This window comes from Schistocerca cancellata, chromosome 7, assembly GCF_023864275.1.
Source record: "Schistocerca cancellata isolate TAMUIC-IGC-003103 chromosome 7, iqSchCanc2.1, whole genome shotgun sequence".
Classification (NCBI taxonomy): Eukaryota; Metazoa; Arthropoda; class Insecta; order Orthoptera; family Acrididae; genus Schistocerca; species Schistocerca cancellata.
Genome location: NC_064632.1, coordinates 320701584 through 320773672, shown reverse-complemented (window position 1 = coordinate 320773672; position 72089 = coordinate 320701584). Strand labels below are relative to the sequence as shown.

Below are 72089 nucleotides of genomic sequence, written 5' to 3'. Positions count from 1 at the left end.
AGGGGGAACATTTACAATACGTCGAACCTATCGTACACATTCTAAATATGCCCCAACAGCAGACACAGAATTTTGCGGAGTTACGAGCGCCACGAAAAGGTTCCGTAACAGACGCAACTGTACCTACAAACACAAGACATATACAACAGAGAGGGCAGAATGCGGGGTTGTTTGCGCCACGTAATGGTTCAATGACAAACGCAACTAGTCCTCAACACGGACAGCACGAGTTATTGCAGTTATCAAACTTAGAAACGCCACAGCATAGCCCAGTAAACGACGTATCTGACCGAGTAGAAAACAATAGATCGAGAATACATAGTTCAGCAGAAGGTAGTGTTACAGGACAGGACGCGATCATGCAGATGCTACCAAAAATGAACGCTAGTATGACGAAACAGAATCAGGCTATTAAGACACAGATCCAACAGGATAATCAGGCTATTAAGACACAGATCCAACAGGATAATCAGGCTATTAAGACACAGATCCAACAGGATAATCAGGCTATTAAGACACAGGTCCAACAGGTTAAAATCCAGATGGAAGAAGGGATCGCCAGAATTGATAGTCAGATCGCTCAGATAAACAAAGACGCGAAAGAATCTAGAGAAAGAATTCAGGTACTAACACAAGGTCAGCTGCAGTTACGCACGGACGTGGACAAGGTCCAATTGCACATCGTTAACGTTGACTAAAAGGTGGAACGTTTAACGAAAAAAGCCACTCGAACAGCAATACAAATTTCGGAAGAACAAGAAATTCAAAGCAAGGTCGCAAAGGTTGCACTGATAAAATATGATCAGCGGATCAATAAAATAGAACTTGAAAACAAAGATCAGCTTGAAAAGCTTCGAACAGTATTGACACAAACTATCGAAGAAAAGATCGAGACCGATTACATCTGTAGCGAAACAACTGACACGTCAAGCATTAGTTCAGTACACGAACACGCGCTGTCTAAGAAAGTTCAAGTAGAACCAAGGCTAGACGTAACACTCGCGCAGAAATCGAAACAGAAAACCCCGACTAAAGTAATACATGGCATGTCACAGGACCAGGCACATTATCTAGAAAAACGGAACACATACATTCAGCCGATACCAATCGAAAGACAGGCAACTGAACGAGTAAATCCAGTGATACAACATAATAGCAGGACAGGAACTATACCGCGAACGACGAGAGTAGAAACACACGAACAACACTTTTGTTCACCAATGATACGATATGACGTGGATATGAGTCGGGAAATTGAGAATAGGCAGACACGCAGTATATTACCAGAGAATAAGCACGACGGCACAAGCAGTAGCAAATTATTTGAGTCCATGAATCAGCCACAAACCGGATTTATGAGTAAATATGATACAGGCCACTTCCTTACAGTTAGAAAATTTCAACATTTCAAGGAATAAGGCGGTAGCTTGCATGCACGCACATTCATCGATCAGTTTCAAGTAGACTTACCAAACAACTGGAGCGTAGCTCACAAACTTGACTTCATTTGTGCACACATGTCAGGGACAGTAGCAGAGGTGATGCAAAAGATCGCGGCTACCTGTACGTCTTACCTACGTTCAGAACAGCGTTTCTAGAAAGATATTGGTCTAAGGAGGCGCAAAACAAAATTAAATACGAGTTACTTCAGATGACGCCGTATGAAAACTCAGGAGAGAAAAGCGTGGTAAAATTCTTTGATACAATGGACAAAAAGAATCAATGTCTAGACAACCCGTACAGTAACGGAGAGCTGATACGTCTATGTAGAATGAAATTACCGGTGATGTATCAACAGGCGACGGCAGGAAAAAATGAAAATACGGAAGAATTCAAAAAGGTTTTAAGGGAACTTAAATTTATGTTTAAAGAAGACGAGGTGAAAGAAAAAAGAAAGGAAACGGAACAGCAAAAGGAGAGGACTAGGAACGAATATTCCAATAATAATAATAATAATAATCTTAACCCTAACACCAATAATTTCAGGTTATTTAACAGACAAGGACAGTGGCACAATGGAGACAATTGGCATAGAAACGATAACCAGAATAATTGGTACCGAAATAGGAACGGTAATGGACACTCATACAGTGCGGATATGGGTTTAGGAATCAAAATGTCAACGGTCAAAGGTACTTTGAAACAGGTCACGATGTTAGAAACAGCAACTGGCGAGACCAGGGCTCGAATAATTACCGAGGAAATTATGGTCCACAGAGACAAGAACAACACAGCAAAGAGAAACAAGACGTAGAAGTTAGGCCACCGAATGCTGCAGAACTTAAAGATTGAATTGAAAAATGCGGAAGAGGTTAGGCAAACTAACGTCCACCCTACCATACAGACATGTTGGGGAAGCACTTAGAGCAATAACAACAACATGAAGACCAACGCCACACTGGAAATGCAGGTTGCAACCAGGTTGGACTTCAGGAGGACAACGTGCAGCACGGACATTTCATATGTCACGACACTGCTACACAACGGAAGAGGGTGGGCAGAATCATAATACGACGAGACGACAATGAAGGTACAAAAAATTACTAAGATCTACAAACTCATCAAGTAACATTTAGAAAGGCAGTCAGATCCTACAAATCCTATATCACTCCTACTCTAAAATTCACATATTGCTAGCCCAAGAAGAACAGAAGAATGCAAGAAAGAAGAGAAGAACAGAAAAATGCAAGAAAGAAGAGAAGAACAGAAGATGCAAGATGAAGAAGGGCAGAAGACAGCAAGATACCTTTCTCTCCTATCCTACAAAGAAAATTGCTAAAAACGTATTCCCATGAACTTTGAGGCACGGCAACTACTACAACCACCTCTCCAAATATAAATCTTGAATCGTCAAACAAATATAAGCGAACGGCAAACGGAATATTAAATAGTACCAACCAACATTATCTAGAAATAGATTCAGCAAAATGAACAGTATTCTCCCTACCACATCATCAAATTGCCTTACCGAACCAGGCGTGAAGTACCAAGACGTCACAGTACAATATTGGGTGACGATCGTCAGTAGTCAACTACAATCATCGAACTGCCATACCGTCCCAGGTGTGACAGCAAAGGAGTACCAAGACATCACTGTTTATGCAGTAAACCACAGTCATCGTCATGGCTTAAAAGTACCACTCCATGATGATAATGTCAACAAGTAAGACTCAGCATCGAATGCTAAAGTGCTTCTCTCATGATTTGTGACACCCATACAAATGAGTCGACGCCTTCCAGTATTTCAGTGGGGATCGCCGAGCACAGAAACTTACAAGGCACAAAACGAAAAGACTGATAAAATACAATTTTTCCTTTTTTTGTAAAAGTAATTATTTTCTCATATATGTAAAGCCCATAATGTGATAGACCTTAAAATATTATGTGAAGAAAATTAATCAGTATAAGTAGATAATCTCAACAATCCCTGTAAAGCCAAGTTAGTTTTTTATATAAAAATGGTTTTCGTTAACCATAGGTTGAAAGAGGATAGAATAAAGGAAAACACTACTTCACTCTTAAAACAGTGACACAAAAAAGGGAAGAAAAATAATGCGTAAATAAATAAAACAAAGTCACACAACAGAGCTTTTGCGAACATTCACGCGAAGCTTAACGAAAGAAAGAATATAACCACACTAAAACATGATACACTGTACACTAACGAGTTTAGAAAAATTAATATTGTAAAAACAATTTTTTGGGAATGAAAAAGAAAAATGGAGACACGTACTGGCAATGACAAAAATAACAACCTTTGTAAAGTCTATATTTGCCTAACAACAAAGCATAAATTGTAGAATTAAAAAATAGAAACAATAGCTATAAAGAAATCATTAGGAAAAATTGTTAAGAATGGCTGGGAAAAGTTCATTGGAAAATCTAAAAGAACAACTTTTGCCTGACTTTGTCAGTGTTTTCCTCGGCGTTGACTGACCCCACACAGAAATTTTTTCAGAAGGAGGGAGGAATGTAAGACGTCGTGGTCTCCTGACCTTCATTGCTTAGATATTCCGCCCTCACAGTCATATTCCGCACATCAAGACGCTTCATTCGAACCCAAACTCGATAAGATAAAGTCAATGTTGTATGAATTCGTGTAAACAATGTGCAAATAACTAGTAAATCGCAAGTGTGCACCCAGATTGAAATACTCGAGGCTGGCGTACACACACACATTCAAGACACGATGGTCGCAGACGCTTTTAGTTCGGGAGAGGCAAACCCCATGCCAGCGGGCCGGTCCCTTCACAGGACGAGTCAATCTATCTACGTCTGCTGGTGACTGCGCATAGAGCAGACAGCGTTTGCCCGAGTGAAAGGGAGAACGACCCCGTGTTTGGCTTAAAAGCAAATTCCGCTACATTGTGTGGGAGTGCCCAGACTACGCATTCTTTACAAACACAGCACGCAGTTTCAGAGGTTTTCACAGGGAGACAGCAAAAGCCAAACGCCGATGCTACAGATTTCTAGATTGGTCGCCTTAAACGAAACGTCATTCTCCCTTTTTAGTAGAGCAATGCTGATTGGCAGACGATATTCCTGATGCCTTGAGCTGAAGGAGTAATGGAAGAGACCGAAAGATATACCCCTTCACGTCTGGCGTGGAGAGGGGCCGTTCCATTGTAACACATAACGAGATCATGTACGCTCGTACATGTACTCAAAGAGCGAGGAAGAAACCTATTGCAGATGACCACGGCTCTGGAGTCGGCATGGCTCCATATCCCTGTCGGTGTCTTTCCAAAACTCATTAACTGTCTTTCTGCATGTCTCGGAGAGGTCTGCGTTGCAATAGGCGATTATTGACACCTCTGACGGGTGCGCACATTAATGTGACCGGGGAGTGTAGTTCCGCTTTTGCGAAAGCGTTCGTGAGAGTTCCAGACTGTAATTCGAACATGGAACCGATAAATTGCAGCTCTCTTTACTATATGTGAGCTGTTTATATCGGGCTGTAGTAAACACACATTTTTGTATTCATCGCTGAATAATGTTTCTCGAAACTGCACGAGTCGGCGTTCGAGTCTGTCACTTCAGGTTTCTCAGTATGTTCGTCACGCTCTCCTGTCAATCAAACAATTCAGTGGCCGTTTGTGCTGCTCTTCTTCGCACATGTTCGATATCTCCTGGTGGTGCTACATCTATATATACATGGATAATCTGCAAATCACACTGATGTGCCCGGCAGAGGATTCATCGAACCACCTTCGCAATATTTCTCTATTATTCTAATCACGGACAGAACACCTATATCTTTCAGTGCAAGATCTGATTTCTCTATTATGATGATAGTTTCTCCCTATGTATGTCGATGTCCACAAAATGTTTTCACATTCCCTCGAGAAATTTGGTGACTGAAATTTCGTGAGAGATTACACCACAACGAAAAACACCTTTGTTTTAGTGACGTCCACCTCAGATATTGTATCATGTCAGTGACACTGTCTCTCCTATTTCGCGATAGTACACAACATGCTGCTCTTCTTTGAACTTTCTCCATATACCCCGTCAATCCTATCTGATAAGGATCCCAGACCGCGCAGCAGTACATCAAAAGAGGATGGACAAGAGTAATGTAGGCAGTCTACATTTTCTAAGTGCTCTGCCAATAAAACGCAGTCTTCGATTTGCCTTCCCTACAACATTTTCTATGTCTTCTGTCCAATTTAAGTTGTTCGTAATTGCAATTTCTAGGTATTTAGTTGAACTTAAGGCCTTTAGATTTGACTAATTTATCGTGTAACGGATATTTAACAGTCATATGGATGACCTCACACTTTTCGTTATTTAGTGCAATGTTGTAAGGATCAAACACTTGATCAATCCCCTAACATGAGACGCACTTTGTTAGCAGTCTTCTTTGTAGACCGATCGCTTCCTTCCAGTATCCTGTCAATGAACCAATCTGCCCCTTGCTTCAGTTTTGAGCCTGTCTGATTATTCCATTCCATATCACCAGAAACTGCCACACATAGATATCCATATTACTAACGCCGCGAGAATTATCCAGCCCATATACAGCCAGTATTCGCCTACATAGCTGAATGGTCAGCACAGCTGATTACCGTGCAGAAAATCAATTTTCGAATGCCAGACATTTTTTCTTGGTAGGAGGACTAGAACAGGGTGCATTGAGCCTTGTGATACCGACTGATTCACCACTTGACCAGTAGTAGCGGCTCAAGGTCATGAAAATTGACAACATCTGGAAGAGTAGTGTGACCGCACCCAGTGACATCATTGGCAGAGGACGACACGGCGGTCGTTCGGTACCCATGGACACTTCATGGCATGTTCATGATTATATATTTTATACACAACCAGTATTTGGGAATGAGAGCACTTAGCGACTTCCAACAAACTTCACGCACGTAACTTCAAACCTTTTCAAAACTTTTTCTCGCTCACACCCCCGACAAACTATTGAAAGGAAAAATGCTTATCGCTTACCACAAGTTCGCAGCCCATGTGACAAAACTTCAGAATAAGATTTTGACATTTTCATTTACTATATTTTTACTTCTCATTCTATTGGCAACGCATTTTGCACATAATTTCCGTGTATACGACCGAATACACCTGCAAAATTATATCATAGCACGACACATAGTTGAGAAGATACGATATCGTAAACACTGAGACGCGTGAAAAACTACAATTTCTCAGAACACTCGCCCAACTTAGCGATTTCTAACATGTTTTATGCAAGATAATTCTATTCTTTAAAGAATAAGGCGTTGTCGAGGGCAGATTACTGGTTTGCGTGAGATGAGTGACTCCATTTGTGATTCATTGATAATGGAGTCCTAGGACTTCGGCACATTTGAAGTAATATGTCAGTCTTTGCACTGCTCTGAAATATTATCATTATTTGATTGAAAATTTGTGGAGCTGTTGAGGGATAATGTAACAATTAAATATCTGAATCATCTGTAACAATTCTGAGTTTAACAAATACCATTCATACACACCCTGTCCCTACCAAGAAATCCTCAGAGCAGTCACCAGACACAAATTGCTCTGTAACGAGATCTACGTTGTCATATATCAAAAACTGAGCAAGCAAGCCTGTCAAAGTCACGAAATTTTCTTAATATTTAAAACTCACAGCAAACTGCGAAGCAATAAGATTTAGAATTGTTGAAACCAAGGGCAATAACGTCTTAGTGCCGAGCAAAGCAGCTCAGAGTTTAAGACACTGAACTTTCATTGGGAAAGGACAGAATTAATTCAATGTCATGATATCCTCAATCAGGTTTCCTTTGGTTCTGTATTTGAAACACCTGTCTTCAAGTGTCTTCCTAAGTATCTGACTGCAAATAATATACTGTGCAAGTCACAGTTTGGGTACCTTAAGACTTCTATAGAAAAGGCCATTTACACATAGAGTGAGAATGTATTTAATTCATTAGATAAGAAATTAGAGGCTACTGGCATTTTCTGCGAACTGTTGAAAGCCTTTGACTATGTGAATCACAGCTTTCTCTTCAGTAAATTAGAATATTACGGTGTCACCGGCAGTGCTGCAAAATGGTTTGAGTCTTACCTTTTTAACAGGGAACAACGGGTGTCGTTGCGAAATACCTATGGAGTAAGCAATCAGTCTTCATCTGATTGGGAATTAATTACATGAGGTGTTCCTCAAGGTTCCATCTTGGATCCGTTGATTCTTCTTGTGTACGTTAATGATGTCTCGTCTTTTACATTGCCAGATGCTAAGTTTGCAGATAATATAAACATGTCAATAAATAGCAAGCCAAGTACAGATTTAGAAATGGCTGCTAATCGAATTTTTGCTGCCATTAATAAATGGTTTAAAGCTAATTCACTGTCATTACACTTTGAAAAGACCCACTATAAGCATTTCAGAACCTTCCAGCATGAGTAAAACATATGAAGAAGTGCAGAGCGAAGTAGTTGACAGTCTTAATGGTTCAATTGGCTCTGAGCACTATGGGACTTAACATCTGTGGTCATCAGTCCCCTAGAACTTAGAACTAGTTAAACCTAACTAACCTAAGGACATCACACACATCCATGCCCGAGGCAGGATTCGAACCTGCGATCGTAGTGGTCGCGTGGTTCCAGACTGAAGCGCCTAGAACTGCACAGCCACACCGGCCGGTGACAGTCTTAATTTCTGGTATTACAACTTAATATTACAACTTAATAATAAATTCGGTTGGGAAAGACACACCACAGAATTGCTGAAGCGCCTAAACCAGTCTGTACTTGCAGCGTGAATGATGTCAGATGTAGGAGGCATAAATATAAAAAGATCTTGCATACTTTTCTTACTGTTCTTCTATTATGTCATATGACCTCGATTTCAGGGGAAACTCGTCACACGGAGCAAAAGTTTTTAGAGTGCAAAAGCGTGTAATAAGACTAAATTCAAGAACATCATGCAGGAACTGTTCAAGGAATGGGGTGTTCTAGCCACTCATTCTCAGTAAATGTATTCCTTAATGACGTTTGTTCCAAGTAATATCTCTTTATTTCCAAGTAATAGTTCAATATTTAGAATCAATAGTAGGAATAAGACCAATCTACATAAAGGTTTAAAATCACTTACATTGGTCCAAAAAGGAATCCAAAATTCAGGAACAATTTCAATAAATTGCCAGTAACCATTAAAAACTTGGTTTTAGGTAGAGCTCAGTTTAAACAGAGTCTGGAGTAGTTTTTGGTAGGTAGTCCCTTCTACTCTATAAATGAATATCTTAGCAGGGGGTGTTAGAGCAGCTCAAGTAAAAAAATGTCTGTTGGATTTCAGTTTTGACAGCACTTGGTCGCCATAGTCAAGATTAGGTACTTAGTGTATGATGAATTTATTAAAACTGTGTAGCTATCTTTCGTTCTGACAATGTATCAATTCTGTAAGTATCAGCTGTTCCAGTTTACTGTAATGTATTCACATATTTTGACAACCGCCTGACAAATGATCAGGGAATTGAGTATTATATGCAAATGTTCTAAGTTTCTTATGTTCTATTTACTGACTTGTTCCACACCCACGAGAATCATCTCGTTTTTAGGTCTATGGTACAAAAATGAATCTAATCTAATCTGAAGTGGCACGCCATGAATGACTAAATGGTTCTTTTCATTAGGACACAGACGGTTTACTTCCCGTTCTTGTAAGAGCTTGTGCTGTGTCGATAAAGACCACGTCGTCGACGGGAAGTTAAAATATTTTCTTACTCATTACCCTGAAACTCCTCGATAGCCGACTCTTGTCTAATGACGGAGATTATCTGCGCGTCAATAGAACTCGGAGCGTGCTGCACGCAACGCTTCTGGCTGGGGTCTGGTCCTCTGACGTCACGGAGAAAGCCAGAGAAGCGCTGTGCTTGTCTCGATGAGTCAGCTTCTTGTTAGAGCTAGATCGCGGGGCGATGGTGGTGTAATGGTCAGCATAGTTGCCTTCCAAGCAGTTGATCCGGGTTCGATTCCCGGCCATCGCAGTTATTTTGCATTCCGTTTCCATTTGCAGCACTTGAATCGTTCAGTACTATCTTAACTTATTTTAGTCTTAGGTCATAGATCATAGGAAAAGTCTATCAATTATGCATTCGTATACGCATTGCAACTCGCTACTGCCACTACGACCCCCATGAACTTGTATTGATTCTTAATTGTCTAGGGGACTGACGTCGTCACGTGCAGGAGACCCTGTGATATTTTTTGTTTTGTGTATATTTTAGTTGTCTTGATCGCATCATAGGTAACCTGGTGATAACCGGTTCCTATTAACTAAAAATCATCGATAAATCTTACTTATATTCCCGCTGGTTTTACACAGTAACCGTCACGCTCTGACCAGCCTCTGGATACTGACAAGTTGCAGTTGTTAACATTGTACGTAGGCACCAATTACAGTGTAAGCATGATATGATGATGGTTGCTATTCAAGCGAAGCCGGTTATCATCTAGCTGTTATTAGGTTACATTACAATCAAGTTCATTGAAATACTCTCTTCTTAATTCTAACGCTGGTTAAAAATGCGTCACCCAGTTTCGACTTTCTCTTTCCAGACTTGATTGGGGCACAGGGGCGCCGACTTACAAAAAATATTGGAGGGGGCGAGGAGTCATGCACCGGGAAATTTACTAAATTTTAGATGAAAAATAGTGAGTTTTAAAGTTTTTTATGCATTTTAGAGTCATATGATCAACATTACAACCCTGAAAACTGGACTCTCGACAACACCACATTCCAGGAAACTCGACAAGCCTGACACATTTTTTGGCTTTGAAAAAAGAAACAAAACATAAACACGTACGATATTTTCGTAAAAAGCTAATTTAATTTTCAGTAATAATCATGCTTATAGACTATTACAGAGCAGTGAGTATGTAGCTCTGAAAAGACTGAAATTATATTCAAATAAATCCTAAACTATCATTAAAAGAATGAAACATAAAATATTGCTATTGCACAGTAATAGCACTTTGATTAATAAGTGAAATAGCTCATTTAACCTTACTTTGAATACGTCTCAGGGTTCATTAAGTAAAAACAATATCCCAAAGTTAATGCTTTAATAAAGTTAATACAGTATGCCTAAAACTTTCCATCAAAAAGTATGTAAATAGCGGGTTTTAATTTGGTCTTACACCCTAAAAGTATTTAAGTATTTGAAAATAACTAATACAGTACTATAGTAATAAAGTACCAAACTAGTACTAATATTTAGAAACTGAAAATTTAACATTATGTATTTATTTAATTCTGTATTTTATAAAGAAATTTAATATTGCTCTAAATGCCATTATTATGGCTAGAGTGTCTTTAGAAAGGTGCAAATGTCGACCGTATGATTGTATTCCGAATATGAAGTCGTTGATGACTGGTCGGATATCCAGTTCATCTAAAACATCTCGATGGGCATGAAGAAGAGCCAAGTTGTTCAAGTCTGTCCCAGTGTTGATCGGAGATATGACTTCAGACGTCTAAGGGTGCTAAATCACCGTTCTGCTGTTGCTGCCGTGATTGGAACTGGCTGGAGAAGCTTAATGCACTTCACTACTTCACATAACATTTCTCCAACTGCAGGCTCTTGTGTAATGTACTTTCTTGCATCATGCATTTTTTTAAGACCAGTTGTTTTTTATTAACGATATCGGCTAACATATCGCAGTAAGCGCAGTCTCTCGATGTCTATGTCATTTTTGAAAAACTCCGTTGATTTTTCCAAATATGTTTCACCTCTGTTTACTGAAAGCAAGCACTCCTGTTCAACTGCAATGACCTGTGTGAGTCCAATTGAATCAAACCGATCAGGAATGCAAGATTGCACCGTTTCGCAAACCTGAATGTAAATAGCTTTGTAGTATTCCTTTGGGGTTTTGAAAGTGTGCGGTTAGCTGGCTTCGTTGTTTTCATACTGCTTTGGTGTACTTCGATTCCGAGGAAGCGAAGGATCATCAACTTGTGACGGTTTTTCTGTTAAACACAGTTCCCAAAGGTGTTCAAAACTATCACGCCTTCCATTCAATATACAAATCAAACACTCATACATTTTTTTCCAAATCATCAACACTTAGATGAGGGCATTGATTTTTTTCATTGACATCCTCTACTGGATTCATTGCATGGCAATAAAGACGTAAAAATAAATAAGTCTTGAATTGTAACATTGACTCAAGGTAGCCTGCACTTTTTTAACCTGCCTCTGTTTTGTCCTCTGCAGAAAATGGTTCAAAAAAACTCTAGAAGTTCTTCAAATTTTTTCAATATTCTCAAGATACTATAAGCTCGCATAGCCCATCAAGTCGGGGAAAGGGGTCGTAGACCAGCGTGGTCGTTGGTGCTCTCACAGCGTATGCTTCTGAAAAGTCCCATCCTTTTGTTGGAATCCCTTACGGTGTTTACTGAGTTCTTGGTTAAAGCCATAATATTCCTCATAGACGTAAGATGGCGGAGATTGTCTAAAACTGCCAAGTCTAAACTGTGAGCAGTGCAGTGCACTTAACGTGCTTTTGCTTGTACACCCAAAACTAACTTTTTTAGTCCTTTGAACTTACCTCTCATATTCGAGGCACCATCATAGCTCTGTCCTCGTAAGATATCCATTGACAAATCAAGACGAGCAGAAACTTTTTTTTTTTTTTAAATATTAAACAGAGTTTGTGATTCAGTGTTGGGGGTCTCGTATAAGCCAATAAAGTCTTCGTTGATGATTAAGGAATCATCGACAGTACATATACAAAATGACACTTGTTCGTGAATCGAAGAATTACTTGTTTCATCAACCATAATAGAAAAATGTTCAGTCTTCTTGATTGAAGCCAATACCTTTCTCATAACAGACTTTCCTAGTAGATCAATGATCTCGTTTTGAATATCGTGGGACGCCTACTTATACCCCGAACGCACTAACCAATCTTTTAACGCAGGCACATCATTCTTTCGGAGTTCCAACAACTGAGTTTACAACTTTGTACCCTCTAATTGCTAGTCCTTGTCGACATAGAAATTGCGCGATAGTAAAAATTCTCTCAAGAGCTAAACGGCCTTTCTTCATATCACTAGCTAACTGTTCATTCTATTGGAAGGCCACACTTCAGTTAGTGATAGAATTTAATTGCGGAACACCTTCTTCATGTGTGAACATATTTTCATGAAGACGGAATTTTTCCAAAGCCTTTTCCAGTCAGAAAACCCTACGGAAGCAAATGCATCTTCTTTTTTTGAAGAAAATTGTAATAGATTTTTAGCATCTGCCTCTTTTCAGGTTTTGCAACAAACTTTTACTGTAGATGCTTCATATTCTAGCCATGTATAGTTTATCAACCAAGATCTTCCCTTACCAGATTGTCCAGGTTTCGGCTGTGAATTGTTCTCGCCTGAATACGACGAAGCAATTGACGATACAGTAATTGTTGGAGGTTGACTTGCTGTATCATCAACTTCCAAGGACGCCTTTTTGGTAACATATTTATCCATTGCAAACTTAATTCACAATACACTAAGAGACTAAAGTAAACGAATAAACTATAGCCATATAAAATAGTCCACTAGACACTTAAGTCGGAACACTAAACATGTCTGCAGCATGCACTGAACTATCCACACTGAATGCGACAGCAGGGTGGGCTTTTGTATAACCGTAGCGTCGTAATGTCTCGAAGCGTCAAGGCGACGTGAGGTCGAGGGTTCCAGGCGCTTCTGCTCCAGTCCTGCCGGCCGAGGTGGCCGAGCGGTTATAGGCGCTACAGTCTGGAACCGCGCGACCGCTACGGTCGCAGGTTCGAATCCTGCCTCGGGCATGGATGTGTGTGATGTCCTTAGGTTAGTTAGGTTTAAGTAGTTCTAAGTTCTAGGGGACTTATGACCTCAGCAGTTGAGTCCCATAGTGCTCAGAGCCATTTGAACCATTTGCTCCAGTCCTTTTGATGTCGCGGCTGCAGTGCTGGCCCGCCGGCGGCAGACTTTACCCGAAGGTTCGCGCACCGGGACAAATTCTAAGTATACCCGCAGCACCATAACACTATCATGATTCACAACACTCGTTTTCAGTTAACCTGCTTACAGCCATAGTAATTACTTGTATTAACTCATTACTGAATGTATTTTAAAATGTAGCTATCGTCAAACAATCAAAATAAAAAATCCAACATAATTTTGTGATTTTACAAAGCATAGTATAACTAATATCTTTCTTAAAGTATTGGGGGGCTCCGCCCCCCCCCCTACCACCAACGAAGTTTTGAAGAGGCTCAGGCCCCCTCAGGCCCCATGGAGTTGGTGCCCGTGTTGGAGCATCACATAAAGCAAGCGGCCGGCAGGTGTGGCCGAGCGGTTCTAGACGCTTCAGATTGGAACCGCGCGACCGCTGCGGTCGCAGTTTCGAATCCTGCCTCGGGCATGGATGTGTGTGACGTCATTAGGTTAGTTAGGTCTAAGCAGTTCTAAGTTCTAGGGGACTGATTTCCTCAGATGTTAAGTCCCATAGTGCTCAGAGCCATTTGAACCATTTTGAACCATAAAGCAAACAAAACATGCAAATTTTGTTTAATGGCTCTAAGCACTATGGGACTTAACATCTGAGGTCATCAGTCCCCTAGACTTAGAACTATTTAAACCTAACTAACCTAAGCACATCACACACATCCATGCCCAAGGCAGGATTCAAACCTGCGACCGTAGCAGCAGTGCGGTTACGGACTGGAGCGCCTAGAACCGCTCGGCCACAGCGGCCGGCGTTTTGTTTAATGCCGCCTTTCAACAAGAACAACATGATTTTTCTAATAAAACTTTTGAAAATTCACGGATTTCAAAATCAAAATCATATGAGCACAATTATTGAAACTTGTATCGAATTTGGAAACAAAAGTAATTTAGTCCTCCGTAGTGAGTGCACAATGGTTGATCTGATAACTTTTCTATAGAAATGTGAGACCTGCTATAATATTTTCGTCTAAAAATATTACCAACACTCAACTTATAATCATCTAACTAAAAAGCTCTTGGTTTCTCACTTGCCTTCTACTGTCTACTACACTTTGAAGTGTTCGATTGAGTTACTTAAATACATACATACTACAATCTGAATTAGGAAACAACATGGGAAATGAGACATTTATGGAAAGAGGCAGAGATAACAGCTACAACATACATGCCATTTTTTAAAAAATAAAATATATTGTTAACACTTCCCAAATAGAATTTTAGGTTTATCCTATTTGTGCGTTGACACTAGTACACTACAATTACCATCTTTTTCTTCAAACAAATTGCATAACATCACTTGAAAGTAACTGTGAAGTACTCAATGAGTATTAAGGAACTAGTAATATTTTTGCAAATTTACAAAGTCACAAATCTCAAGGGTTTTAAACAGTAACATGAAAATAAACCCTTACTTGTATAACAAAAATCTTTTCCATATCAAAGTAGTCAAAGTAGCAAATGCTACAATACCTTTTAGATTGATCAGGGTTGCAAAAAGACTTAACGTTTTGTTTAAACATATCATGAAATGTTCTCAACCGTGTCGATGCACACCTCCCCCCCCCCCCCCCCCCGCCCACCAGCGTCATATTGGATGCATAGCCCGTTCTCATTCTGCAGCTCAAGGCGATTTTTGTTTCTTAAATCAGGTCTTTGTCGGGATGGTAGGTTCAATATTTGTATTAATCTTACCATAATGACTTGATGCATTCCACTGTTCTTGCCATTTCTGTATTGTTTCTGCGATGAATACACAACTTTCGATGCCATGCAGATACAAAATTATTTTGCATGGAAGCTTCAACCAAACTGACACATTCGCATTTGTAGATGTCTCCTATGATAGCTGTTCAGCATTCTCATTATCAGTTATTCCTCAGTGGCTCTTGACCCAAGGCGTTTACATTACTTTTTCGCTTGTTCCAGTTTCTACAGTTATAAGCACCTCTAATATGTTCATAATGAGGGATCTTAATCTCTTATGCCTATCCCTGCTCAGAGCTTTCACTGCACAAACGGTATCGATCAAGACCAACGTGCATGTTGATGTGATCGTTTTAACGAACTTCATTGTGTCAATACTTTCGCCTTCAAATACAAAGGATTCTCGAGAAAACTGGCGTGATTTAGCAACTGACATCAACAAACTCTAACTGGAAATTCTTACTAGGTTTCTAGCTCTTGATCTGAATACGTCAGAGTAAATTTGGAAATAATCCAGTCACATAATTTGCTGCGTAACATACAATTGGGATGTAATAGACAAAACTTGGCATTTGTCAACTTACATTATACGAATAGAAAATCGAGGTGTTTGTTCCTTTCACATTCTAGCGCAGACCTCAGTCGGATGATTAAACTCGTTAGATGACACGTCACTTTATAGATCCTAAGTATAGTATATTGCTGACTGTTTTTGTTAATTCTTCTTCGACTATGAAGAGTTACAAATGAAGGTATTTCTTAATAAAAGGGCTGTTCTATAAACGACAATCAGAAAGTAATACTTATTAAATAAACTTTATCTTCACAAGCTAACAGGTTCTCTGATATCTTTATTAACAATGCATTGGTAAGTTTGATTCTCAAAGCCCGAAGGTAAACGTACATATTGAGGGACATATAGCTCTCTTATGCACTCTTGTCATAGTTTGGCGTAGATAGAACAAATGTCTGTAAATGAGAAGCAAAATGCTGGTCTGCACTGTACTCTCTATACAGACAGAATAACGTTAACTGGCGATTCACAGCTCATAATGATATACACCTGAGCCAGATTTCAAACGTTGGTCGCAAGGGATCGACTGTTGTGGTTTCCGACTGTTGTGGTTTTACTAGCGTAGGTGTGGATTTCAGAGCTATATGAGAACGAGTTTTGTTTAGTCTCGTATCCGAAAATTGCGTAACTGACGGTTTATCTGGTGATACCGATAACCCGCTGTTTAAAACCATATTATTAACAGCCTTCATTTCAATGTATTAGAAGAATGCTGAATATTATGTGGATACGTAGCTAATGAAGTACTGAATCGAATTTGAGACAAAAATAACTCAAGGGGCAACTTGACTAAAAGAAGGAAATCTTTTGTACGGCACTATCTGAGGCATAGAGGAATTGTCAGTTTACTAATGGACCATAGGTTTGACGGGTACAAATTTTAGGGGGAGACCTTGTCCGGACGACAGTAAGCAGATACATAGTGGTGCAGGTTGCAATAGTTACGCAGATATGATAAAGCTCCTGCAAGATGGAGTAACGTGGGAAGCTGTATGAAACAAGTCTTCACATATCTATGACAACTGACATTTGACTTCCCTATTCATCATCATCATCATCATCATCATCATCATCATCATCATCAGCCAATTCAATCAATAAATGATGTGGCCTCTTCGAGTCGTGGATTCAGGTAGGCTTTCAGCAGTCTTCTCCAAGTGGGACGGTCTTGGGCAGTTCTCTGCCAGGTGTTACCAGCGATCTTCTTGATGTCTTTGTCCCATCTGTCTGGTGGTCTTCCTATAGGCCTCCGGTGCTCTCTCGGACTCCACTCCAGTACTAAATTTGTCCATCTGTTGTCTTTTCTTCTTGCGACGTGGCCAGCCCACTGCCATTAGAAATATAAAAATACTTGTTTCAGTGTTTCTTGAATATCAGCCTCTAACCGAGTGCAACACGGAATGAAAATTTTTTAGAAAATATTTCGTTACATTAAATTTATTTTAAAGCTAGATTCATGGAAACTGCAATTTTATTTCTCAGTTAGATATAAAGAAATATTTATTTATACCATACCATCAGAATTTCGACGTTTTGACTTAAATAGCTATTAGAAGTTGTGGAAATATCTTATCATTGCCACGCTGACGTAAAAAAGAAATGATATAAATTCTTACCGTAAATATCCATAACTGCTATCGGTCGATGGTAGATTTCTCTATTTTGAATGTTCTTCTGTTTTGTCCGTAGTACATGTGATTCTATTTTACTAACAACGCGTCTTGACTCCATGTAGTTCGCGCAGTTTTTTGTATAAGTGACTCGTTAAGTCTGTGACGTTATTGTGCTCAAGAGCAGAATTTGATAGGAACTACCACTGTGTTTCAAATTTATAATACATACCCACTCAGTTTTCTTTCTTTTTTTCTTTTTGAGGTTGCTTTGATCCTGAAATGGTAAACGTACTCGTATTTCATTAGAATATGCAACGTACAAGGTGTGCAACTTTGCTTCCGCCGTTTTTTTCCCCAATATTTGAGGCTTTAATGAAACAAATTGGCTACACATGCATCATTCAAAGTATTTTCCATCGCTGATCACTATTTTCTCCCATCTTTCGGGCATTGTACGACTCCTGGGTCGAAAAAATTGTTCAGCTTTTGAAGCTATCCCCGAATTGATCCAATTTGTGACTTGTTCATGAGATCGAAAGTGTTGGTCAGCCAGGCCACGCGCCATTGATCTAAACAGGTGATAGTCAGAGGGAGCAATGTCTGGAGAATAAGGCGGGTGGGGTAGGACTTCCCATTTAAACGTTTCCAAGTACGTTTTCACCTCTTTTGCAACGTGGGGTCAAGCGTTGTCGTCCTGCAAAATCACTTTATCGTGCCTCTCGCTATACTGCGGCCGTTTGTCTTTCAATGCTCTGCTCAAACGCATTAATTGCGTTCGATAACGAGCACCGGTGATTGTTTCACTTGGTTTTAATACCTCATAGTACACGACGCCGAGCTGGTCCCATCAAACGCAGAGCATGATCTTGGAGCCGTGAATATTCGGTTTGTCCGTCGACGTTTGAGCGTGGTTCGGATATCCCCATGATTTTTTGCGTTTAGGGTTATCTTAATGAACCCATTTTTCGTCCCCGGTCACAATGCGATGCAGAAATGCCTTCCGTTTTTGTCTCTGAAGCAACTGTTCACAAACACACAAAGGGCATTCAACGTCTCTTGGTTTCAGCCCACACGAGACCCAAGTTCCTTCTTTCTGACTCATGCCCATAGCCTTGAGACGTTTTGAAATGGCTTGCTGTGTCACTCCCACTAATCGTGCCAATTCTTCTTGAGTTTGACGCTAATCTTCACTCAAAAATGTCTCCAATTCTGCATCTTCGAAAACATTCTCTCTTCCACCACTATGCCGGTCTAAGACGTTAAAATCACCGTTCTTGAGGCGTTGAAACCACTCACTACACGTTCTTTCACTAACAGCGTCCTTACCATACGCACTTAAGAGAATTCGATACGACTCAGCCGCTGTTTTCGTCATACTGAAACAATACAGTAACGCGTCCCGTAAATGACGAGAATTAGGCTCCTTAACTGACATTTTCAATCAAGAACTACTTTATGATGCAGACACAAATCGACTACTGTTTGAATGAGATTATGCTGACCGAGGTCCAAGCTAACTGCCTGACTGACGTCTGCGATCTGTTTCTTTCGACCGCTACTTACCGTTGTCGCCACCTATCGGCAAACGGCGGAAGCAACGTTGTGCACACTGTAATTTTTGTATATTATTGATTTGAATGCCACCCTTTTGATTCAACGAACTGAAATTACGAAGTACCTTGAAAAAGCAAGAAAAAGATTATTGTGCCAAGCCAAGTAGTACTTACTGAACACCACACTACACTTCAAAGCGACGGAGACGCAGGCCACGATTTGTCATCTCAAGTACCTAGTCTCCGTAAACAACGATCGGTAAGTTCTACCAGTCGTTACAATTCCTCCACGAAATCCGCTCGTTGATCACGGAGCCATGCGCTAACCGCTGTGTGAACGACCTCGTCTTTGGAAATACTCTCTCTTCCCAGATTTTGAAAAGAAGGAAATAGCGTAGAACAAGATCTGGACCTCCCGTCCATTATCAGCCACGTCTGCGAGGCCGTGGTGAAATTGTTGTCACAATGTCCCTATTCGACTTGACGCGACAATGCATTCGGTACACATGCCGCCAGAAATTCAGCATGAATCTGTGTGTAAGTTATGCGTTTTTCCACAAGAATCACACTGTCCTAAGTACTTTAACTTTGGAATGCGTTTCCAGTTGCTGCGCTATTTCAATCGCATTACAGCAGGACAGTGTCTACAGGAAACGTGGAAAATGTACTCTTTTCTGACGATGCACCACTCTTGCTCCGCAATTGTCTTGCTGTCGGGCGACCTGTGTATCTTACGTATCGAAATACTTACGTTCATCTACCTTATGACTAATCATAGATTATTCGATGAGTTATTCAAAAGAAACGTTATTACTGATATTTTACTGACGTTAGGCACTCAAACTTCCAAATAGGAAAAAAATAGGAAAATATGAGTATTTCAATTCCCACAACAGCACAAAATCTCTACGTTCAGTGCTTGTTTACACCATGATTTCTAGTTAGATGTCCAACAGAGTTACATCACTGAATTTGTCTTGTGGACATCTGCTATTCTGACGTGAAGAAGTGAGGTGCCTCACCTCGTATATACAAAGTTACTCGTAAGTACCTCTGGGATATCTGAAGACGATTTCGTGAAAACTGCGGGCGATACAGAAAAATAATGCATATCGGTGGACGGGACATATCCGCAAGTTTCGATTTATAATATGCGTCATAGGACCAGGCACTTATCTATTGTGTAATAGAGCTTAGGTCAGAATAAATTTTGAGAGCTGATAGAGATATATGTAAACCAGAAAAAATACTCATATCGGAATGCAAAAAAGGCTGTTTTAAGAGACTGATTGAAAAGTGGAGTATAACATACCTCATTCTTCACCTTTTTTGTGCTACGATAAGTGCATTTTCCGCTGATTCCCTTCTTTCCCGTCCCACAGCAGGCCATGTTACTCGTATGAAAAGAATGATGTGGTTCAGTAAAATCTAGATAGTTTACTTACGTGAAATTGAAATGATGCAAAACACATTTGGCGTTTCAGTCCGTATTTTACGTGCACAAGAATCTTGCATATGCTTCAGCACTACAACATAGGGTTCCCAGAGCCATTATAATGATAACGGAGGGTTTTTACATGTTTTTCAGTGCTCCGTCACTTTATAAACCACATTTTCACCACACACTGGACTTTACGTGCGTATTTCACGTGTGCAAGTGAGGTAACTTGAACCTCTGTATCTCGGAAACGGATAAAGATATGAAGAAAATTTTCGAGGATGTTCGAGATCAGGATCTTAGGGATGTATCATAAAATTTACAGCCATTGGCTGTGCACGGCCGTCTTCGAATCCGCGTTTTTAAGATTTTCTTAGAAACCGAGCAGGCACTAAATGATGCCTGCATGAGCCCCTTAAGGGGTGTAGGACGTCAAACGGGCCGACTAGGAGCAGGAGAGCCACCTCAGGACATTTTAATTTCCACTGTTTATACTTATACAAATAAATTCATAAAACTTTGTCAGCATGACCAGGAAGGATTCAGGATTCACACTCATAGCAGTGGAAGCTCAAAATCATAACAAAATAATATTTTCTTACATGTGGAATTTCATCATTTTTTCCGCTTACTATTGGCTGCATTTGTTGCTATAGGTACATTTTTCTTCACAAGTAAAAGAGATTCTTTGATGAATTTTGCACAGCATGCAAACCATACTTACAGCTGCATGAAACTCTAGAATTTTCTAAATCTATAAAAACTGTGGTAAAAATTGAGATAATTAACTACAAAATTTGATTTTTTTCTAAACATAAAGTTTAAAACGTAACAGCTCATTCATTTTTTCATAAATTAAATAGATTCTAGAGTTTCATACACCTGTAAGTATGGTTTGTACCCTGTGCAAAATTCATCGAACAGTCTCTCTCTTACTTATGAAGAAAAGTGTACCTCTAGCAACAAATGCAGCCAATAGTAAGTGAAAAAATGATGAAATTTCATATGTAAAAAAATTTACTTTGTTATGTTTTTGAACTTCCACTGCTATTAGTGTGAATCTTGAATCCTTCTTAGTCATACTGACAAAGTTTTATGAATTTATTTGTAAAAATATAGGCACTGAAAATTAAAATCTCCTGTGGTCCCTCTCCTGCTCCAAGTCGGCCCATTTGACGTCCTACACCCCTTAAGGTGCACATAGATAACATATAATGGAAAAAGAACCAACCGATTTACTCCATTTGTCTAAGCTGGAGGAAGTGTGTAACATTCAACATTGGGCCTTGTACCGAATGATAGTTATAGTAACGCAATCCTTCTGTCGGGTATACAAATGGTCCCTAGCCAAAGGGCTATCCAAAACAGTTGACCCTTCCTTTCCACCACCAATAGAACCCGATGTATGACCCCTGGAAAAATCCCGTGTATCTTAATATACAAGAGGTACTCGAGGATTGAGCTAGTTCTCAGCTTTAAGATGTTGATGTTAGATGTAACTAAAGTTTCACTCTGTAAGCCTAATGAATGCGCTATCCATGAGGAATTCTTTATTTGGCGTGAAACCACCTTCGTCCTACAAAACAAAAATGTAAAACATCGTCGCAAACAGCGCGGATAAGACACCATAGAACACTGACGAACAGTGTGTGTGTTGCGGGATGGGGCGGGGAGGAAAGGGTGGGGCAAGCTACCATTGCACGTCTGTGGCTGTTTCCGAGGCGACGTCTCCGGCAAGCTCTACCACTGACGTCAGAATCCGGTTCAGGCAGGTGTGGAAGGGGAGAGAAAGCGTTGGAAAGGACCCACCTTTATCTTGTCGGAAGAGGTTGCTTTCAACTGTTTCCGTAGTGTAGTGGTTATCACGTGCGCCTCACACGCGCAAGGTCCCCGGTTCGATCCCGGGCGGAAACACTATTATTTTTTTAATATTAGGAATAGTAGCGCGTTATTAAGAATAAAAAAAACTCCACAAGGCAATTTAGATTAGCAGAAAACAGCGTAAAAGTTACTAGATGCTTGTTTTTTCTTCTCCCGCTTGCGTTTTCGCAGTTGATGTGCGATTCATGAGAGTAATATTTTCACAATTTTATTTTAATTATTTGTTTTTTATTTATGTATCAGCTTCCGTGGAACCATGCGAGCGAAAGCTATTTGCTCATGGAGCGAGTCGATGCGTAGTTTACAGAACACTGATTAGAAAATCTATAGAGAAAGAGCGTAAAAAGTACGAAATTGTGAGAAAATGTGTTAATAAAAGGCACATAACTCCAAGAAATCCTGTACAGAATAGGAGACAGAAGGGAACTTTCAACTTGTATTTGAATGCTTGGGGTTTATCACACAATTTTTTTTCAGTTCTGCTGGAAAATGCAACCTGCTGAATACTGCACAGCTTTTGTACAGCGCTTAAGGAACTGTTACCTACGCGTGTATCGTATTTACGTTTGTTTCTCACTGAATAAATGTTGCAGTCGGGTTTTGATGGGCTGATGCTGCCAACATCAAGTTCCATGTTGGAATCTCATATGTACAAGGATGGCAGATTAAGAATTCCAAGGCACCTGAACTGAGAACTACACGCAATTGGCAAGCTAACACATCACATCTATCTGACCGCCTTCCTCTGGCCTAAGAATATTCTCGGTGAGTCCACGTGGTCGTTCCAGAATATGGCACCGTACCAGATAAGAGAGTAAAGCAAGTAAAACAAACAAACCTTCGTGCTTCAGGGTCAGAAACAGTGGAGATCAGTCTCATAGTGGAGGTACGAGCTTTTCACAGGCTGCGACATTGTCGCGAATAAAACAGTGACCCGTATATCCAATAAGTTTCCTTTAATTTTCTTCTATGGTCACAAAATTTTTGTTAACAGATTACCGGTTTCGGTCTATAATGACCATCATCAGATTTGTTTCATAAAAACGAAGTCCTTATGTACTGCAGTCACGATTCCACTATGGCTGCAGTACATTAGGACTTTGTTTTTATAATACAAATCTGATGATGGCCATTATAGACCGAAACCGGTAATCTGTTAACAAAAAGTTTGTGACCATGGACGTAAATTAAAAGAAACTTATTGAAGGTACGAGCATTCAGTTTCTGCAAGAGATCTTCAACGTGATATTTCCAGAATCTCTTCAGTCTGCCGTCAGTGCAAGGAATTTAAAGTGGGTTTGACCGCCTTGAGATAATAATTTTCGCATTCCCTATTGTTCTTTATCAGAAAAGCAGCAGTTCGTGGTCTTGTGGTTAGCACTGCTGACTCTCGAATCTCGATCAGGGGTCTCCAGTTTTGATTTACGACCAGGTCGGGTATTTTCTCCGCTCGGGACTGGATGAGTGTATGTTTCCCTCATCATCTTTTCGTTATCATCGACACTCAAGTCGCCGAAATGACGTCAACTAAACCGACTTGCACAAGGCGGACGAAACCCCCGAAAGAGAACTCCCGGCCAAAAACGCCATACGCACATATAATTTTTTTTTTTTTTACATGAACTGTTGCAGAATCAAAACACATAAATGTTTTAAACATGTTGCGGCCATTTCTAATGCACTCAAAAACTGATGTTAGTCTTGACCACATTCTTTATTAATTCTGTCCTGTCTTACGTGTTCCAGCTATACTCCATCCTCAGAGGGTCTACAAGACAAATACACGAAAAGTTATAGGTGAAAATACATTAATGCAGTTAAATAAAGTGTAAAACGTAAAAACGGGAGAAGCAAGTCCTAATGTTTCACTATTTATCGTCAGCTGTTCATCATCTGTTGTATTTCTACTTTAATACGTATCTTTTATTTTATATTTTGTTATACACGGATGCTTGTATCTGCAAGATTATTACATAACTAAATACGTATCCCGTCATTTTCCTTGCACCTTTACAGTTAGGTTTTATCCTATGGTCTACATTTCCAGTATAGCGATTATAACTTTACATACAACGATGAGCCAAAACATTATGACCACCTACTTAATAGCGTATTGTACACCTTTGGAACGCGATATAGCACCGATTCTGCATTTCATGGATTCGATAAGTCATTGGTAGGCTTCTGCAGGTATCTGGCACCAGATGTCTGCGAGCGTATATTACGAGCCAGTGGTTCGTGGATGAGGTGTTGGCGCCGGATAGCGTCCCAGATGTATTCCATCGGTTTCACACCAGGCCAGTTTGGTGCAAAAGGCATCAACATCAGTTCAGTATCACTCTCTTTTAACCACTGTAGCACTTGGCTGGCCTTGTAAGAGTCCGGAACCGCGCTGCTGCTACAGTCGCAGGTTCGAATCCTGCCTCGGGCGTGGATGTGTGTGATGTCGTTAGGTTAGTTAGGTTTAAGTAGTTCTAAGTCTAGGGGACTGATGACCTCAGATGTTAAGTACCATAGTGCTTACAGCCACTTGAACTATCTGAGCCTTGTGAGACGAACAGTTATCCTGCTGGAAGATAACATCGCTGTCGGCGAAAACTTTAAGCATGAAGGGATGCGGGTGGTGCGCGAAAATTTTCACATAGTCCTAAATCATCATAATGCTTTCGGTTACTACTAATGGAGAGCTGCATCAAACCAGTCTCAGGACTGAAGACCATAATAACAACAATACTACTACAGGCCCCATAGAAGCTGAGGTGAATTTCCCCCTAGCATCCGACCAGGCGACAAGTTTCCATTGATATACGCTCCAAGCTCGATGATCTTCTGTTCACTACAGTCGTAATCGACGCTGTCGCTGGCAACACGGGAGTACTTAAGTGCCATCTGGTGCGGAGCCTCATGTTCAACAATGTCCGCAGAACGGTTGTCTTTGAAACACTTTTGTCCGCGCCAGCAATGTACTCTGTCGTCAAATCTGCCACAGATTGCCGCATATCTCGCTTTACGGAACGGGCAAGACTCGCACCTCTATGGCCTGTAATGGGGCGATGACTTCCAGTAACGTGTCGTCTACTAGTGGAATTCACCGTCCTTCAACCTCTTTCCACAGACACTCACAGCAGTCCCAGGCTCCGGACAGTAACAGTCTGCCCCTTGCCAAAGTCGCTCATGCCGGCGGATGTCCTCATTTGTGGCCGGTATCGTCGCTAGAAAGATTCCCCATACGTCTCTCCTCCGCTTATATACACTACTGGCCATTAAAATTGCTACATCAAGAAGAAATGCAGACGATAAACGAGTATTCATTGGACAAATATATTATACTGGAACTGACATCTGATTATTTTTTCACGCAATTTGGGTGCATAGATACTGAGAAATCATTACCCAGAACAACCACCTCTGCTCGTAATAACGGCATTGATACGCCTGGGCATTGACTCAAACAGAGCTTGGATGGCGTGTACAGGTACAGCTGCCCATGCAGCTTCAACATGATACCACAGTTCATCAAGAACACTGACTGGCGTATTGTGACGAGCCAGTTGCTCGGCCACCACTGACCAGACGTTTTCATTTGGTGAGAGATCTGGAGAATGTGCTGGCCAGGACAGCAGTCGAACATTTTCTGTATCCAGAAAGGCCCGTACAGGACCTGCAACATGCGGTCGTGCGTTATCCTGCTGAAATGTAGGGTTTCGCAGGGATCGAATGAAGGGTAGAGGCACGGGTCGTAACACATCTGAAATGTAATGTCCACTGTTCAAAGTGCCGTAAGTGCGAACAAGAGGTGACCGAGACGTGTAACCAATGGCACCTCATACCATCATTCCGGGTGATAAGCCAGTATAGCGATGACGAATACACGCTTCCAATGTGCGTTCACCGCGATGTCGCCAAACACGGATGCGACCATCATGGTACTGTAAACAGAACCTGGATTCAACCGAAAAAATGACGTTTTGCCGTTCGTGCACTCAGGTTCGTCGTTGAGTACACCTTCGCAGTGGCTCCTGTCTGTGATGCAGTGTCAAGGGTGACCGCAGCCATGGTCTCCGAGCTGATAGTCCATGCTGCTGCAAACGTCGTCGAACTGTTCGTGCAGATGGTTGTTGTCTTGCAAACGTCCCCATCTGTTGACTCATGGATTGAGACGTGGCTGCACGATCCGTTACAGCCATGCGAATAAGATACCTGTCATCTCGACTGCTAGTGAAACGAGGCCATTGGGATCCAGCACGGCGTTGCGTATTACCCTCCTGAACCCACAGATTCGATATTCTGCTAACAGTCATTGGATCTCGATCAACGCGAGCAGCAATGTCGAGATACGATAAACCGCAATCGCGATAGGCTACAATCCGACCTTTATCAAAGTCGGAAACGTGATAGTACGCATTTCTCCCCCTTACACGAGGCATCACAATAGCGTTTCACCAGGTAACGCTGGTCAACTGCTGTTTGTGTATGAGAAATAGGTTGGAAACTTTCGTCGTGTCAGCACGTTGTAGGGTGTCGTTACCTGCGCCAGCCTTGTGTGAATGCTCTGAAAAGCTAATCATTTGCATATCACAGCATCTTGTTCGTGTCGGTTAAATATCGCGTCTTTAGCACGTCATCTTCGTGGTGTAGTAATTTTAATAGCCAGTGGTGTACTTTCCTCGCCGCGTCAAATACCCGCAGCGCTACCAGGTGGCATTCACTCTCGTGGCACGCAGTGTTGTGGATCATCAGTGTATGCGCATTTTTTGATACTAAATTAAGCATCTTTTGTAATTTGCTTGATTGAACTGCTACATCTTCACAGACTGTATTTTCATCATTATACACTGACGCCATCTTGTGTTCACAATTTTTGCCAAAGTCCTTGCATCATGTGGATATCTGTTAAATAATAAACAGGTCAATAATATCAGAAACTGTGTGCGCCTTGATGCAAAACACCTTGTTATTTCTTTACTTATTTATTTCCTAAACTAGTTTCGGCGATAAATATCAACATCATCAGTGTTTTTTTTTTAAATCTAAAACATTCAGGAAATAGCATAGTTCTACCAACACATTAATACATTATTACATTTTTACTGTTCGTTTTTTGAAATACAGTTTTCTATGAATACTTTCATACTACCGTATTTATTGTATGTTATGGTATGTTTCTGACAATTATTGTCGGTGTTTGCGACATATTTTCTGTTCTTTCTTCTGTTGATGTAAAAAAATTTTCATTTAAACTACTTTATATTAATGAACGGTGTCAATACTTCTGTGTCTCAAAGTGTAGAAAAAAAAACACTTCATAACCGCCATATAGTGCTGCCATCTGGCGGTCTCCTTTACCTAATACTTTTGAAAGGGTACAGTACCGCCTGACATTGAAAATAGGTACAACATACTTCATTATGCTTGTCAGAACAACATATTTTTTGTAAAAATAACTCAATTTCAATTAATACAGCGAAGTCGGATACCAGTGTGGGAAAGAATGACAATTTATTTATTTAATTGATCACATGTGCACTCCCACAAAATAAATCCCTACATCCAGTTTGGTGAGATCTGTGAAATGAATGAACATATGGTCGTCTGCTATCCGCAGATAGTGAATGTGAATATATGATCATCTTTAAGACGTTCTTTTGGTCACCTTTGGTGGAACCAAAGAGATGAAACCTACCGGAGCTTTGAGCATCTGAAATGTGGCTGACCAATACGGTAGCAAGGTGCTCCCCCACTTCGGCAGAGGTGCGAGAGGACCTGAAGAACGGCCATGTTTCAACACTCTGCCGCTGGATCTAGTGTTGGTAAGACCTGTCTTAGGTGTGCTCCGTAAAGACAAAAGAGTGGAGACATGGTATGCATGTGAAATACTTAAGAGTAGTTTGGAATAATAATTTCTCTATTTCAGGAACTTTTGTGGGGGGAATTAAATGTCAGGCAGGTAATATTAAGGGGATCGTAGTAATCTTCGGAAGTGACCAACGGTCACAATGAAACCACGTGTAGCAATAAGTTGAAATACTTCGGAGTGCTTAAGTTAAGCTGAATTACTAGCGTGTGTACTATAAGTTGGAAATATTTAAGAAATGGCGTGTGCAGGACTTGAAATTAGAGACGAGTACTTCCACGTGGTGAGTACTGTGTGAGTCTAAATCTGTGTATGAGACAAAGGATAAAGAGAAGTACTCGTCCATGGTATCAGTTGAGGATATGAATATGTTCTTAATATTACTTTGCATGTTATGTTTCCGTGTGACGCTTGATTCAAACTATAATACTCTGAGAGAGAAGCAAGGTGAGTCAGCCGTCTATCCAGCAACGCCATTTGGCTTGCATTGCACAGGAAGACGTGCATATATCGTCCAGAGTTCGTAGTAGGAAAGAAAAGTTACGAAGTGGGGCAGTGTCGTGTGAAACTGGGATGAATTTTAATTGAAGTGGGAAAGCTGAAAGTGATGTGATTATAATGTTGTGACTATTCCTTATGTTGTATTCCATGTTGCAGTGTGGTGTATTTCATGAAATTTAAGTATGTGTGGTTTGCATGGGAGAGTAGCAAGGTAGTTTCAGAGGTAGTGGGTTATGCATGTTCCTGTTGTACCGCTCGGTCTGGAGGAAAGTTTCGTGATGATGGTTGTGAGAGTCGAAGTGTGAGATATAGAAAAAGGTCCAGCATCCTATCCATAAAGTGCTCTGTAGCATTAAATAATAACGAGACCATAAGATAGAGAATCACCAATGTAAAGCCATGCCCACTGGGCGGAATTTCTAATGTGTTATTGTTGTAGGTTATGGAATTTGTGTGTTTAGGTTATAGAATTTATCGGAATAAATAAGATAGTGAAAAGAAAAAGATTTGTGGCCTTTTCCTTCGAATTGTATGTTGTCATGATATCCAGAATTTATAATATGTGCGCCATTCATATTCAGTGCGATGGCCACGTGTTGATCAAAGCCGTTAAATAAGAAAGAAAATGTGGTATTGCCAGTGCGTAGTGAACAGTCAGAGTTCTGTAAATTACTGATAGTAAGATGTGCGTTTCCGTTGCGTAATATTCATACAGGAGGGTAATTTGTAACTTAATTGTGAGTACGAGAGTTCATGTTACTCGATAAATAAGAATGAATCCACTCGCTTGGCAGACCACTCATTTTGCAGGCCTGACTGCTTGATGGCACAGTATGAGCAAGGCATGTGGGTGCCTCTCACTTTGACGTGTACAGTTAGTTTGTACTTAAATGTCATTACATAATATAGACCACATATTTTGTATCGATGATAGTTTAGTTCTTAGTTAGGATGTATTACATATATTTTGGTGAGTTGTTCTTTGTTTTTTACGTTGGACATTTCACGTAGTTTTATCAGTGTTTTCACTAAATGTCTGCTTCTTGCGATTTTTTCATGTACATTTTATGTAACTGTACCAATGTACACTCCTGGAAATGGAAAAAAGAGCACATTGACACCGGTGTATCAGACCCACCATACTTGCTCCGGACACTGCGAGAGGGCTGTACAAGCAATGATCACACGCACGGCACAGCGGACACACCAGGAACTGCGGTGTTGGCCGTCGAATGGCGCTAGCTGCGCAGCATTTGTGCACCGCCGCCGTCAGTGTCAGCCAGTTTGCCGTGGCATACGGAGCTCCATCGCAGTCTTTAACACTGGTAGCATGCCGCGACAGCGTGGACGTGAACCGTATGTGCAGTTGACGGACTTTGAGCGAGGGCGTATAGTGGGCATGCGGGAGGCCGGTTGGACGTACCGCCGAATTGCTCAACACGTGGGGCGTGAGGTCTCCACAGTACATCGATGTTGTCGCCAGTGGTCGGCGGAAGGTGCACGTGCCCGTCGACCTGGGACCGGACCGCAGCGACGCACGGATGCACGCCAAGACCGTAGGATCCTATGCAGTGTCGTAGGGGACCGCACCGCCACTTCCCAGCCAATTAGGGACACTGTTGCTCCTGGGGTATCGGCGAGGACCATTCGCAACCGTCTCCATGAAGCTGGGCTACGGTCCCGCACACCGTTAGGCCGTCTTCCGCTCACGCCCCAACATCGTGCAGCCCGCCTCCAGTGGTGTCGCGACAGGCGTGAATGGAGGGACGAATGGAGACGTGTCGTCTTCAGCGATGAGAGTCGCTTCTGCCTTGGTGCCAATGATGGCCGTATGCGTGTTTGGCGCCGTGCAGGTGAGCGCCACAATCAGGACTGCATACGACCGAGGCACACAGGGCCAACACCCGGCATCATGGTGTGGGGAGCGATCACCTACACGGGCCGTACACCACTGGTGATCGTCGAGGGGACACTGAATAGTGCACGGTACATCCAAATCGTCATCGAACCCATCGTTCTACCATTCCTAGACCGGCAAGGGAACTTGCTGTTCCAACAGGACAATGCACGTCCGCATGTATCCCGTGCCACCCAACGTGCTCTAGAAGGTGTAAGTCAACTACCCTGGCCAGCAAGATCTCCGGATCTGTCCCCCATTGAGAATGTTTGGGACTGGATGAAGCGTCGTCTCACGCGGTCTGCACGTCCAGCACGAACGCTGGTCCAACTGAGGCGCCAGGTGGAAATGGCATGGCAAGCCGTTCCACAGGACTACATCCAGCATCTCTACGATCGTCTCCATGGGAGAATAGCAGCCTGCATTGCTGCGAAAGGTGGATATACACTGTAGTAGTGCCGACATTGTGCATCCTCTGTTGCCTGTGTCTATGTGCCTGTGGTTCTGTCAGTGTGATCATGTGATGTATCTGACCCCAGGAATGTGTCAATAAAGTTTCCCCTTCCTGGGACAATGAATTCACGGTGTTCTTATTTCAATTTCCAGGAGTGTATTTTTCACTGATGCCTTTTCATGTATTTCACTTGTAGTGTTTTTGCGAATGGCGTAAGGCCGAAATGCGTAAAGCGGTATAAAATTAGTAAATACAGTGGTCAGTGCCAATATCAGTTTGTGGCAATCAATGCAGAGACATTGTATTGGAACACAAATGAAGCATATTCAGTCAGTTCTGTGAACTAGGTGATAATGTTAAGCCAAACTCTTATTTGATGGGAAAAGTAAGTGTGTGCAATGTTAGAAGATGGCGTCATGGGTCTTACGAAGAATCCAAGGAGAGTCGCAGACAGGCTAGTGTTTTTTATACAGTTCCTGATGACGAAGGCGGACATTTTCAAGTTCGCAAAAAAACCTTTCTGGAAATACACAAAATTACCAGGCGAAGAGTGGAAACCTTAACAAAAGCAAAAAATCGTGGTAATGTTACCTACATTGAACGTAGGGCAAATAAAAACACTGCTGATGTAAAACGCATTGTTGAACATATCAAAAGTTTCCCCAAGCATGAAAGCCATTACACAAGAGTTAAAAGTTTTCTTCTATTTTTAAGCCAAGATTTAAATTAGAGCAGGATGTATGAGGCTTTTGTTACGCTCTATCCAAACACAAACATTAGATATTTGTACTAAAAAAAGTATTGAAGGAACACTTTCCAAAACTGAGATTTCACTGCCCATGGAAAGGTACCTGTAGCACATGTGATCCGCTTAAAAGTAAAATGTTGAATGACTCAACCAATAGAGCTGTACATCGTACTTCACTAGAATTTCATCATAGACGCGCTGAAAAAGCTAGAGAACAGATGAAGCGTGATCATGCATATTCTACCACTCCTACAAATGATACATGCACAGTTCCATAGATTTACAACAGGTTTTCTCTTTTCCAACATTGTCACACTGCCAAATGTATTATTTAAGTCAACTTTCTTGTTATAATTTGGGATTGCATATGGCAGATAATAACAGAGGTTTTATGTTTCTTTGTCGTCCGCAGCTCGTGGTCGTGCGGTAGCGTTCTCGCTTCCCACGGCCGGGTTCGCGGGTTCGATTCCCGGCGGGAACAGGGATTTTTTCTGTCTCATGATGACTGGGTGTTGTGTGATGTCCTTAGGTTAGTTAGGTTTATAAGTAGTTCTGAGTTATAGGGGACTGATGACCATAGATGTTAAGTCCCATAGTGCTCAGAGCCAGCCGTTTCTTTATCACGAGGGAATGATTGGCAGGGGAGGCAACGAAATAGCGAGCTGTGCGTTAAGAGGGATTAAAAGTAAAATCACCCAGAAAAAAGTTAACATTGTGGTATGACAACAGCTGCGGTCAAAAAAAAAATAATATTGTTCCTATGGATATATTTGGTCTGTAATGATTTTTTTGATGAAGTTCATCACAAGTATGTCACAAACGAACGTATTCAATAAAGTTGTGAAGATTGTAACCATAAAAGGCTCAGATCTACCCCAGCTTGAATTAACAGCCAGATTGAAAACTGAGAAGAAGGAAGACTTAAAAAAGATGATACCTTATCTCAAACAACAAAACAAACTGTTTTACCGTAATCTGACTGACTAAACACAGCAGCTGTTTATAACCTGTAACATTGTAATTTTTTTTTATAAAATAGTGGCTCATTAACACAAAATATAACTTTTTAAACTTTGTAAAAGACATTTATTTTGAAATAAAACTTGAATGAAAACAGTATCGTTCTTGATTTTGTCTTTGTTCGTTAACTAGTTTGTTTGCTAACACAACACTTCTGTAGGCCTAACTGACATTTCGTAATAATATAGTTATTACAGAAATACTGTAAACACTAGTTCCCAGATTTTTATAATAGTTAAATTATTATTATTATCCTTCCCACACCCCTTTATTTACAGATATAAGTGATAGATTAGCCCGGTTTTTATGTTAGAGAGGTGCGCACATAGCCCTGTTATTGTTTTGTGCCATCAACAATTTTGGTTGTTGTTAAATGTTTTACAGTAACTTCACTTTAAAAAACGTTTGTAGATTAACTGTCTTCAATTGTTAGGCTGTAGAAAATAAAGATACCAAAAAGGAATGCTTTCTGGAGGTTTTTTGCGATTTCCTCAAAACAGCAGTTGTGGCACTTACCACAGATTTTATGATTAGTCGACAATTATGCAATCCAAATTGCACAAATCTTCATGATTAGAGTTATGAAGTGGATGGTCCCTCACACAAAGAGTGGCTGCCAAATTATCTGTTTGCTTCACTGTAATCCTTTCGCATTTCACCCGCCGTGTCAGTTTCCATATTATTGACGTCGTCATGTGCTGCTTATTTATCTTCGCTTACCAGAACAACATTGGTTATTATATTGGCTATTACTTCTTCGATTAACACATCTCTGCGCCAATATTAATTTCCAATTTCTTTTACGTAATCTTTGGTTATTTGTTTCATGTTATTTAAATTAATGGAATAAATTTTTTCTGCAGTTTTCAGTTTCACTGTATTCCAGGTTAGTTCTACAGGTATCACAATGGAGACTCAGAACAGTAAATTCCTTACTCTTCAAAACGTCACCTACTTTAAAAACAGGGTTTGGCTTATAACAGAACACAATTTATAGAAGCTCGTTCCTCATTAAGATCGATTAAAAACTAATTTTGTTCTGTACGAACCATTCCATCATCCCTTCTTGCTGGGTGCAGTAGTGAGGGATTTATTTGTCTGAACAGTATGAAATGGTACATTATCAAGAACAACAATAATACAAGCTGGGATGTTATGAATCAATTTCTCTTCCAAGCATTTGCGATAATTATCCACATTCATAACATCGTCATAAACTTGCGATATAGGTTTAGAATCATAAATTAACTCTGCTCTCTCTGTGGAACTCATTGCTCCTCTATCTAGACAACAATATTTCTGATTGCTCCCAAGCATTTTGACTGTTCAGATTGGATGTCTGCATTTTTAAACGAAATATCATTTCTTTCAGCTTCCTCTTTCCCACTAAAAATTTGTCTCAGTTTCTGAAATTATAAGTAGCTTTCTCAACATTGGGATTTCCTACTTCTGCTTATAACACTCCAAAAATTTCCTCGAAAAATTTCTCTGTCGAAGTCATCTAGAGAAACCACTTTTCAAGAAACGCTATTGTTTTCTAGGAGTTTTCCCCCAGTTTCTACAGATTTCCTGTGCTTTCAAAACGTGTTCCACTGTTGTTTCTGACTTTCCTACCATTTCCGCCACTTGCAAGATTGTTTTATGTAGAGGTATAATTACCTGATTCTGCTTTTTTCTTCCTTACACAACTGCAAAATTTCGAATTTAAGCTCATTTTCACTTGAATGTCCACTTTCGTGACACCTTGCTCTGTTTTTCACTATCAGGGGGTATCCATGACAACCCTGCACTGCTGACTAGATTTCGCGAGGGCACGCTGAACCACTAGATAGCATATGACAACAGAACCGAAGGCATTCACAGCGAAATATGTTTTCCTTAGCCGGTACTGCACTTACTTACTGTAACGTCACCGCATGTTTCCGATAACGGCCAGTGACATTACCAATAATCGATATGCAAAAGTACGCAATAGAAATGAAGAGTGGTTGAATCAACAGGTACCTTTCTAGCACGTTTCCTATTCGATGCCTGAGCAGATTCAAAACCCCCAGGCGTGTTTTGAAGACATTGAAATCATCCCCAATAAGTTCCCAGAGTTCAACGACAAAATTCCCAATTGTCTTGCCGTGTTGGATGCATCGCTCCCCGTCCGATCACCAAAATGCGTTCCCCGAGTTCAACGGCACCCCCTAACGGTCTTGCCACGTCGGAAGTATCAATTCGCGTCCGATCACCAAAATGCGTTCCCAGAGTTCAACGACACTATCCTCAACAGTGTTGTCACGTCGGAAGCATCAGCTCGCGTCCGATTACCAAAATGCATTCCTAGAGTTCAACGACACTGTCCCAACGGTCTTGCCACGTTGTATGCATCGATTTCCGTCCGATCACCAAAGTAAAGCAACGTTTGGCCCTGTTACTACTTGAATGGGTGATCGTCTGGGGAAAATCGGATGCCATAGGCTGAAATGATACCCAAGTCACCGAAATGGCGTCTAATTGAAAGACTTTGCGGCGGTATCGCAGACTACGTCTCAGTCACACAGTGTACGATAAGCGTCCGCACTAGCTTTGGCCACGGTAATTATTCACACATGGTAACACGTTAATGAACAGATGCAATTGCGCTGATCGAATTATTCAACAATATTTGTATCCACTCAGCTCAAGTAATCTCTCACCTCCGTTCTGTGTCAATTATATCTTCGAGAGATAAAACGTTAACTAGTAGTAGATTATTTACGCTGTCTGCTCGTGGACACAATGTCTGTCACCTTTCAGGAGAAATTTTCATGCAAATCCTAACCTCTACGAATCAGAGACACAAACTCTTCTAATATCATTTATGAGCAATACTTATGTCCATCTCGTAGAAATTCTCGTAATCTATATTCAGTCTTTCTTCCGTTGTTATAGTTGCTGAAGATGACATACTCTATACCAGATCAGTAAAGAACTCAAGCACCTCTACCTCCATGAGTGCAGCCAACACAGTACTGTCTCTGCCTTCACGTAATGTTGAATTATTTAAAGGGTATTCCTCGTGACTATAACTCTCAGTCAGAATATTGTCACTTCACAAAGGTCAATATCTAACATAAATTTTCACTTTTGGTAAACAGTACTTTTCAAAGTCATTACACATCGTGGTAATTTCCTGTAACCAAACTATCACTCAATCCTTCAGATTAAATCCTCGTTTCAGCTAGATGGGGTAGTAGTTTCTTCAAAGTAAATACATACTTTGAAAATAAAATTCACAACTCAAGGCTACACATTTCCAGCATCAAATCCGGCTTGATATTTTATTTCACTACAGTAGCGCCCTAATACAGATGGCCAGTTATATCGAACATTCACATTGACATGCAGTGTTCGTGGCTGCATACTAACACAAACTGACTTCGTTTTACAAGCAGCACATTTTTCATTTCAGGAACAACATAATTTCATACTTTTAATACTATCCACAGAGAAAGGCCTCAATGACGACGGCTGCTTCTCACGCTGCATGGCTGCCGGTTGAGTGACAATATCGTCCAGCTTCTTAGCTTTCAGCAGTCGTGTAAGGAACTCCGTCGCGCTTTTTTATTTATTTATTTTTGCGACCATGGAACAAACACAAACAAATCACACAGTATTTTGTGACAGAAGACACCTTATTCTACACATTATTAACATCACTTCCCATACATCAAGTTTGCACTCTCTGTTCGAAACAGAAGACGTAAATGAGGCCAGGCAAAAGTTAGAGATGTGTGCGTCTGTAGAAAGATAGATGCGCGAATCATATAACAGTTACCACTGTCATACATTGGCAGAAGATTTTGCCAGGACTCCGAGAAAATTCTGGTCCTATGTAAAATCTATAAGTGGCTCGAAGGCTTCTATCCTGTCACTCGTTGAGCAGGCTGCTGTACGGTGAAATAAAGCAAAAGGAAAGCTGAAGTTTTAAATTTCACTTTTAAGAAATCGTTCACGCCAGAAAACTGTACAAAAATAGCATCGCTTTCCCATCGCACAGATCCCCCTTGTGGAGGACATAGGAACAGGCGTCCCTGGCGTAAACAACTGAAAGAGTTGAAACCAAACAAGTCGCCAGGTCTGGATGGAATCCAATTCGATTTTACAATGAGTACCTACGGCACTGGCCGCGTACTTAGTTTGCATATATGGCGAATATCTCACCCAGTGCTAAGTTCCAAGAAACTGGAAAAGACCGTAGGTGACGCCTGTATGTAAAAAGAGTAAAAGAAGCGGATCTGGAAAATAGGCCAACAGACCTATCCTCGCTGCAGAATTCTTTAACATATACTCAGATCGAATATAATAGAGTTGCCTGAGATGGAAAAGCTTCTGTCCACAAATCAGCAGGGATTTAGACAGCATCGCTCTTGCAAAACTCAGCTTGCCCTTTTCTCACATGATATCCTCCGAATTATGGATGAAGGGCAACAAGCGGACTTCATATTCCTGGTTTCCGAAGAGCATTCGACTCAGTGCCTCACGACAGATCGTTAACGAAGGTACAAACATACGGAATAGATCCCCAGATATGTGAGTGGCTCGAAAACTCTTCAAGTTAAAGAACCCTTCATGTTGCCCTAGTGGCGAATGTTCGTCAGAGACAAGCTTCTCGCCAGGAGTGCCTCAGGAAAGTGTGACAGGACCACTGTTATTCTCAATACACATAAAATATCTAACGCACAGGGTGAGCAACAATCTGTGGCTCTTTGCTGATGATGTTTTGTATACAGCAAGTTGTTGTACTTGAGTGACTGCAGGACGGCGATGACTTGGCCAGCCGGCCGGTGTGGCCGTGCGGTTCTAGGCGCTACAGTCCGGAAAGGAGCGACCGCTACGGTCGCAGGTTCGAATCCTGCCTCGGGCATGGATGTGTGTGATGTCCTTAGGTTAGTTACGTTTAATCCGGCACGGTAACTCAGCGTGTTCGGTCAGAGGGTTAATAAAAAAAAACTGAGTTGGTGGATCAACGTCGAACTAGAAATGCGTGTCTTGCGACGTCCGCCCCGAGTAGAGACAACGAACAAAATGAGATTAATTAAAAATATATATATGCCGGCACGGTAGCTCAGCGTGTTCGGTCAGAGGACTAGCTGCCCTTTGTAAAAAAAAAAAAAAAAAAAAAAAAAAAAAAACTGAGTTAATGGATCAACAACAAAACTGAAACGGGTGTCTTTCGACGTCCGCCCAAAGCAGTTGCAACGAACGAAAACGAACAAAATGAGATTTAAAAAAAAATAGTTCTAAGTTCTAGCCGACTGATGACCTCATAAGTTAAGTCGCATAGTGCTCAGAGCCATTTGAACCATTTTTTTTTACTTGGCCAATATTTCTGATTGGTGTGATGATTGGCAGATAGCTATAAACGCAGGAAGAATGTAATGTATAGGGTGTTTCAGAAGAGATGGTCAGTACTTCATACATGGAAAGTACAGGCCAAAAGCAGCTAAAAAGCTCCAATAAACATGGGTCCATAAATCAACCATTGTCGAGATACACCACATTTTCTGTTGCGGTTCATCAGTGTCTAGGAACATGTGGAATCTCTGAACATTAAAGTAGGTGTTCAAATGTTGTCCATGCGTCTGATTGTCACATCGAACTCGTCTTTGAAATGTGTTGCGAATCCTCTCAGGCAGTCCTGGGGAATTCTATAAATACTGGAAGACTGTTTCAACCCACAAGCGTAATTCCCAAGAGAAAATGGTTCAAATGGCTCTGAGCACTATGGGACTCAACTGCTGAGGTCATTAGTCCCCTAGAACTTAGAACTAGTTAAACCTAACTAACCTAAGGACATCACAAACATCCATGCCCGAGGCAGGATTCGAACCTGCGACCGTAGCGGCCTTGCGGTTCCAGACTGCAGCGCCTTTAACCGCACGGCCACTTCGGCCGGCAATTCCCAAGAGAGTTGACCTCGGTAGAGTAGACCAGGCTTTTGACATGACCCCACACACAGAAATCCGTGGGATTTAAATCCGGAGACCTTGGCGGCAACAGCACAGGCCTCCTCTACTTACCCAATGTTGACCATACGTCCGGGTTAGAAGCCGCTGCACTCGTAAATGAAAATGTGCTGGAGAAACGTCGTGCATGAACCACATGTTCAGGCGTTGGTTGAGTGGGACATCGTCATGTACATCTGGAAGTACAGTCCGCAGTATCCGCATGTACTGCTGTCCGGTTAGTCTGTATGCTGTGGTAGTAAGTGTGGTCCATTTATTCAATGAATAACGCTGCTGATGGTGTGTTACATGTGTTGCATTAGGATTTGCACCGGCCCAAATGTGACAGTTATAGTAGTTAAATTACCATCACAGGTAAATGCACTTTCGTCCATGAACAGAATCCTGCTTGCAAACAGGCGATGTTGTTGCACCCATTGGCATAAATTCTCTCTACGAGGGAAGTCTCCACTGTTGTAGGCTTGCACTCGCAGGAGATGATACGGATAATCCTCCACACACTGCTGTGACTCAGGACACGCTATTGGGCAGGAATCCTTGTTGAAGTACTCGGACGTTCGTGAACAATGCGTGACACCCTTTTCTGAACATCGGACGTTCTGGATCTGGGTCGACCTTCTCGTACACAGTGTGTGAAATTCCCGGGTTCTCTAAGGTGTTGATCTAACAGCGTAAATGTACGCCTGTCGGGCTACCTGCGGACTGGCTATGGCTCTGAGCACTATGGGACTCAACTGCTGAGGTCATCAGTCCCCTAGAACTTAGAACTACTTAAACCTAACTAACCTAAGGACATCACACACATCCATGCCCGAGGCAGGATTCGAACCTGCGACCGTAGTTGTCGCGCGGTTCCAGACTGTAGCTCCTAGAACCGCTAGGCCGCTTCAGCCGGCCTGCGGACAGGAAAAGCTCCTTCATACAATTGTGCAGCCTCAAGGGCACACCATTCACTTTACCATACATGAAGTGCGTGTCAACGTACTCTTCATTAGTGTAATCTTTGTCCATGATGCCTCCACGTTCGTAACTGTTTGTGAGGCCGTTGGCACAGTGCACGGCGGGGGGAAAGGAAGTAGTTGCGCATGCGTAAACAAACAGATACTCGATCCCAAATCTTGAGATATCAACGTAAATACCACGGTAATCAAGGGCGTTTATAGTTGGTTCCCAACTCGAATTACTGCGATACCGCGGCTACGGTTGATTTGCGGACCCATGTTTGTTGGAGCTTAATAGCTACTTTTGGCCTGTACTTTCCACGTGTGAATTATTGACCATCACCACTATTTTGATCGTGCAGCCACTACGAATCAAAACACAAAGGAATTAATGACTTAAGCTGCCAGTGGGCATTGATTTAGATCAATAGGGAAACGTTGAGAATTAGTGCCAGACCGGGAATCGAACCCTGGTTTCCTGCTTATAATGCAGTTGCGCTGACCACTGCGCCATCCGGACACAGTGCTCATCGCAACTTCACGGAATATCCTAGCACGCTTCCTGTCAGACCCAAATTCTCAGTTTATCCATACACTACAGATGTTGTGCCCCTGCCCATTATCCTTATCATTGCGGCATTTCGCCGATTCCCGTACGAGTTCGAGCACGGTGTGCATCCGCATGGAATTGATTATTAGCCGTCCTCGCCTTAATTATGTGTGTGGTGTCTGCTCTTTGGATCCGTCAAGAGGCGCGCTAGGGTATTCCGTGAAGCTGCGATGACTACTGTGTCCGGATGGCGCAGCAGTCAGCGCATCTGCCTAGGAAGCAAGCGGCCCGGGTTCGAACCCTATTCTGGCACAAATTTCCAACTTTCCCCACTGATTTAGATCAATGCCTACTGGCAGCTAAGGTCTGTAATTCCTCTGAGTCTAGAAAAATGTAAGTTAATGGAAAACAATCCCGTAATTTTCGGAAACAGCATTAGTAGTCTGCTGCTTGACATAGTCACGTCAGCCATTAAATATCTAGGCCTATCGTGGCAAAGCCATATGGAGCGGAACGATCGTACGAGGTCGGTATTGGGGAAGGCGAACACTCGACTTCGGTTTCCTGAGAAAGATATAGGAAAGCATAAGCCATCTGCGAAGGAGGCTGTGGGCAGAATACTTGTGCGATACATTGTTGAATAATGCTCTTGTGTTTGGGATTCCCACCAAGTGGTATTAAGGGATGGTATCCAAGCAATTCACGAGCGTGTTGCTCGGTTTATTACCAGCAAGTTCGATAAATACAGAAACGCTCTATGAACTTAAATGGAAATCCTCTGGATAAAAAAAGACGTTCTTCTCGCGAATAATTATTGCGAACGTTTAGAGAGCTGATATTTTAGACAGACTGTAAAACTACCCTGCAGCCCCCAACATCAGAGTGAGTGCTGAAAAGTAATGCTTTCTAATTTTTTGTGTAAACACTCTTAAAGTTTTTTTTTAAAATAAACTTTATTAACATTCTACATCTAGCATGTCAACATATTTGCAGTCATCTGCCGCAAGAGAGCTCCGAATTGCAGCGTCTAACGTGGCAGTGTGTAACGTCACTATGTTGGTGAGTGAGTAACAGCGCGCTGTAATCGAGTCTCGAATGCGAAGCGTTCGCCTACACTTGGAGCCCTTCTGCTTCAGCATGACAATGTTTACATCTACATCTACATGGATACTCTGCAAATCACATTTAAGTGCCTGGCAGAGGGTTCATCGAACCACATTCACAGTTCTTTATTATTCCAATCTCGTATAGCGCGCGGAAAGAATGAACACCTATATCTTCCCGTACGATCTCTGATTTTCCTTATTTTATCATGAGGATCGTTCCTCCCTATGTAGATCGGTGTCAAAAAAATATTTTCGCATTCGGAAGTTGGTGATTCGAATTTCGTGAGAAGATTCCGTCTCAACGAAAACAGCCTTTCATTTAATGATGTCCAGGCCAAATGCTGTATCATTTCTGCGGCTCTCTCTCCCATATTTCGCGATAATACAAAACTTCCTGCCTTTCTTTGAACTTTTTCGATGTATTACGTCAGTCCTATCTGGTAGGATTCCACTCCGCGCAGCAGTATTCTAAAAGAGAACGGATAAGCGTAGTGTAGGCAGTTTCCTTAGTAGGTCTGTTTCATTTTCTAAGTATCCTGCCAATAAAACCCAGTCTTTGGTTAGTCTTCCCCACAACATTTTCTATGAGTTCCTTCCAATTTAAATTGTTCGTAATTGTAATACCTAAGATTAGACTGATTTATCGTGTAACCGAAGTTTAACGAGTTCCTTTTAGCACTCATGTGGATGACCTCACACTTTTCGTTATTTAGGGTCAACTGCCACTTTTTGCACCATTCCGATATTTCTTCAAAAACGTTTTGCAGTTTGTTTTGATCTTCTGATGACTTTATTAGTCGATAAAAGACAGCGTCATTTGCAAACAACCAAAGACGGCTGCTCAGATTGTCTTGCAAATCGTTTATATAGATAAGAAACAGCAAAGGGGCTATAACACTACCTTGGGGAGCGCCAGAAATCACTTCTGTTTTACTCGATGACTTTCCGTCAATTAGTACGAACTGTGACCACACACTCAGACCACAACGACCACTGCGACAGTTGCAACGATCCGACGCCTTGGGTTCACTGTCATCGATCATCCTCCACACAGACCGCACTTGGCCCCATCAGATTTTCGTCTATTTCCAGAACTTAAAAAGCACTTTCGAGGACTTCACTTTGATAGTGATATAATGCCGCAAGCAGAGTTAAGGTCGTGGCTCCGTCAACAGAGCAAAATATTTCACAGTGACTGTGTTAACCAAACTGGTCTCTCGTTCGGAGAAATGTGTTCGTCGGCGGAGTATGTATGTTGAGGAATAGATAACGAGACATGAAGAATAAAAGTGTAGCTCCTTAATAACGTGTGTAGTGTTTAAAAAACTGTAAGAATTTTCACATAAAATAACCGGAGACTTTACTTTTCAGCATGCTCTCTTAACTTGTAAAGATATTGTAAGCAGCTTCATTAGTATGATGTGCAGGACCAAACCTACTGTATGATAAGACCAATAAAAATTTTCATTTTAAGGATGTTTGTTTGGGAAAGCATCGTATTTGAACCAAATATAGGTTACATTTGCTTGGATGATACTTCCCTTTTGTTACATTATTTTTGCACAACCGTTCAAACTTATGTGCTTATAGTTATAATATTTTTATTCCTTAAATACTGATTTTTTCAGGAAAATGAATCTCAGCCTTATAATTTTTTGAAAAAAAAGAAACAGTTGTTTATAGTGATGTTAATAAACAGTGGTGAATATATTGATGATACCAGTCCTTCATTTTTCTTTATCTCGCCGATACATATAATCATATCCATCATTTTGATTTGCAGCTCCTTGTATTGGCCGTGTTTGCACGTCCAGCATATAATCATAAATTGTGTTGTAAAACTTGATACAATTAAACTGCCTTAAATGCTACTTAAGAGGCTTTTAAGACGAAAATTGCTCTATAACATACTTTTCGTGTGAGTTTTCACAATTTTTTACTGGTGGTGATGAGATGGGGGGCTTTCACATGACAAATCCACAGATTTGCATTGCATTCTTAAATATGGCCCTGATTATACGGTAAAAATAACATGAGAGAGGAATTGAGAACACGACTAAAGCAAAACGTTCGCTAAACAAAACACGCAATAAGCGTTACGTGAGCAAAAGCTGCGATACTGAATTGACGTCGTTTCGGATCTTTGGCGTCGTGTTTGCCAGACGTAATTAATGTGTTGTTGTGCCTGCGTAGCGCTGATTGAATGAGTGCGTGGTCTCTTACACTGAAAGCGGGCAGTTTTAGTTAACGTGTTTACGACTGCGTTAATTGTGTAATGGCCCGCGGCCGAGAGCTGATAATTTTAATTGCTTCCGTCATTTAACCCGCATGCCTAAATATCAGCCGACAATGTGAACAAGACATGCCAGAGTTAAGGAAACATTCAGTCTTGGATACAGACGCTTCTGTCTAAATAAATATGAATTCCGACGGGTGTTGTTCTCTTATCACGTGATCCAAATCCTACCTCAAAACATTCATTCACAGCTTTAACTTCAGTTGACTAATCTATTAGCGTCGAGTCACCTTGGCCTTCCTATAAGAATCGTATATACAGATGCCAATAACTAGATCTATTTTCAGTTCTTCCACACATTTCTGAAATTTTGAGGTCTCTGAAGTCGTCATCGACCTGTGTGGCAAATGGTATACTTTGCCAGTCACAGTTTGGGTTTCAAACAGGCCACTCTGCTGAAACTGCTAATAATACATTTACGGAGCACATTACAAAATATCACCATTTGTGATCTTCTGTGTTCCGTAAGCTGTTCGAGTAATACAAAGTGGACTGGCACACCATCTGTATGGGGAGAAATTACAATTGCCTTCCCACAGTGTTCGATCATTGGGACGCTACTATTCTAGATTTATGTTAACATTTAACTTGAACCAGGGGCAAAATTATTGCTTTACGATATGCTTATAATTATTACTTTGGGACCGTCTAATCACAACAGAATAAAACAATTTTTTTTTTTTTTTGCATTCGCATCTCACCTTTATTATTTGCAAGGCAACTTGGACGGCCTGGAATATGTACATATTTTTGTTTATATTATTTTGATTGCATTTAGGGCGTTGCATATAGAGGTCATAATCAGTCTTGGCACTTTTTGTATTTCTATGATTAATAATTTAAAGTTTTACTTATGTATTTCGTGGCTGCAGATCTTCATGTGTTCTTGTTCCTTTGTTTCAGCTGTTTATCGTCTGCTAACTACCATCTGAATTAACGTTTTCACGCACTAGGAATTGACCATTCGTTTTGATGATATATTTTGGATGGTGTTGCCAACAGTAAATATTACTGCCAACTACTGAATGTGTTTTTGTGATACCAGTGGTGTGTGAGTGTGTATGTGTGTGTGTAGGCGCATTTGTGAATGTGATAATATGTATTTGTTTTAATATGACTGCATGTACAAAAGAATTTGTTTTATTTTTTATATATTTCCATTTCTTTTATTAAATTTAGTGTGTCTAGTCGTTTATCACATGTTTGTTCTCGGCAATGGCTTTCTGGACGTGGTAGCTTTCCTGCGTTGCTATAAGGCATTTGTTGTGGTTGTTTATGCTGACTGTTTTCATATCTTGTTCCATGTTTGTAGGCTGGTGGTTGTGGTGTATTATGTGCTCTGGAAATCTGGAATAATATTTTGATACTTCTATCATCTAATGTGTTCTTTGTACTGGGTTTTAAAATTCCTGTAAGTCATACATAAGTATACTGCATCACAACTTTGACATTCACGTTTGCATATTCCTGGTCCCTGGAAATTATCCCTCTTGCTTGTTGGTTGGCTTAAGTTTGTTTGGAGGGTTCGCTCAGTTTTATATGCTATTTCTCTAGTGTGCTTGTCACACTGTTTGTTAATTTATGTAAGTAATAGTATCCCATTTGCTTCTTTTCTGTGTAGTATTGTTAATGCTTATGTGTGCTGCGTGCGTTTCTGGATTTGGGGCTTGTGAGTCTTCCTGCATTCTGGATATGTTGAATATGTTGTGTTTGTCTTATATTCGTCTTTTGATTTTGAGAGGCACCCGCATGCCTTGCTCATACTATGGCATCAAGCAGTCAGGCCTGCAAGATGAGTGGTCTGCCAAGCGAGTGGATTAATTCTTATTTATCGAGTAACAGGAATTCTAGTACTCAGAATTAAGTTAAAAGTTATTCTCCTGCTTGGATATTGCGCAACGGAAACGCACATCTGACTATTAGTAATTTACACAACTCTGACTGTTCACTACGCACTGGCAATACCACATTTTCGTTCTTATTCAACGGCTTTGATCAACACGTGGCCATCGCACTGCATATGAATGGCGCACACATTATCAATTCTGGGTATCATGGCAACACACTATTCGAAGGAAAAGGCCACAAATCTTTTTCTTTTCACTATCTTATTTATTCCGATAAATTCTATAACCTAAACACACAAATTCTATAACCTACAAAAATAACACGTGAGAAATTCCGCCCAGTGGGCATGGCTTTACATTGGTGATTCTCTATCTTATGGTCTCGTAATTATTTAACGCTACAGTGCACTTTCTGGATAGGATGGTGGATCTTTTGCTATATCTCACACTTCGACTCTCACAACCATCATCACGAAACTTTCCTCCGGACCGAGCGGTACAAAAGGAACATGCATAACCCACTACCTCTGAAACTAACTTGCTACTCTCCCATGTAAACCACACATACTTAAATCACATGACATACACCACACTGCAACATGGAATACAACACAAGGAATAGTCACAACATTATCACTTTCAGCTTTCCCACTTCAATTAGTATTTATCCCAGTTTCACACGACACTGCCCCACTTCGTAATTTTTCTTTCCTACTATGAACTCTGGAGGATATATGCACGCCTTCTTGTGCAATGCAAGCCAAGTGGCGTTGCTGGATAGACGGCTGACTCACCTTGCTTCTCTCTCAGAGTATTATAGTTTGAATCAAGCGTCACACGGAAACATAACATGCAAAGTAATATTAAGAACATATTCATCACACACGTGAGTCCTCAACAGATACCATGGACGAGTACTTCTCTTTATCCTTTGTCTCATACACAGATTGAGACTCACACAGTACTCACCACGTGGAAGTACTCGTCTCTAATTTCAAGTCCTGCACACGCCATTTCTTAAATATTTCCAACTTATAGTACACAGGCTAGTAATTCAGCTTAACTTAAGCACTCGGAAGTATTTCTACTTATTGCTACACGTGGTTTCATTGTGACCGCTGGTCACTTCCGAAGATTACTACGATCCCCTTAATATTACCTGCCTGACATTTAATTCTCCCCACAAAAGTTCCTGAAATAGAGATATTATTATTCCAAACTACTCTTAAGTATTTCACATGCATACCATGTCTCCACTCTTTTGTCTTTACGGAGCACACTTAAGACAGGTCTTACCAACGCTAGATCCAGCGGCAGAGTGCTGAAACATGGCCGTTCTTCAGGTCCTCTCGCACCTCTGCCGAAGTGGGGGAGCACCTTGCTACTGTATTGGTCAGCCACATTTCAGGCGCTCGAAGCTCCAGTAAGTTTCATCTCTTTGGTTCCACCAAAGGTGACCAAAAGAACGTCTCAAAGATGATCATATATTCAAATTCACTATCTGCGGTTAGCAGACGACCATACATTCATTCATTTCACAGATCTCACCAAAGTGGATGTAGGGATTTATTTTGTGGGAGTGCACATGTGATCAATTAAATAAATAATTTGTCATTCTTTGCCACACTGGTATCTGGCTTCGCTGTATTAATTGAAATTGAGTTATTTTTACAAAAAATATGTTGTTCTGACAAGAATAATGAAGTATGTTGTACCTATTTTCAATGTCGGGCGGTTTTGCACCCTTTCAATTTTTTGACTGAGACTGTGTACTATTAGTTTGTCATTTACATACTTCTCCTTTGCGGATAGATGTTGTCTGCAAAGCGATGGGCTACCTAGTGTTTTCCCAATATAAGGAACTCCATTAAAATATTTTATCATTCATTTAGAAAACCAAATAACTGAAATGTTGTTCACTGATGAAACATTTAAAACCATATATTAGTGGAGATATGTGGATGACGTTTTTGTTTGGTAGATGAGCCACATAAAGTAGATCAACTCCACTCCGAAATCCACAAAGCATATCAGAATATAAGTTCAAACTTGCAAAGAAAGATCACTTTAATTTTCTAGACATAATAATAACAGAAAATGACGAATATTCCTTTAACGTTTTCAGAAAGCCAATAGCCACAGACACAATAATACATTCCACATCTAAGAATCGGAACAACAAGAAGCTTGTGGCACTAAGACACATGTTATATAGAATAAACGGTACTCACTCTGCAAGAGAAACTTCGAAAAAGGAATGAGTAAAGGCAAACAAATAACTAGGAACAGTCGTATTACGCAGACTCAGTAAAAAAAAAAAAATAAATACGAAACAAACACAGCACATCCAGCATATCGAGAATGCAGGAAAACTCACAAGCCACAAACGCACAAACAACACACATACACAATAACACCACTACATAGAAAACAAGGGCATGACCTCACCTAAATTGTAAAAAGAACGACCATGACATTACTGTCACTCTGATTTACATTTAGGTTATAATTTTTTTTATTTATTTCAAATTGTAAAGGGAGCGATGTTTGAGTTTTCAATGGGCCTTCAGTCAAAATCATGGGTTTGCCATTCGGATGAAAAGCACAAAAGTGCGTACCTATGTAAATTGATTTTGCGCCGTGAGTCCTTGTATTTTACATTTCCTTTTTACTTTGGCCATGAATTGTCCATAATTGGCAGAGAAATTACAGTCAACAATAAAAAATTAATGACCACGTCATAAATGTAAATTCCATCAACAAAGACATTATCCCAGGGATGAGTGAAAGAATGAACGAGAAAGGGCAGCTGGCATTTCACGCTCTCGAAACGGTTATGAATCGTTAAAATGATCAAAATACTAATTTTGTAATACAGGAGATGACACAAAAATGAGTCATCACGTGTACTCCAAAATTGTCTTGAAGGAGGGGGCTATGTAAGGTGGCAACGGTCTTTCACCTTATATGAGTCCATTTAACGTGAGACTTTAGGTTTTGTTGGAGTAATACTCTAAATTACGGTATAGGAAATCTATATGGAAACGCACAGGCACACGAGAATTCCGCGATTTTGTAATCATAAGATTTTGCGGAAAGGCAGTAGGCGAGACAGAGCTCGGCTACCTCCTCTCCTAGCCGCCGAAGGCCACAGCCTAACGGTATGAATGGTGAACTGGGGGATTTCTGTAATCTGTTTAGAGAGGCCACAGCGGTCGGCAACCTCTGAAGGAAGTGCGGCTGCAGGTGTTCAAGTGTTTACCAAAACAGAGCAGTGGATAGCTGGACAGCCTTTCCTGTGCGTGCTCTCGCCTATGTCCCATTAATTTTATGCCTTCGAGTAACTCAAGTGGGGCAGGCCAGGAGTTCCGAATAACAAACTTTCAATGCAAGAATCTGTGTTCACTACGACGGGAAATCTTGCCGGGAAAATCTCGAGTGGTCTCTTGGGAGAAAACTTCCAGTAAACGTGTTATTGCTCACAGCTGTGGTTCTTCCCAAGCCGGCGAGGGCGGAGTTTACTTGTGAAATTTTGTAGAAATAAAAGAATGGTGGAAAAGAGTTCTGTTCCCAGGCTGTACATTGGTCGCCACTGGCAAAGTGGGTATTTTGAGAGCTTCTACTGATGTGATTTGCTCGGTAAAAGTTGAGGGGAGAAAACAAAAGTGAAGAGCGATCTTGCTGGACTCTCAGTAATGCTTTTCCGTTCTGGGCCTTCGTACTGAGAGGACGTTACGCAAGTCGTCTCCCGTCTTGGTTTTTCATTCTGAGTGGACGTTACCCCCGCCAGCTCTTTGCTGCCGGGAAGATCGTTGCAAACAGAGAATTTTATGGACAGCGGTCTATTGTCCGAGTAATGTATGAGTGTACTTTCCGAGACGCCACTCTGCCTCGTGATGACTGGGTGTTGTGTGATGTCCATAGGTTAGTTAGGTTTAAGTAGTTCTAAGTTCTAGGGGACTGATGATCATAGATGTTAAGTCCCATAGTGCTCAGAGCCATTTGAACCATTCGAGACGCCACACGCCAACCGCACAGCCGCGCCGTCGCCGTCGGAGACCGTCGCTGCAACAGGAACATTCGGTGAGGTCGCTCCCGCTTCGGCCTGTGTTAGGAGTAACGTTAAATAGTTGGATCACGTGCAACTGCTCTTTCCACAGAGGTTTCACGGTACTTTGGGGTGTAGTGGTTCTTAGTATTTTACGTTTTGTGTCGATGTCAGTCGGTCAGCCAAGTTATAAGAGATCGCGTTTTGGGCCAATTTTAACACAGTTCACTGCCAATGCCAGTCAGGAGGATAATTTGTAAATAGTTCATTGTTTTTTATTCAGCATTGATCTGAAGGTTATAATAAATTTATTGTGATTCAGTAGAGCTTTTACTTTCAGTAGTTGATCCTGAATTCACCCTTTTGAGTTATTTTATTTTTGTGTATGTGTTTGATGTCATTGAACACTCTAAGTGTTCATGATCATTCATGTTTGGAAGTAAAAACAAGTGTGACTCATCGTCAACGCTACCACCGCAGATTAATTAGGGGTGACAGGGCCACATTTCATTTAAATCTAGCGTTATCCATTTTTGCGTACAGTTCCACTCCCAGTTTCTCTGTAAGTTGTTTGTCAGGGGCGAACACACGCAAAAATCGGACAAGCAACGGGTGGGGTGTTACAAAATTGATAGAGACACAGTCCAAAAACAGTCTGTCTTCATTAGCAAATTCCAATTGAAAGCATCCATAGATGATTACAAGTTTCCTCTTGTCGCCGTGACGTCATAGACATTGTTATAGACCCTTTCCCTCTGTGGGTCGCACGATATCTCGAAGGGAAGGAACAGACGACACAGAAGAAACTTCTCGACCAGCAGGTACCGAGAACGTGGTATGATGTTTATCGCTGTCCCGGCTTGCAGATACGCTGCGTCCATACGTCTCATGCTACATGCTCACAAATAAAACATACATCCGAACAGTAGGTTATACAATTCATTACGAAAATAAACTCTTCATAATGGCGAGCATCATTCGTCGGTTCGAAAAATGCTTGTGCAACACATCACTTCACCAATGTGATACGTTACACTGCAAGCTCATCCTAAGTGTGAATAAACTGTCACTTTCAAGTAAATTTTCTATCACACAGTAATGAATACACCATTAATCCATTACAACAACTAATAATAACATTGGTGTAAGTCAGTGGCGACACATCATTCCTCTTTTTGAAAGATACTCAGTCTATCAAACTCAAGATGGTACATCAGATATATTACGGCTCTGTCCAGATAGGCAACGGACGATCAGAATCGTTTGAAACAAAGAGAGGTGTCCAACAAGGAAGTGTCCTATCACCAATCCTGTTTGTAATAGTAATGGACAACATCATAAAAGCTATCAAGAAAATAGACAGCGAACCAAATGCCGCGGTTTTTGCTGATGATTTGATAGTATGGGGAGAGACAGAAGCTGAAGCACAGAAGATACTTAATGATCAGAACAACACATTAAAAAATTTCGGACAAAAAATAGGTAAAAGAAATACAGTAGAAATGACCATCAACAGGCAAGGAACAACGTCAAATATATTTCTAAAAGGAGTCAAAGTAGGATCTGCTATCGTTTCACGTACCTAGGAAGCATGATCTCGAAAGACAACACCATTAAGCAGGAAATACCCAGCAGGACACAGAAAGCATCCAGTTTTTACAGTCAAATCAGAAATCTTCTCTGGGATGATAAAATGCCACGAAAAGCAAAACGACCATGTACCACTCCTGTTTCGTACCAGTCCCAACATATGGTTTAAAGACATGTACCCTACTAAACAGAGACCTCAGCAGAATTCAGGCAACAGAAATGAGGTTCATTAGAACTACGAACAAAACAACTAGAAAGGACAAAATCAGGAATGAGGTGAATAGAAAAGCAGCTGATATTGAGGTTCTTGTTACCAGTGTCATAAAGAAATGCAGGCTTCAGTGGTATGGGCACATAACGAGAATTACAGCCAAAGACCTGCCAAAAGGCATTTCAATCTGAACCTCATAGGAAGAAGACCACGGGGAAGACGAAAAAAACGCTGGATAGAGACTGTAAGATCAGATGTGGAGAAGAAAGGACACAAATGGAAAGCTGTCCCCAAACAGAAGATGTACGAAGACAGAAGGAGATGGCGAGCGCTTGTACGCCATACACGGGAAACTGGAGTTAGAAAATGATGATGATAATGACTCTGGCTATCAGTAATCAACATTATTTCAGTCCAGTTCCGATCAAACAAACTCGGCATGGTGCGTACAAGCTATATAAGACCTCATACATGACCAGACAGGGAAAGACTTTGTACAACACTGTGTTAATAAAAATATAATCGTATGTTTTCAGTACTCAGCATGCGCTGTCGGGCGTTCCTAGACAGCCGCTGCACTATCGCTGCGCTGTCGGATATCTCGCCGCCAACTGCCGGTTACTGTTGGTCCACCGCTCAGATCAGTAGCAGTGTATATCAAGCAATTACAACATTCTGAAACAGTTTTAATAAATTTAACACACAGAAAACTCCCTACACCAGTGCTTTGTCGGACTCCCACCAGTCGTGTTATTCGAAAACCTGGAAAATAAATTGCGTACTTAAATATTAAATAATTAATTAAATAAAATTTTTTAATGTAACACGTTTCTAAAACAGTATAACAAAGTGTAAAATAATTTCTCCTATTCCTCTGCAGATTCGTAACCCCCTACAGCTAGCCTTGAAAATATGTGCTTGTGAACTCTTAATAGTTATGAAAATACGTGTAGAATTTAAATGAAAAATGTGAGGAGCATGCAATAGATAAAAGTAAGGATGTGAAATGTTAATGCATCAAATATCTATTGCATACGTCCCATGTTTTTTGTAATGAATTCTACAAATATTTTCATAGATATTAAAAATTGCTTCCTCTTACGATTATCTCACGAAAAGGCCTCAAAGGTAAAAATTAGAGGTGTTTGAGCTCATACCGGGATTTACCAGCAACTATTCTAACCATGAAACTTTCGCAAGTGAAACAGGAAAAGGGAAAAATAGCAGTTGTACACAAACTACCCTCCGCTGCACATCAGACAAGAAAGCGAGCTGATATTGCATTGTCGTCTAGTTCTGAGCTATGTTGAACGCTTGAAGTCTCTAGCTTACCAGGAAATGATAGTGGCAAAACAAAGTATCCTTCATCACACACCAGACAAGAAAGCAAGTTCTAAACATTCTGCGTGGTGTCTGTTTGTTCTATATCGTGTCTCCCTACCACCTTTCAGAACTAATGACTTATTTTTATCGATAGTCTATTTTTTATTTAAGTCCATAGTCAATGACTGTTATTTTGTAGTTTATTAGCTGTCTGGTGTGCTTAACTTATTTAGTTTTTCACACGTTTCTTTTGCACAATTCCTACATCACATAATTTGATTTCACACATTCACACAATCCTATGAATGTTTAAGCATGAGGTTGGCGAATGTTTTTTGCACGAAGGTGATGGACTTGAGCGAGATGGATATGGGCAAGTATTTGATGTACAGCTTTGTTCGTCATTCCTTGTTGGCTTTGCAAGTGTGTGTTGCTGTTGTGGAGGTCCCATAATGGAATGGAGCTGTGAATGCTGAATCTCGTGGTTTACTGGCTTTGTATGCATGAAAGTCATCGTTATGTGTCGCTGAAAGCGGTCGTTTTTCGTTGTAATACTTTGCAGACGACTAGTTTACAATAGGATAGGTATTTGGAAAGGTATGTCGTCTATTCTTCACCCATCTTCTTACTTGGTCTCAGTCTTGCGAATCTTCAACTTCTATTCTTCCTGCTTTTTCTCTGCTTCTTAGTTGATTCTTGGTTCTTCCCTGGGCAGGATATGGAAATATTTATTGATAACTAGTTGCTTTGAAGTTCTCCTCCTAGTAACAGTTTGATAAATGGTTTTGACATGTCATTTCTACTTTGTGGACGTTTTCTTCAGTTTTGTGCATCAGCGTGCTGTTTAATAGCGGTAGTGTGACTTTTACACATATTTTTTGCCAGTGGTGGCTTGCCCAAGCGGTCTTCTCGTCAGGCCGTTTCCTGCTCGCTCCGCTGAGTGGGGGCACTAGGAGACCCTTTGGCGTTCGGCGTCCCATCGCACCTCTGCAGGGCTCCACTACTGTGCGGGTCCATGTTCCGTCCCAGCAGGGTTCCGCCTAGCGGGCAAATTTATTGCCCACTCTACGAGGGCCCTCTGTTGGTCTTGCTGTCCTTTCACTTCTCTCGACACTTCTGCCTTGTAGGAATCGTGTCTTGCTAATTACGTCCTTTTCTCTCTTGATACTTCTCGCGTTGCAACTTGTGGGTCGTTGCATCTGGTCTTTGCTGGAGTTTTTACAATGGTTCTTACAAAAAGTTTTACTTATAATCATCTAACATATGTCTAGTACCAATATTGTTTTATGCCCTCTTAAAAAGCTTTACAAATTTCGGCACCCTTTCCATGTTACAATTCTAAGATATTTTGAGTCTTAACTTATACAAGAAACCTCAAATTCGTTTTTTATTTTTGTGTAGTGTCATGGTGTATAGCATTTTAGTATTTCATGCTGTTAGACTATCTACGCTTTATCCCTTCACCTTAATCTATGGTACTATTGGTGTTATTATTAAAAGTACTTTCTTTTTCCCAACTCCTCTCTCTTCATTCTTCTTTCTCCTTACGATCTTTTCTGCAACATAGTCTTGAAATATTGTGCTGATTATTTACCAGTAATAAAATTAATCTTCAAACTTGTACTGAAAGTGTTTAATACTGCCAGTCTTAGGTAAAAATACCTCTGCTGTATCTCGTAAAGTACCCTCTAATTTTCTTTTACTGTGTTCCGAAATACCTTGAACCTCTTGCAATTTTTTGTCGGTTTCTTTATGGACTTCTAACATGAGTTGAGACGATTCCCCCTTTTGTGCATACCATTCTAATTCTTCATCCTCTTTATCTCACGTCATTCTTAATTGTTTGTTTATAACCGGTATTTCTTCTAATTTTAGCTTTTGCTCAAAGAGAAGTGTGACATTCCCAAATGTTACCCTACCTTTCCCCATATCTATTATTGCTCGTCTCTCATTTGAAAAATCTGCACCTATAATCAAATCTACAGTTAGTTTAGGTATAATCACGAAGTTGGCTTCAATCTTTTGACCTTGACATGAAAGAGTTAACCTTGTTTGTCTTGTAACGTCTGTAGCATTGTTTCTAATAGGACCTCTTACTTTAATCTTACGTGTTTTCAGAACTGGCAATTCCTCATTGGCATTACACTGCATGAATAAATTTTCTGAGATCGCAGTCAGTTCACTTCCGCTATCAATTACAATATTGACTGGGATATGCTTTACCATGGCCTTCACAATTGGTTGAATTTGAAAGGGTTGATTCTGTTATTCTTCTTCTTGCATCAACGAATCCTCCACTGGATCATACATGAGTCTTTTTAGGAATTTCCCTTGTGAATTCGTACTTTCTGTAGGATAAGCTTCGACTGCTACTTCTCTCTCTTTTGTTTCCTCTTCTCTATTTCTTCCTTCATTTACGCTTTCTTCAAGATCCTCTACTTTTTCCTCATCCTCTATCTTCTCCTTCTTCGTCGCTACTTCCACATAATCGCATCTAAATGCTCTAATTATCGCTTCATAACTTCCTTCATTATATATGTTGGGTTGTGTGCCCACTCGTAATGTTTTTCTACTTCTGTCGACTGTGCATTATCCTTATTGAAATCGCTTTCCCTGGTTTCCATCTCAAATAGCTCTGCAATACTCATTACTTCGTCCTTTCCTCCTACATTCGTTGTGCATGCCTCTGGTAATTCATCTTCCTCATCAGTATTCTCCCAATTAATTTCGTCCCAACAAGATATTGTTATTTTCTTGTCTTCGCTTTCATCTGGTCCCTGCGGATTTGTTTCTTCCTTCTTCTCTTCTCGTGATAAGATTTTTACTTGTCTGTTCAAGGTGCTGCAATTGTCCTGGGTCGGTGCGTCATTCTCTTTGGCATGGGCGCTTAGCTGTCAATTCGAACGTTTATCGGGGTTTGGTGGTCTTACCTCCACCTCTTCTATCTTTATTCTCTTTTCTTGTTCAGCTTGTTGATAGTGGTTTCTTTGTTGATAATCTGTCGGTCTATTGGTTCTCCAGTACCCGTTCCGGTTGTTGTTATTCCCTCTGTAATAGTTGTTGCCGTTCCTGGGTGAATTATAGTTATTGCCATATTCTCTTCTAAATCCATAACCGGTTTTTTGTTGAAATCTATTGTCGTTTCTTGGTGCGAAGTTATCACATGGTTCGTAATTATAGTTTCTTCGTACTGTGTCTTGTGGATTCCACTGCTTTTTCTTTCGTTTTCACGTGCGCTTCGTCTTTTTCTTGCGTCATCTTCCGAAAATATGAACTCTAGTTCCCTGAGAATACCTTTAAATGCTTCGACGTCATTGCCTCCGCGACCTACTAATGATTGCTGGTATTTCAATGGAAGCTTCATCGCGCATAATTTAATCAACTCTCCGTCACTGTATGCTACATCTAAGAATTGATTTTTCTTTACCATTAATTCGAAAAATTTCACGGGACTCTTCTCTCCTGAATTTTCAGAATATGGGTTCTGTAATAATTCGTACTTCACTCTGTTCTGTGCTTCGCTGGACCAATATCGTGAGAGCAACTTCTCTCTGAAATCTTCGTACGATCGGCATGTCGCTGCAACATTCTGCATGGTTTCTGCAACTGTTCCTAACATGTGTGCACTTATAAAATCTAATTTGTGTGCTAGCGTCCCGTGTTCTGGTAATCCTACTCAGAATTGATCAATAAAAGTTCGTGGATGTAATGAGTTTCCTTCTCGAAAGTGTTGAAATTTTCCGATGTGAGGAAATGATCGTTGTCGTACTTTGTCATAGTTCCATATGAAATTCGCGATTCTTCGCCACTTTTGTTTCTGATCATTTCTCCCGTCGTTCTTTCCGGTTGTGGTAGATCCATTGGATATTGTCCACTGTAATTTTCTTCCATCGTTTGTGAACGTGTAGCTGAATGCATTGCACTGTACTCTTCGCGACCTGGCTTTCCATTATCAGGTATTGGTTCGGTATCTTGTCTGGCTAACCTTGCTGCTTCATTGTACGATCAAAACTGTCTTGAAACATACATTTGTGGTTCCGCATGTGTTTGAGATGACGTTTGTTCATCAAGAATTTCGAAACGTGTTTGTTGTTGTGCAGGCTGTCTGATTTCACGTATGTTACTTTCCGCCTGTGATTGGAATCGCAAATGTGTAATATCTTCGTTAATTGCTTGTTTTTCCGGTGCTGTTACAGATACGGGTGTGGTTGCAGACTCTGTGCTTGTTCGATCCTGTTCACTACGCTCTTCAATGGTTTGCAACAACTCTGTTCGCAATTTCTGAAACTGTCGCTTCGTTTGCGCTTCTATTTTGACTATGCGGTTATCATATCTTTTCAGCGCTGCTTTTGTGATACGTTTGTGTAACGCACTGTTTTCAACAATTTCACGCACTGTACCTGCTGCTTGTCTAGTAATTTCGTTTATCTGTTTCTCTAGTTTCTTGACTTCTCCCTGGGTGTTGTTACGTAATGTTTTGATCTCGTCCTGAATGTCATTACGCAATGTTTGTACGTCTGCTTGTACCTTGTCAATGTCTGTTCTCAATTGATTGTGACCTGTTATTAAGTTTCCTATCACTTCTCGAGATTCTTTTGTCTCGTCTTCAATATGACTTAGGTGTAACTGAATTTATTTGTTTCGTTCTTTAATCTCACGCATTTGTCTCGTGGTTTCTGCAATTTGTTTCGTCGTTTCTGCATTTTGTTTCGTCATTTCTGCATTCTGAATTTTAATTTGTTTCGCAATTTCTTTATTTTGTCTTGTCATGGTTTCCGTCATTAATTGTAATAATTCTGTCAGATTGGTGGGTCCTATTGCGTTCTCTTCCGACGTCCTACGCTCTGTGTTTTCGCCCAAGTGTTGGTTCGCAACCGATTGCATTGAACTGTGCTGTGACACGTTTCTGCTCGCATTCCTTGTACTCTGTGGTGAGGGAGCGCTGATTACTTGTACTATGGGTTCTACGTATTCAAGACGCAAGTTAGAATCCTCATCGACTGTCTCACTACTTTCCTGCTCCTCTGTCGTATGCTGACCTAGGTTTTCTGTGCCTTGACGTACATTATCCTCGTTATGGTGCGTTATATGTCCTATTTCTCGCGATACTGCATCGTCTGTTGTACTGTCCTCCATTCTCTGTCCATTTTCATGCTGGGTCTCTACCTCAATTCGGTCAAGGTCTCGATCTGCCATTGCTAATCTTTCCGAATCTCTTATTTTCTGTTTTAAAAGCAATTCCCGCGCCCTACTTCGCGTCAACATGCGCTCATACGATCTCACGCGTTTCATAAACTTTTTGTTCACACGACTTGACACTACCAAGACTGACAATCCATTCACTTACTTGTTGGGTCAGAACCAACTTGTCAACGATGTATCCGCCACCTGTGCGCTTGCATTGGAGAGAAAACCTAATTCTAACAATATTTAAAATTCATAACTTAATTATGCTGTTGTCTCTGCTAGAATGTCTATCTATTGAATACTTTATTACTATCTATCGCTGCAGCTACTGTTTTCGACTATTTATAACGTTCAAAAAAATTTGTTTTAATTACGAAAATTTTTCAACAGGATATTTTTCTGACCTAGTTAGGCATGCGGTCGACCTTCAATCATGGTATTTTACCATCCTGGCAGGGTCGCCATTTTCTAAACATTCTGCATGGTGTCTGTTTGTTCTATATCGTGTCTCCCTACCACTTTCGCGCAACAACGCTCTGAGCGTGTTTTTTAGGGAATTGACTAGTTTGAACCTTGGCCCTATTGCTGGCAAGGGGATGTCAGACCACACATGACATGTAGAATTCAGAAGAGTTCAGTGAGACTAGCGATGATATAACCAAATACTTAATGATTTCAGCATCAGCTCCACTGCACTCCCTGTAAAGGAATCTTAATACTAACTAAATTTAGTGGAAAAGGCTCTCCTATTTTTAGTTAGCTGGTAAAATAACGTCGAAAAATCAGTTAAGTTTACCATTGGAAATTTTATTCTACTCGCAAAACATCGTTTATAAATTGCACTATTGATAAAAGGAAATGTTTTAATATGGGATGATAAAAACCAACTGCGTTCAACAAAAATGTGAATGAATATTCCCTGAATGGGTTTCCAAGTTCTACAATGGATTGAAGGATGACCTATGCCATATCACATCTATAATCTAGGTTTAAATTAAGTTTCACAAGAGAGAAAACTATCAAAATGGTCTACAGTGACCCTCAATTTTCTTTAATTACTTATCTAACTTGTCGTAAATTACAGTGGCTGATGTGGCTTCTCAATAACTATATAACAGAAAAATCATTGCGTTTCAGATTTTTACTTCAAGTGGCAAATGTGAACACCATGAGCTTTAATTGACGATCGACACTAGTATTACGTAAAGGGGATATAACAGATAAGACTTCTGCAGTTCTGAGTGAAGCCTTATGCGCTCAAAAATGCGGCATCGCGTGCGTTCATTACCTTGTCGGTGTTCGTCAGGGGGCGGTGGCCGGCGCAGCTCCACTCACCTCGCTGTCTCGGAAGCAACTCTCACCTCGCTGTCTCGGAAGCAACTCCTCTCCTAACTTCTCCTTACTACAAATTACCGAAGTTGGTTTTAAAAAAAACAATCTGGCTGTGTTTTCATCTGACCAATCAGGGTCTCAATGTTAACCTTAAGCTCCGCCTACAAAAATCCTGTCTATCCAATGAGAAACGTTATACTTTTGTGGTGGGGCAATGTTTTTAAAGTTTGCAATGTAACAGAAACGCGAAAAAGTCTCACGCTAAAACTTGCAGCTGGTGTGGTCCTTTTAGCGTTATCGTAAGATCTATACTGTTCTTCTGGAGGGCTCTATCTTTTAACATGTGCTGGGGGGTGGTCCTGATGTAACAGAGACGCGAAAAAGTCTCACGCCAAAACTTGCGGGTGGTGTGGCCCTTTTTGTGTTATCGTAAGATCTATACTGTTCTTCTGGAGGGCTCTAGCTTTTAAGATGGGCTGGGGGGGGGGAGGGGTCCTAACGTAACAGAGACGCGAAAAAGTCTCACGCTAAAAGCTTGTGGGTGGTGTGGTCGTAGCGGTTAGCTGGCGACGTGGGTGTCCGTCCCTTATCGTAGGGCCTTCTCGCTTAACACGGTTCTGCTCTTGGCTTCTGTTCTCGTTTCTCCCTTCAGAACTGCGTCTGTCACACGGTGGGAAGGTATGACATGCATTTAGGCATTCTTGTGTTAGTCTGTGGTATTCCATTTGCTCACTCGTTACTCGTATTACTTTGGTTAATTTAATGTCACGATTTATTCGGAGCTATGTGACATACTACTGGATTTGCTTATCATGTCAGGGTTTTCATGGAAGGTGTTGGATTTGCCTGACACCTTACAGAGTTAATATTGGGTTGCTGTCAATTTCCGGAATAGGTTGAAAGTCTCAAATCTCTAGCTCATGAGGAAGTTAGTTTAAAAGCAGTTGCAAAATAGACAAAAAAGCAACTTAATAAAAAGTGTTAAAATAAATCATGACAGTCGCTATATGCGATCCAGCACAAACTCCTTAAGGAAAGAAGTAGGTGTGTACCTACCAGATGGTTGTAATTAAAGTTCAGCTACTCAAGGAGGTCCAGGGTGGGCACCGCAACTTGGTAGATATTCTGATCTGCGCTGGAAAAAGAATCAGTTCCTATTTTGGCCACCAGGTGCAAATCTCGCGCTGTATACCGTCTCATCGATGTCTCCGGGGCTCATTTTGAACAATCTGTGTAAGTGGCGATTAATAATAAAATTAAAATCATGACTTTCTCACTTGTTTGACAGTGTCTACCCATGTCCCATTTGTAGTCCAATACATATGGAAACATTTCCACATGTCTTTGTTGCACTGACAGCGCCAGATTTGCACCTGGTAGCCAAAATTGGAAATAAATTTTTTGCAGCGTAAATCTACTCCACAGTAACGCATTAAAATGTTTACTCAGTTTCGCTGTCATACGACGATTACAACCCACACTGAACCTCTATGAGTTGCTGCACTTTAATTATAACCATTCGGTATAAACGTAGTTAAAATTTTCCATCTTTTTTGTGTGTGCTTCCGGGCCAGTGTTATTTCTTCTTCGTACTGTATTTCGGCTGACTGCCTTACAGCTGTTTTCAAGGTGAGTCGGTGAATCTATTAAGATCATTTAACACAATAATGTGGACTAAATGCATCCGCATTATTCCGCAACCTGAACGTAATTCTCACAGTTCTCCAGTGCTTCCTACATTATCTGTTCCATCATATTCTTCTATTTTCCCTGTGTTTATGTATTTTATTGTGATAGTCTATGTTCGTCATGCATTCTATTGTTATAATTTTCAGTTACATCTTTTACTCCGTTTCAGTATCATCTTCCATATGTAATGCCTCTTCAACTTATTCCTCAACACTCTTGTTGTGCGCTGATTGTATTTTATTGGTGTTATTAGTTCAATTTAATTTTCAGGTTTAACGTTTACGTTTTGTAGTTTGTTCCTTTGAATTTATTTACTGTTTAGTATATTAATTGCATGGAAATAAGCGTTTGGCGTCATTGGCCGGGAGGCCCCTTGCGGGGCAGGTCCGGCCGCCTTGGTGCAGGTCTTATTACATTCGGCGCCACAGTGGGCGACCTGCGCGCCAGATTGAGTTGAAATGATGATGAAGACAACACAACATCCAGTTCCTGAACAGAGAAAATCTCCAACCCAGCCGGGAATCGAACCCGGGCCCGAAGTGTGGCAATCCGTCACGCTGACCACTCAGCTATCGGGGCGGACATTTTAATTGCATTACCGCTGCACTGTGAAAGATGGCATGGGCGTGGGAAGCGAGAACGCTACCACACGACCACGAGATGCGGGCCTGAAGATAATAGTTACAGTCGGATGATAGCTTTGTAAGCCGAAAACTAATTAGTAAGATAAGTTAATAGGGGGAAATGTTGTACCTAGAGAATAGTGTACCTAGGAACACGTGATGTTTTTTGGTCGGTACTTCTAGACAGAAGTACGGACTGACTCGTTTCAGAATCACATGAAAGAATGATCACTAGAGACCATCATGAGCAGTTTCTACCATTTTCCACAGTTTTTATTGTAGTTAGATATTAAAGCTATTTGGAATATATAATCAATTCTTCTGTTACAGAATTTTATGGCAAGTGAAATTCTACACATTTTTAAAACTAGTTATATAACATGTAGACAGTAAATCCATGCTCCTTCGGTCGCGGACCATCTTCTATCTTCAAACAGAAGGAGGTCTTTTACCATGGAACTTGGAATATTAGCAAATTAATTGAATTTCGTTAATGTTTTAACATTTATTCCTGCCTTAAAAATGGAAATTTCTGAGTTTCCCGTAGCCTCAGTTTCAAAATGTATCTAACTTGTAAGTGATTTTTGATAGTAGTTCTGCTTAATGTGATTTGACTTACTGATTACTGGTCTGTAATAGAGTTGTAATGTAACAGATAAACGACTAAATACGGTACTGCCAAGATTTTCTCGATTGCAGCGCTTTTCAATTTCAACAGAATATTTGTTCCTAGGTATATGACCATGTTGTACCTTGAAACATGTTTTTAAGTTTGGAGAAACCTTAATTTTCCGGGCTAATCCTTCTTTTTCAGAAAAAAGACTGCAGCATATAAAAAGCGAATGTGTTTATAAGTGGAATAACAAAATATATCGGACTCTTGTTGCGTATATGGCTAGAGGCGAAAGTCTTCAAATTTGTAACTGTTTAGTTTTGTATACTCGTCTCCTATTCTTAACTTTCGTGTGTGTATGTATTGTACTGTGAACGTTCTGTCAACTGAATAATGCAGGTGTTGTGCTTACGTAAACGCTATCTGATGAATAGAGCAGCCAAATTCATCTGAACTTGTTAACTTTTGTTAAAAATAGTTACAAAACTTGAAACCATATACCAAAGAAGCTGTCCTGTGAAATTCTATATTGTGCAGTGCAGTAAACAGTGTTACAATGCATGCCGTCACACTATGTGTCTCGCAATAATAACACACAGAAGTAATAGAGCAAAAATTGTGCATAAAATTAAACTGAGCTTTGGAAGTATAAATTTCCAATATGCTTCAATTAAAATGCCCTGCAAATTTACCTACAAAAACTGACTAAGTAAAGTTTCGAACATTTAATGACAAAAACGTCAACATGTAACGCTCCACTGACAAAAGGAATGAGATCTGAACTAAACTTTAGCTGAACTGATGCATATTTTCATTTTGAAATGCATTGCATGACTCTAAATAATCTCGTTGTGTCCTAAGAGTGATGTTAAACAGGCCCTGACAAACTTTCTAAACGTACCTTGTGGCGACGTAAATGCCAGTACTGCTCGAAAGTGCCGAATGTTAAAATGCAGCGCAGCAGCACACTAGCTAAAGAAAGTCTTGTTCAAATGCTACGTAAAGAAAGGCAGCTATGTTAAGCTTATCATACTTTAAGCTTTGACCAACTGTTTTCTGCTATGTGCAATGGTGTGGCACACGATTTAAAAAAAAAGGGGAAAAAAGGGAAAAAAAGAAAAAGCCACCTTTAGTAAGGGAACAATAGGAGAAACGGAGCTTACTGAATGACACAGAAGTGACCTACCATTTTAACACTGTGTTATGGAATTGACTATTACGTGTCAGAACAATCTTTACAAAATTCACTTCTTATAAAAAGTATAACTCTGCCATGAAATTCGTTAGTGGAATGGTGAAGGAGTGGTGAATCTATAGCTCTGAGTCCAAGCATATGAGCAGATAATTGTGTTTCATCTCGCCTCAACAATCAAACTAACAGACCTGAATCAAAGAAGAAAAGCCACATCGAAAATTTACGTTTCTCCAACTCGCCATACATTAAGCGCGAGTGAGCAATGCAGTGACAACATTACCTAGATATCGTCACATATATAAAATCAACCTTTAAAAAAAGATACTTCGAGAAAAAGAGTATCTTCTCGTTTGCCTTTCTGTGTCCTATTAGTTATTCCCAGACCGCTCAGGAGCGTGGCCAAACTGAAATTCTCTCACTCACTACCCTACAATGCTACACAGGCAACGACAATACTACTGAACACCAAAGATCACATTGCTTGTACGCTGTGCCATAACAGATCGACTACTAAAGACGCCTGTCTGAAAAAAAAGAACAACAGTGTACAAGTGTGAAGTACTACACATAGAATAAAACGAGAACTCATATCAGTCTCATCGAATGTGTGCCAAGGTACAACCTCCTCCCCTACTCTAGGACATACGCAATATTGTGCTTTTCATTTGTAATTATCGGAAGAAGAAATAACACTGTTGCGCATGCACGAGCGAAAGATGATGGAATGTTCTATCCGTCGTGAAAACCATAACATAATTAAAATTTTCGAAAGCAGACGCATAAGTTTAAAGCAACTAATTGTCCAGTCTTTCGTCCCTAACTAAACGTATTGTCGAGCTCGGTCAGTTGCGTGCCTCTTGTGGAGTAGTCTCCGCCCGTCAGTCTCAGGCAGCCACTTCGCCGCGCCGCGCGTTGCCATCAAAGACAAGAGCCACTCGGCAGGACTCGATAGGCGTCTCAAGGTCGGCCGCCTACACTGACTTTAGGCCAGGCCGTTTCGCTATCAGGCCACCGGACATGGCAACAGGGCTATCGCCGAGCGTTTCTCCTACTTAAGCTGACACAGACTGATATAGGCCACGTGAAATGTAGCCTACGTTATCTTCCAGAAGAACCACGATAGAGCAACCTTCATCGGTGGAAGCATGCAGTAAAATCGGCACCAAAGAACTTTAGCCCTTGTCAAAACTGCTGCGGAAACTGGACGGTTAAAACCGAGATATGATTTGGACTGTTTAGCATAAACTAACGAGAAATTAAAGATACACACTAATGAACCAAAATACACTACACGGAAAAACTTTAGGACGAGATAGGTAAAGTAACATAAAATACACTGTAAAAAAAAAAAAAAAAAAAACAGCGACGCGCCAAGAAATCAGTTGCCCGAATAGGGCGGAAATCGCTAGATGTAATGTACATGTACACACAAACATGTTCAAAAACATTGGTTGACTTGTTCAAGAGAAAGAGCTTCAAAAATTGAGCAAGTCGATAACGTGCATGCCCACCTCTGGTCCTTATGCAAGCAGTTTTTCGACCTGACATTGATTAGTAGTGTTGTTAGGTGTCCTCCTCACGGGCATCGTCCAAATTCTCTCCCACTGGCGCGTTCGATCGTCAAAATCTCGAGATGGTTGGTGGAATCCGCCCACAATACTCTAAAAGTTCCCTGATCGGGAGAAATATGGTGACTTTGCTGGCCAAAATAGGGTTTGGCAAGCACAGTGACAGGGAGTAGATACCCTCCTCCAGTGCGGGTGTGCAATATCTTGCTAAACTGTAAGCCCAGTATGGCTTGCCACGAACGGCAACAAATCGGGACATAGAATACTGTCTACGTACTGCTGTACTGTAGGGGATCTGCGTATGTCAACCACATTGGTCCTGCTATGAAATGAATGGCACCCCAAAACATCACTGCTGATTGTCAGGGCTTTTAACGGGCTACAGGTATGTCAGTAACCTACCGCTATCCAAGTCATTTCCAGACACGTATTCGGCCCGGAATCTCATTGACTGGAGTACTGTTATCTTCAGTGATAAGTACCGCTTCGATTTGAGCCCCTATGAACAGCAAACACATGTCAGGAGATGCTCCAGACAGCAGTGGGTTACCAACCCAACCCTCGTCCACCATACGGCTCGATTACCAGGAATGATAGCCTGGCTTGCCATTTCATCTCTTTACAGGACCCCATTGGTTGCCATACGTGTCACCTTTACAATACTGCGGTTCGTCAACGATATTCTACGCCCCGTTTTGTTACCCTTCGTGGCAAGCCATTCTCGGATTACATTTCAGCAAGATAATGCCCGCCCACACACAGCGAAAATTTCTGCTGCTCGTTTCGTGCTTGCCAAATCCTACTTTAGCCAGCAAGGTCGCCGGATCTCTCCCCAGTTAAGAACGCTTACAGCATTATGGGCACGGCTAATGCGCCAATTGGATTGAATTTGTCACGATTTCCTTAGGAGGACATTAATCACTGACAAGCCGAATAACTGGTTGCCTAAGGACAAAAGGTGGACCAAATAGTTACTGATGTGTTTAGTTTATGACGCTCTTTCTCTTGAATAAATCATCCACTTTCTTTTTTAAACTGTAATCTTATGTTTGTCTTCACGTGTACATCATATCTACTGATTTCCGTCCTATTCGGATAATTCGCTCGTCATGCGTTGTTTTCGTGTATCTTGAAGGTTTTTAACAAAAAGGTGGAAATGAATGAAAGTGGGAGGCATGTTGCCAGAGGCCTCCCAGTCGTGCACAGAAAACTGGACGTCATCTGACGTGAGATCGTCGTGCCTGTAACGTCAAGTAGTCCCGGCCACACAACACAGGGCAGTTGAAGAAACGGGAAGGGAAAGGGTGTGCCAATCAGTGAGCAGCAGTGGTGCGCTGTGGTGGTTTTCTTCATTACAATATGGCCTATAGGCAATATTTGGATGCCTTCACACGCGGAAGAATCCTTAGGAAACTGGAAGAAAGACGAAGTGTGACGTGTGTAGCCTTGTTCAGAATGTTCTCATAGATATCTGAAACATGATAACCTAGCATTGGTGAATTCTATTGATTACTTCATTCACATGTTCTTCAGTTTTGTAATTTTTTCATATTCTGGTAAAGCGATGTTTCTATTTGTCTTTGTAACATGTTTTGTGTGTTCCTAACCATAATGCTTACAATTTTCTCCTTGTCCATTCCTACCTAAAGCCACCCTCTTAGAAAATTCTACTCGGGGTAAGTGGAGGATATGTAAAGTGGGCGTGTTATTTTGATTTTTGTAAGTTATCGATGTGCACGTCAGAGAGAAAGTTATGGTTCAAATGACTCTGAGCACTACGGGACTTAACATCTGAGGTCATCAGTCCCCTAGAGCTTAGAACTACTTAAACCTAACTAACCTAAGAACATCACACACATCCATGCCCGATGCAGGATTCGAACCTGCGACCGTAGCGGTCGCGCGGTTCCAGACTGAAGTGCCTAGAACCGCTCGTCCACCACGGCCGGCTGAGAAAGTTATGTTACCGTTAAACAATCTTTGGTCTTGTTGTGGCATAGTCTTTGGCTCTGTGCAGTCTGATACTTTTTCAGTAGAAGTGTGGTAGGTGATGGACGTATTCAGTTATGCAGTGTTGGCTTGTGATTGTATCTATTACATGAAGAAAGATTTATTGTAAAGTACAGCATAGATGAATATGATGTATTTATTGGAAGGCGAAAAGAATATAGATTTTGAATAAAGTTATTATTTTTGAAGAGAAGAAGTCTTAGGGAAGACTGCAGCAGTGCGCAACTAATTTCTCAGAACAATTATTGTCAGCTAGTTAATTTCCTCAGAGCTGAGAGAAAGATCAACGCACTTCCCCGGGTCAGGCATTAAGACATCAACTGATTAGGCTGTTTGGTTTTTATGGAAATTCTCTGTTACCACTGTACCCTTTTCTAATTATTGTTCACTTTCTTAAGCATGGTACTGTCCAGACCAATGTTATGTGTGGAGATCACGCGGAATTGTACTGTCTTTTTTTAATATATACTTAATTCTAAAACCGTTGCCTTGCAATATCATTTCATCCCACTGTTTAAAAAAGATTTAGCTTTACGCATTGCCACATTGCACCATGTGTATGCAAAACTTCGAATATTTATTTAGAAATAGAAATCCAGCTTGGCCGCTGCCTGCTCGCTGTTTGCTGTTAAACTTTTGAGAAATTTACAACAATGTTGTCTAGACGTGACGTAAGTGGAAATTTTGATTAGGGGGAGATAATTGCTTTACTACAATTGCTCATTTAATATAAAGAGAAGTTGTGTTGAGACCAGTCACAATTCAATTCAAATTAGGTACTGTTTAGCGAAAGGTTAACATACGAGTTTAAGCTGAACAGTTTGTGGGTACATGGGTTTGGTAATACACTCCTGGAAATGGAAAAAAGAACACATTGACACCGGTGTGTCAGACCCACCATACTTGCTCCGGACACTGCGAGAGGGCTGTACAAGCAATGATCACACGCACGGCACAGCGACCAGGAACCGCGGTGTTGGCCGTCGAATGGCGCTAGCTGCGCAGCATTTGTGCACCGCCGCCGTCAGTGTCAGCCAGTTTGCCGTGGCATACGGAGCTCCATCGCAGTCTTTAACACTGGTAGCATGCCGCGACAGCGTGGACGTGAACCGTATGTGCAGTTGACGGACTTTGAGCGAGGGCGTATAGTGGGCATGCGGGAGGCCGGGTGGACGTACCGCCGAATTGCTCAACACGTGGGGCGTGAGGTCTCCACAGTACATCGATGTTGTCGCCAGTGGTCGGCGGAAGGTGCACGTGCCCGTCGACCTGGGACCGGACCGCAGCGACGCACGGATGCACGCCAAGACCGTAGGATCCTACGCAGTGCCGTAGGGGACCGCACCGCCACTTCCCAGCAAATTAGGGACACTGTTGCTCCTGGGGTATCGGCGAGGACCATTCGCAACCGTCTCCATGAAGCTGGGCTACGGTCCCGCACACCGTTAGGCCGTCTTCCGCTCACGCCCCAACATCGTGCAGCCCGCCTCCAGTGGTGTCGCGACAGGCGTGAATGGAGGGACGAATGGAGACGTGTCGTCTTCAGCGATGAGAGTCGCTTCTGCCTTGGTGCCAATGATGGTCGTATGCGTGTTTGGCGTCGTGCAGGTGAGCGCCACAATCAGGACTGCATACGACCGAGGCACACAGGGCCAACACCCGGCATCATGGTGTGGGGAGCGATCTCCTACACTGGCCGTACACCACTGGTGATCGTCGAGGGGACACTGAATAGTGCACGGTACATCCAAACCGTCATCGAACCCATCGTTCTACCAGTCCTAGACCGGCAAGGGAACTTGCTGTTCCAACAGGACAATGCACGTCCGCATGTATCCCGTGCCACCCAACGTGCTCTAGAAGGTGTAAGTCAACTACCCTGGCCAGCAAGATCTCCGGATCTGTCCCCCATTGAGCATGTTTGGGACTGGATGAAGCGTCGTCTCACGCGGTCTGCACGTCCAGCACGAACGCTGGTCCAACTGAGGCGCCAGGTGGAAATGGCATGGCAAGCCGTCCCACAGGACTACATCCAGCATCTCTACGATCGTCTCCATGGGAGAATAGCAGCCTGCATTGCTGCGAAAGGTGGATATACACTGTACTAGTGCCGACATTGTGCATGCTCTGTTGCCTGTGTGTATGTGCCTGTGGTTCTGTCAGTGTGATCATGTGATGTATCTGACCCCAGGAATGTGTCAATAAAGTTTCCCCTTCCTGGGACAATGAATTCACGGTGTTCTTATTTCAATTTCCAGGAGTGTATATTAATTTCTTTTAGAGTGGGAAGTGAATTCGGTCTAAGTTTCATACAATAACATATAGTCGGGAGCTTACAGCTGTTGTAGTTCTTTCTATGTGTGGCTCAAGTTTCATCGAGTTATGTTCCTTGGCAGTGCGATAGTTACTTTCAAAATTTTGAAAAACACAGGACTCAACCGCGAACACAATTAATTTGTAACCTAGGTTTCAGTGTCACAAGGGACACCTTCGTCGGACAAAATTAAAACTAAATGCTACAGCATAACGTACCAAAAAATAGGAAAGCTGCGGTTATACCTGACAGCGTCAGATAGTCAGAATTAAAATAAAATGCAACAGAGGTGCAAGCCACTAGGGGCTGCCATGTGTCTTCTGCTACAGTCAATACAAAACTGAAACATCATGTTACTTGTGCGCCTCGATAACTTCAAGACAATACCGCCATCTGGTGGTTAATTGGTAAAACAAGCTATTTTGTAAACATCCCTCGTAACTGCAGAGAGGGAAATGAATAAACACCTGAACGGTGTACATGAAGTAATTACAATAGCGGGATACTGCATTATATAAAATACCACCAATGAATGGCTGTGGTACGAAAACTCCAGAATAAATACATAAAGAAGACACATACGAAATAATCCATTAAATGACATTACTGCTTGCTATAATAGATACGTTATAAAAAACAATTTTTTTTTAATTTACGTATATGAGCCGTAAAAAGTAGAAAGAAAAGGTATCTCTGAATCTGCAAGCAGTAGTTGGTACATCAAAGTGTTGGATATCGTCAAGCAGCGTCTTTATACCATTGAAATAACTTCTTCCGCGCAACTGCACCTGCTGGTTGAGTAAAAGTCCGTCATTCGAAAGTAAATGCTTGAAAATTTCCAGCTCCTCCAAAATATCAAGTTTACGCCTTTTTTTTCCAATATGCAAAATTTCCAACTTCTCAACCCCTTTAGAAGGGTGCCCTGCGATTAACAGGTGATCTGCAAAAGAAGAATTAGGGGCACACGAACCGTTTTTTCTCAGAAAACGTTCTTTACAGCGAATTGAAAAGACTGGTCCTGTTTGACCAATATAATAGGCACCGCAAGTGTCACATGAAATCTTGTAGACACTAGAATTCTGCAGAGGGCTAGTAGTTGACTTTAAATTATGGATGACGTTTTTTCTCAAGTTGTTATTTGTAGAAAAGGCAATATTACATTTGTATTTAATCCGAAGCAACCTAGTTACTGTCGTCCTTAAGTTTTGGACACCATTGTATGAAGACCTTTCAATAAGTATTGGAAGACATTTTAAGTTTGGTTTTATTCATGATCCCAATACGGAATATTATTCCCTACTATTTTGGCTACAAAACACTGTTTTTTAACTTAATCTCCACTCAGTGCGACGGCCTTGCGCCATGTTAATGGGAGGGCCTGTATACCCGCGTGGTAGCACTCTACGGTCTACGTCAATAACCTTCCCGTCATCCACGTTCTGCTTCCCCTGGAGTGCTTTTTTTATTGGGCCAAACAGTTATAAGTTGGAAGGTGTGAGATCCGGACTGTAGGGTGGGTGAGGAAGAACAGTTCAGTGAAGTTATGTGAGCTCCTCTCGAATGCGCCGAGTTGTGTGAGGCCTTGTATTGTCATGGAGAAGAAGAAGTGGCGTCGAACACGCCGATGTCATTTCTTCAACTTCCTGAGGATGGCACAGCACGTTTCAGTGTTGGTCCCAATAGGCCGTCGCCATGACTTCACCGGCTGAGAGTGCGGCCTTGAAATTTTTTTCGGAGGAGAGATGGTGTGACACCACTCCATAGAGTGTCACTTTGTTTCCTGTCTCAAAGCGATAAACCCGCGTTTCATCGCCTGTGGCGATCTCCGACAAAAAATTGTCACGATCAGCCTCGTGACGCGCAAGCACTTCCGCAAAGAATCTCTTTCGTTGCTCTTTATGGTTTTATTTTAGCCCAGCGGGCACGCACCTCTGAGTGCCACAGTTGGTGGACGAGTGTTTCAGCACTGCCAGGAGAAACGTCCAGTTGTGTAGCGTGGTGTTTGATTGTGATCCGTCGATCACCTCGAACGAGGGTGTTCGCATATTCCGACAGTGCAGGACTCACAGCTGCACGCGTGAGATCGGACAGGTTTGCGAGACCTTATTGCGATGATGACCAACGACTCGGCGTGCTTTTGTTCATTGTCAAGTCTCCGTAGACCTTCTGGAAGTGCCTGTTGTTATGATGACGACGAACGAGTCGTCGCCAATGTTGACTGGTGGCCAACGCTAAATAGAAACATATAAATCACAGCAGGTTTGTCAGTCACGTCGATAAGGTGCTGGCTGCATGGTCTGGATCTGCAACGATTAAAATAATTAGAAGTCGTTGGTAAAAAATAATATATATTGTACTCAACTGGTTGTACAGGATTCTTCTTGGCTGCATGCATATAATTAAAAACAGATAGTTATTGAGACCTCACTTTGGTCATACGTTACTAAGCGCCTTGTTAGAGGTTGCTTCCTATCAGCTGAAGGTTATGCTACTTTACTACTTCACGTCCCGAGCAAGAGTGAACGAGAGCTCGCTAGGAACTTGATAGAAGCCGCGGAGCGGCGCTAGAGGCGCTGGTCGCGACTCATACGGACTGCGGTCGATAACTGCAACCCCTAACAACTGTGATATCGAACGTTGATACCCCTCCTGTGAAAATCTATGACCCAGTGACAGCTCTGTGCTTGGAACGCACCTCCGTTGCAGACGCTATTTTGAACGCTACGTGTAGCTCCACTTCCAATCGGGTGGGAACTTCATGAAACTGTAGAGGCTGATGGGGGAATATTCCGTGATGTCCCACAGTAAATGTCACATTCGGCGACCTAAACTAGCCGATGTTTATTGAAATTCCTTGTATTACGGTCACTAATAACGTGCTGATCCACTTTTGTTACTACAGTAGTCATTCTCCGTGACATGAATTCGACTAATCGTTGGCAGTTTCCCGG

General features: G+C 41.3%; 3 non-coding genes across 3 annotated transcripts; 2 read left to right on the top strand and 1 right to left on the bottom strand.

The window, feature by feature from the left end:
- The first annotated feature begins 9398 nt into the window (after nucleotides 1–9398).
- On the top strand, nucleotides 9399–9470 carry Trnag-ucc (transfer RNA glycine (anticodon UCC)). The gene has a single exon. It is a non-coding gene; the product is annotated as a tRNA-Gly (tRNA).
- Nucleotides 9471–22185: 12715 nt separating this feature from the next.
- Trnav-cac (transfer RNA valine (anticodon CAC)) lies at nucleotides 22186–22258 on the top strand. Its single transcript has one exon. It is a non-coding gene; the product is annotated as a tRNA-Val (tRNA).
- Nucleotides 22259–40083: 17825 nt separating this feature from the next.
- Nucleotides 40084–40156, bottom strand: Trnai-uau (transfer RNA isoleucine (anticodon UAU)). Its single transcript has one exon. It is a non-coding gene; the product is annotated as a tRNA-Ile (tRNA).
- Between the last annotated feature and the right edge of the window lie 31933 nt (nucleotides 40157–72089).